Source organism: Cibotium barometz, chromosome 16 (assembly GCF_041138505.1).
Source record: "Cibotium barometz isolate CiBa-2024 chromosome 16, ASM4113850v1, whole genome shotgun sequence".
Classification (NCBI taxonomy): domain Eukaryota; kingdom Viridiplantae; phylum Streptophyta; class Polypodiopsida; order Cyatheales; family Cibotiaceae; genus Cibotium; species Cibotium barometz.
The window spans coordinates 11,497,554-11,569,642 of NC_141061.1; the positions used below are offsets into that span (position 1 = coordinate 11,497,554).

Genomic DNA, 72,089 nt, shown 5'->3' on the forward strand with positions numbered 1-72,089 from the left:
ATCCATGTACTCTTTAAAATTAGAAAACTCGCCGCCGTAGGTTGAAGCAACATTTTAATGATATCTTCACTAACAAGCTGTTTATATTATTCGTACTTCATGAGGATTTAGAAAACAACATTATTCACAAGAATTTGACTAAAGTCTCAAAATTTCTCTTGAGGCAAATTCTAAAAATTAGTAGAAGAAATCCAAACTAACTATATGTACATGAGATTCTTTTCGATAAAATATGATGGGAATAATCAAAAATTATTTTTCTTTTTATATTTTACTGATCTCATTTGAGCTTACTTGAAAGCTTTTAAAGCTTAGTCAAAAGCTTTTATATATATATATATATATATATATATATATATATATATATATATATATGAAGCTTTTATGCTAATTAATACGCTTAATAAAGCTTTAAACTTATTAAGCTTATTAAAAAGCTTATGAAAGCTTTACTATAAAGCTTGTAATCTAGTTGATGCCCAACGCCAAGTGCTGGAGTCAATAAGCGCAAATCTGAAAATTCCTCCCCCCCTGAATTCGCAGCGCGGCGCCGCCGGTCGGATGGAGACAGGAGTGCGCTGCCGCCCGGGTATGAAGGAGGGAGAGAGAGAGAGAGAAGAAAGATCAATTTCAGATTTTTTTTTTCTCTCAGAGAGCTTATTTCTCTATAAATTAGCTCTTGGTGAAGTATACACCGTCCATTATAGATTGCTTCCTCCCTCAATGGTTTAGCAATTTGAAAGCTAAGCAGGATTGGCTATCAATTTTGAAACCCATCCATACAGACAGATTAGGAAGAGGATTAGTGAAGAGGAAGGTGGTTTTATGGTTTTGGGAAACCCACTAATGGTTTTCCACCTAGTTTTACCCTTTGGGCAATAGAGTGATGGAGATTGATTACCAAACAAGCTTTATTTCATCCATACATAAACAAAAATCCCTAAATGTGTTCTTCTTTCATTTAAATTCAAGAAAATTACCAAAATCACCTCTGTTTTTGTCTCTTTCACCTCTTTTGACTGCCTTCAAGAAAATTAAATTACACCAAAGCTCTGATACCACTCAAACGGGACCCTTTAATTTTCTTGAAGAGAATAATCAAAAAACTCATAAAATATATCAAATAGTAAAACAACTACTTGAATTAAATTAAAAATTAAAGCATATAATAAAACATAAGGCAAGAGAAAGAAAAACATCACCATCAACACAAGACTGGGTACAATCTTCCCCCCCCTTGTGCGTAGCCTTCCCCCACACAAGAGTATTTTTATTAGCTTTCTTACAAAAATAGGCCATAGCCCCCAAAAATATACAAAGTGTGCTTTTAGAGAGCACGACACTCTTCCACAACAAAAATAGAGTGTCCCTAAAATTGGGGCTAGGGTAAAGCCTTTAGGCTTTATTAAATTCAACATTATAAATGTATTTTTCCCAATATATCAAAATGGAAAAATCAACTACTAAGGTTACTAAATATGATGCGCATATGAAACATTCTCCTCAACATTATTCATCAATCCTCATAATCTTCTTGACCTGAAAATATAAGCCTAATTAATAATTAAATTAATCCCACAAATATTAAACAGGCACAAACCATAACCAACTCATGACTACCAGGCGTAGGTACCCCAGGAATCACCCTGCCGTACAAACCTAACTGAAATAATCATAGACGACCCCAAGCATATGTCATATACCGTACGTATTAATATTTATAGTGGTGTCACCCACGACATTAACCTAGCCGACATGACGCAAGAGTAACCTAGGCGTCCCCAAATTACTCAAGAGGGGAAAATAATATAGGACTTAAAATATATTCTCATTACATAAATAGATGTATAAAAGAATTTTTTTTTATTATAAAAGTGTTACTTTCATCAATATTGATTTTTATGCATAAAATGATGCATAAAAGAATTTTTTATTATTATAAAAGTGTTACTTTCATCAAAATGAATTTTTATGCATAAAATGATGCATTAAAAAAATTTAATCGTAAAAGTGTTACTTTCACTAATATTGATTTTTATGCATATAAAAGGATTTTCTTTTATATAAAAGTGTTATTTCCATAGAAGTTGGATTTTATGCATAAATAGATGCATACAAAATTTTTATATCAAAACAAGAGTTCTCTTTAATCCTTGTTTAAATCCCATGAATATGGGTAAATGAATTAAGTAAATACACTGGAAAAGAAAATTTTATCGTTTCATATTCTCTGGGATGATAATGAGAAAATTCAAAAAATCTATCGAAGTCGGAATTTTAGTTAAATGATTAATTTATCCCTCATAGGAATTCGTGATTAGTTTTGAATTCAGTTAAGCAAATACTAAATAAATGAAATTCAGTAAAGTAGTAATTGAAATATTACCCTTTGATAAAGATAGTTCAAAGAGAATCTTTCCAGTCTAAAAACCTGAATCAGACTATGACCAAGACATAACTCCTTCGTCAGTTTCAAGAATAGACGATGTGACCAGTTCAGTAATCTACACTCAAATCACCCACCAAATCTGAAACTAAGTTGAGATCTTTGATATTTGATCAGAGGATCAAGATTACAAAATTCGAGGAATTGTGCTTGGGAATCGAGACTTGTGATCTAGAAGTCTTGGGATACGGAATTAAGATATATCCATTGTATTCAAAAGAAAATCAAAACTGAAAACTTGTATAGAAACCTGTTTTCTTAAAGGACTGTCTTACGCCAGAATGATGGGGAGGGAGCATTTGGTATATGTGTTTTTCTAAGGGAAGTTCGGTTGCAATAGCTGGGGCGGGGAGTGTTCAAAGGATGGCTCACGCGGCAAAAACCTGCCCAGGTCTTGACCAGCCTTGGTATGGTATAAAATGGTGTACTTCCGGTACGATGGGCGAGGGCCAACGAAGCGGTCCCCGAGTGAAGTGCCAGGACACCTAAGGAGGATCCTAGAGGGTTCTGACCAAGCGATGCACAAGCTCGCGGTGCTTAGGACACCCATGCGTATGTCGTGGAAGATGTATATATGAATGATGATGAGAAAATTATTGTAATCTGTTTTATTGGATCTCCTTGTTGACCTGTTGGTCTCAACGGAGAGTCCAGAGTGATACTGTTTTGTGAGAAACAAGGATTGGATGGAAATTTGGAGTTATGATATCTGTAACCAGTAATTGTTTGTCAATGGATTGTTTTATAAATTAAAGTTTAAAGAGGAGTGTGTGAATATCTGTATTCTAAAGCAAAAGTTAAGAAAGGCTTTCAATTATGGGTGGGTGAGTACTTGTCTGGTTCTACTATTCCAGTGGTTGGGCGGTGGCTATAACCCATGGGCCGGATTAGGCTGGAATCAGTAGAGTTTTAATAATAAAATTGATTAATAGGAATATGCTTAGAACTCGAGTAGTTAATTAGAATTCTGAAGACTTCTCTAAAGAATAAATCAACGGCTATGCCTGATTCAATTAGGAAGATTCCTTCAAAGTTAAGTCTGTAATAGTTTCCCTTCTATCTGGTTTTATCAGATGAAGGTAGTTCAGTATCTTGACCTCGTTAAAAGAATTCGTTAAGAAAATAAAAATGGTGGAATCGTCCCCGCTTTCCGGCCATGGGAAATTTTCCCAGTTTCGGTTTTCAGAATGACCACCAGCTTAGTCTCGTGCCCGGACATTCGAGGGTGAGGCCCCGAGTGAGAAACCCTACCCCGCGCAAGAGGAAGCTACTTCCGCTGCTAGCATCCAAGAATCCGGTGTGCAGAGGGGGCAGTGGGATCTCACATCGCACGAGGTGTAGCCCAAGTAACAATGCTCTCGATAACCTTAGGGTAAACTCGAATACCGTTGGCTGAAACAATATGGCCCAAGTACTTAATTTTATCTTGAAAGAAACTAGTCTTCTTTGGGTTGAGATAGAGTTGGTGTGAGCTCCATATGTTTCTTATGTTCTTTAGTACTCTTGCTGAAGACTAGTTGTCATCAAAAAATACTATCACAAAGCTTTAATATTTAAGGAATATCCGGTTCATCATGCGGCTAAAAGTTATAGGAGCATTGAGTCCAAAAGGCATAACCAAAAACTCATGATGACTAGATTGAGTCCTAAATACAGTCTCATAGACGTCCTTTTCTACCAAACTTGAGATCAATCTTGCTGAATACCTTAGTTTTACTCTTTCGGAGCCTTTCGGAGAAAGTCACCCCTGTATAATAAGCATCAAGTTGAGAAAGTACAAAACGTGCATCTTTCTCCCCGTCATAATTTTGGATAGTGAAAACTTTACAGCTATTTTTTCTCTACTTCTTAGAAGATTGTGCCTAAGGAGTTACTTGGAAGGTTATGAGAAGGCTATCACATACAATTGGGGGGGGGGGGGAACACAGGTGGTCTATAGTGCCAAGTGGGCTCACCACCACTATCTGTCAGAAAAGGACTAGGTTGCCAAAGCCTCAGGAAGGTTGCCAGAGCCTCAGGAAGGTTTCCCGACGCTTCCTCATACGGTCAGAACCACCCTGAAGCTTCCCTCACTGGCCCGTAAAGGGTATGAATGATGTCAAGCTAAATGCTCCTGATGGACTTTGTAGGTGGAGTATGTGTGCCTTCGATGGCTTCGTTGCATCGAGCTCTCCGTATGTGCCATGCGGCAACACTGCTACAAATCTCCCATCTCTGGCTCGAAGCAGGAGTCCAATGACTAGTCATGGGGCTGGGACTGGCACTACCAAGATGCGAAGGTGAAAGACCTGAAGGGCTGATCCCCCACCTTCCTCCTCATAAGCCATTCTCGGCCTTAGTGACCCAAGCAATAGTGCCCCATGTAATAGTACGGGAAGAGGCCATGTCCATAATGAAGATGCGAAGAATCCGCCAAACCGATGAGCCTTGAGGCAATCCCAAAGATAATGCTGCAGACTCTTGGGATGACCACATCTCAGACATGATGCTGGTCTACCTCCAATGGCCAACCACGTGCCAAACTGCTATGTGCTAGCAGCCACAAAAAGAGAGTGATCTTCTAAGGCCGAAAACTGTCCCATAGCCTCTTCTAGAAATCTAAGAGAAAGTGCGATGAGAGGCCCTGGAACTGTCAGTGTCTTGCTACTCTCAGAGTGCCCTTGACCTCGGGCATCTAGATCCTACGGCCAAGTCGTGCGCTATATGCAAAGAATGGGGTACTCAGAGTCTCCTCCTTGTTTGTTGAATCACACCAAGTCCACTCCCCTGGGTCCCATTGGAGGCACATGATGGGCTAGCTCTCCCGGATCCATAAACGCTAGAGTCTCTCCTTGGTCGGTCGTGGGTCAATATGCCACTCATGTGCATGGAATCCGATCACCCTCACCCTATGTAACGTGCATCCCCTAAAGTCCTCCAAGGGGGGCTATGCTCTCATTAATTTGCCATGAGGTCCAATCGAAAAGGTGATATTTATTTAGGTAACTATTTAGATGCCCACTCTATTATGAGATTCGAAGGAGATTTCACTATCGCTTCCTCTCTCACTGGTCATGCAGCAGTATGAGGAGCAGTTATAACATACTGGCATTTAGAGGAAGAATTGAATACATGAGATTTGAAAGCAATCAAATGTATTCTTGGTTGTGAGACAAGTGCCACCTTGTTACTTCCTTGCTCTCTATGAATGAACAAATCAAAACACAAGTGTAAGAAGGAAGACTCATTGTGATAGTCATTTCATGGAGAAATTCACCCCTACCATGCACCTCGAGAGCCTACAAGATACACAAAACTAGTATGCATAAATAATAGTATAGGAAGATGCATTAAGATTCACACAACAAAATTGAGATCAAAAGGAGCAATTAAGTAAGATATATACATACTACATATAGAGATCATATCAAGTATAAACAATGCAAGTAAACCTACATACTATACATGTAAATGCTAGTATCCATGTAGATGCATATTAGCATGAAAACTATAGACGACATACGGATGAAGAAACTAAGATATCTATATATAGTACATATGGACAGATCAAACCAAGTATACAGATATGAATATACAGAGATGAAACAATATAAGTAAACATACGTGGTGTACATGTACAATATACAATACATAGATGGTAGTATACATGGCAATAAATATGGTAGTGGTGCATAATCCAATAAGAAACTAAAGTGATTAGGCATAATCTACCTCATAGCCATAGAGAAGAAAGATCTTCAACCTTTATCCAGTAAAGCTACTAATTTTTTGGCCCGATCATTGTGAATATAAAAAGAGGTCACTTAGAGGATTCATGCACATCAGTTTATCAACCAACATCAATCATTGATGAAGTTAATCATTTCGACCACAACAAAAACACTTTTCTTTGCACGTGTGTGAATGAGAAAAAAAATACCAAACACAAGGTATGGTAAAAAGGCAACACAAAGTGTCCTCTTAAAATTATAATCATAAAGGAATGTGATATTCTTCTATTTAGTGTTGAAAGTGTTGGATAGTGTGAAGTGTTTGTTAGCTAGTTAAACCTTCTAGTTAGATTAGGAACACTTGACATATCATTACACCATGCTCATAGTTGGTATCATGGGTGATACCATTTTAAATACCGATGGGCTAGTGTTATTGGTGTATGGATATTTGGGACCATGCTAGTATTATTGGTATTGCTAGCAATTCCATATTACATATTGAGCTAGTGTTATTGGTATTGTGAGTGCTTCCATGTTACATACTGAGCTAGTGTTATTGATGTTTCTGTTTATACCTATTTATGTTGACATGTTGGGATTGATTGTGTGAGGAGTCCAATTGATTGTTCAACTAATATGGTTGATAAGAAGATGGAGGCACTCAAGGGAGAAGATTATACCTAATACTAGTGTTGTTGATTTTCTTATGCTTTGCCAAGTTTGGATTTATTTGCAAGAGGTCGTTCAATTCTAAACTGCTAGATAAGTATGTGGTAGAGATTTCTCCTTGTACCAAGATCCTATCAGTGGTATCAAAGCTTTTGTCAATTTCAAGGGGAAATTATAAAGCTTGGCAAACATAAGGGAAAAGGGCAAGAAGCATGACGAGGATGATCCTTGGATAATGGAGAAGGCAAGGGAAGGAGTTTTGGACAAAACGTTGTAAAAAGCTTAACTCAAGGCTTCAACAAGCTTAATACATGAGCAAAAGCGTTTTTCCCTTCCTCTTTTTGCATAACGGAGTGGATAACGAGATTCCATTTCCTTCACCTGTACAAGAATGGTGATTGCAAAGGGTCACAAGAACAAGGATCCCATCTCCTAAGCAAAAGATGCCAATAAACATGTGCTTTGTAGGGAGCTTATAAATATATGAATCTCATTTTTATCACTAGCACATGGATTAAGGCCATGCCCTCACTTATGCATATTAAAATGGGCCGTTTGCAATACTTCTGAATATTTATTGGCTGTGTTAGCGGTACCGAATGGATTTTGACTTTTGAAAACAAATCAAGTCAAGGTGAGCCGATAAATTTTTCTTCCATTGTTCCAATGAAAAGCCAATTTATTGCTTTATTTTATTTTTGCAGCTTATTTTCATCATTCCTCTATTTTCTTTAAAATTTCTCTAACCACTATTCAAGACCAACTCAATGCACTTCATACACAAATAGCCGTTGAAAGGGAGTCAGATGGAAATTAGAACACTATCTTTATGATAGAAAGAAGAGTAGAAGGCATGCTAAGAGTGGCCAGCTAGAGGAGAAGTGCATCCTTCCCCCTTTTTTGTTCTTGGAGCGAGGGTCCTTCCCCCCTTTTTTGTTCTTTGATCCTTGCTCCGTACTTGGAGGCGAGTTTGTACTTAGCCTTTTAAGGCTGTCTTTCGTTAACTAACATAAGGATCTTGTTTTCAAAAGAAAAAAAAATACCTAAATAAATAGTGCTCCTCGTCCTCCACCTCACCTATTGAAGAGCTTGTGAAGAATTAAGTCTAAACTTATGGTCAAATTGATTAAAAAACTGGGACTTTTTACAAAATAGTGCAGCCCCGCATCTATTCCTTTGAAAAGTTGGAGGGCAATATAAGATTCATTAAAGGCTATCTTACATATGGGTTGACTTGCAAAGAATCAAAGAGCGAGTCTAACATCTATGGTAGAAGAAAGCTCAGAAGAACAAACTTTACTTGGTACACATGAACGGGGTAAAAAAAGGGACACTGGTGCCATTCCACAAGAGAGCAGCAAAATCATAGTAACTGCACAAGGGCCACCCGTCCCTGCTTTCACACCATAAACTCCATAGCAGTGATTGCATGAAGACCAGGGTGGCCACTCAGAGTTGTGGGTAGTTCTCGTTGGGATAGTTGTTTGCCAAGCCATCCTTAATCTTGAGAAAGGATCTCCAACTCTGCCCACAACAGTGGTGAGGACCTGGGTATCACAGGGGCCTTTACAGACAAAAGCGAAGAGCTCAGACGGGAGGATATTTGCCTCATTGTAAGAATCCTTGATGAATCTACTTGCAAGCCTTGCAAGCAGTCGTACGCCATTCTACAGACAACCTCAAGCTCCTCTGAATTGTAAGATTCAAGTGTCGGATCGACAATATGACCCATCTGTCCTGGCATATTGAGGTAATTCAAGGCCTGCAACAAAAATCAATCAAAGGGCAAGATTATCAACAGCCTAATTACAATCAAGGCTCCAATCATTCCGGGAGCCAATACCACCTCTAATCCCACATACAGAAATGAGTGCCACAAACAGACAATACCATCCCTAAATAACAGGTGAAACATATTTGATGATGAAAGTTAATTCCTTACCCATTCTGTGAGGGACCCAAGCTCTTTGCTGTGAGGCGGTCTTCCCGACACCATCTCCAACAAAAGAACTCCAAAATCATAAATATTGGTATCTAAATGCGGTATGAGCCTATCGGATAGTTCCAAATCCTCATGGCCTAATACATTGGTTCTTTCACTTGACTTTGAATCCTTTTGCAATTTGGAAACCTTCCACACCCCAAAGTCCGCCACCTGCATGTTGATGTCTCACATTCAAGAATCAAAAATTAAAAGCTCCAAGACTCGAAATCTTCCAAAAACTAAAATTCTTTCAAAGGCTCAAAAAAAAATTATGCAGTCCTATTTGATGGTAATCGCTAACCTTGGAAGAGTAGTCCTCTGACAAAAACACTGATTTGGTATCCAATTTTGTGTGTGTGATAGGAGAGTCAAAGCCATGATGCATGTAATCCAAAGCATAAGCTACTCCCATGATGATTCGCATGCGAGTTTCCCAGTCCAAATGTTCTGATTCATTATCTGCATGACCCGAGCAGTTGATATGCACGACAAGGATAAGGAAACAAGCATAATCAAACCCTTTCAATAATAGCAGCAGGACTAAAAAAAGAGATATATGGAAAAAACAACTCCATACTTAACTGTGAAGGTGTTCATGCACTGTTCCATTTGGGACATATTCAAAAACAAGCATTCTCACAAAGGGTTCTTCCTCTGCACAGTAACCAAGTAGATTGACAAGATTCTGGTGCTTCATTTGAGAAAGAGATTCCACCTGTGTACCAAAAGCAATAAGCTTTATAAACATTGTTAAATAAAAGCAATTTTTACTAGAGAGAAGAGCAGCACCAGAGTGTGTTTCTGTGTGCACATGCACTCGTGCATTAGTATGTGTGTGTACGGGGTGCTCTTGCAAAAGTGCATGTGCATGGGAGCAGGCCCACGTGTGCAGGTGAGGGTGTGCATCGAGTATGCAATGTGAGTGTGCCAGATGGCATGGCCTGCGTGTGAATGCCAATGAGCGTGTGTACACAAGAGGCAGTCCCTCACAAGCAGGTCATGTGTACAGGTGCAGGGTGCAAGCACAAAAGTATGTATGTGTCACTGCAGGGGTGAGAGCGTGCATGCCATGTGTGCACGTGCATTCTTCTTTTGGGTTTTGGTGGGGTGGAGAGAGCTTAGAGAGCTTCACCTTTCTCCAAAAAATCAATTCCGAGTTACTGGACCAACTCTTTGCAGACTTTCTGATGCTGGTTACAGCGATTTCTACACCATTTGCTAATGTTCCTTTGAACAGGACAATATCAGGGGAAAAACCAATTATATTGCTAAAATCCTCACAAGCATCCTCTAGTTCTGTTCGGCTAAATGCTGGAACACCTGCATCACCACTTGAAGATGTTACTTATTTACACATTTTCAAGGCTTCCTTCTTGGGGGTTGTGGCATGTAAGTGTTGGTTGGGTTTTTTTTTTTTCGCGCGCGCGCGCCGCCCGGGGGGGGGGGGGGGGGGGGGGGGGGGGGGGGGGGGGGGGGGGGGGGGTACACAGGAGCTCACCTTTTGCAAATCCTTTCTGAAGCTCACCACTCATGCTGCTTTTCCAAGGTCTCACTGCAGTACCTTTGTGACGGTAACACAAAAAAACGATGACACTGGCAATGACCAAGAGTATAGCTAATGAACCGGCTACAGCAACCAGAATCTTAGTTTGTGAAGAGGATGGATCAGAGGAAGAGGATGGATCAGAGGAAGATGGTGATGGTGATGGTGATGGTGATGGTGATGATGATGATGATGATGATGATGATGATGATGATGATGATGATGATGATGATGGGCCTGATTCAAGTCCTGGTGATTGACCTCCTGGTGATGGTGTAGGTGACATAGGAGCCTGTGCAGGTCCCGAAGAAATATTGACATAAGTAGAGTCTGTGTTGTTACTATCTGTCGCATTAGCTACTGGAACCCCAGCATTACCTTCCTGAAGAAGACGCCGCCTGACAACTGAAAGCCATATGTTCATGTTAACTATACAAATACCACATTTGAATACACAAATATCATGGCTTTCTTGATGCCTAAAGCATCTGTAATAATATCTCACTTGAAATGGGTGTTTTTGAACAGTCTTCAATAGAGCGTTGACGCGGTAATCCTTCACTTGACAGACAATTGAGACTAAAACTCGACCTGCAGATTCGAACATAGAAAACCACAATACGTCCATGTCAACTCACAATAAAACACAGTGATGGAGTCATATTACACTCACGTTGCTCATGAGTACAAGGATAACCAAAAAAACAAACTTCAAAGAAACCTTGGCAAACGCTGCAAGCAGGCAGGTAGATCCCCTTCAAAGTAATTGCTAGAAAAGTCCGCAATTTGTAGGTATTTCAGTTTACAGACTCCAGTCTCAGGAATACTTCCATCAGGGAAACTGCACAAAAAACAAAGGCAAACTTTAGATGAAATCCCCAGCAGAGAGCAGGTGTTTTTTTTTTGGGTTGTGAAATTATATATTATACACAAAGGTGCCAGGGTTCAAACTCTCACTCCCAGCGTGTGGTACAGTAGCCACAAGAGGAGGGGGGGGGGGGGGGGGGGCACAATAGCAAAAAGCAGATTTAAAGGAATACAAAATTTCAAAGTAACCAGATAGCAGAACTGCTCACCCAGTACTTGCTGTTGGAGATGTCACCCCTCCGCATATAGTGCCCCTCAATCTATTCACACTGATGATCAACTCATACAGGTTTCTTAACTCCCCTAGCTCAGAGGGTATAATTCCTTCAAGATTGTTGTTCTCAAGGTATCTGTAGAGAGCAGTAACAAGAAAACGGCAATTAAACCTCCTTTAGACCTTAGCTAAACTACAACACAAAGCATAATAAACCTTGTTATGGAACTGAGATACTTACAGCCTATTCAAACTTGAGAGGTTTCCTAGATCTTCAGGTAAGTGTCCTGAGAATTTATTGTGGGCCAAATCAAGAACCTCCAGCTTTTCTAACTCACCGAGCTGAAAGGGAATGACACCCCTAAGGTCATTCTCCCGCAGAAGCCTGCACATGAGCTTTTCAGATAAATAAATATGGCCCAAGGCAAGCCCTTAAAAATTTAACAGTACAAAGTATTAAGATAAGAGGAAGGGCGGCCACTAGCAAGTAAGCAGCCTTCAGGACGATGAGAGGAATCATAACTACAATCACACAAAGGGGAAATTACTTGAACTTACAGTTCTCGAAGGTTTGTCAATTGGCCAAGTTCTGTTGCCAGTGTTCCTTTCAAAGAAAGTCCACTTAGATTGCTGCAAAGGATATATGTATAAGTGAAAAGTATAATGAAACCACATGCCCCACACAAGACAAGATAATAAATGAACAATATTAGCAGTGTCAAGTGCACCTGTCGTACTAAGGTGCCATGTTGACATAACTATATAAAGTACACCTTTGTTGGATATTCGGAGCTTCAGTGTGTGAACACTCCCTATGAGTGTATATATATATACCTAGATGAATCTAGGGACATGCCCAAATTCACCTTTTAGGAACGTGCATGTTATATACTCATGGTAGTCAACCCACAAGACTATATAACTATCAACTCCATTATGCATAGTATGGACTAGATACTACAACATCCCCACTAACGTCATCAGTGCCCAATAGTGGGTGTAGAACTCTGTATCAAGATATGCTCTCACACGTGCACTCCACACACACACATAAGAGCATATATTCACACAAAGGCCTTCATACTGAGTTTCTGCCAAACCTCCAGAGATGCAAGGCAAACTCAGCCATAATGAAGCCTAGCACTAAGGGAAGTAGCAAATAGAAAGAATTAGTACAGCAAATAAGTGTATGTGTTAACACCTCTTAAAGGTGAATGTGTGCGTGTCTGAACAAGGGCTTACAGCCACCAATTTGTTTATGTATGTACATGCGCTTATAGCCACTTAGTAGTATGCAGTGATGTCATCCGTTAAGCCATGTGTCATTGCCCCATGAGTAGAGTGTGTCAAAAGATAAGGCTCTAAAGCCTATAAAAAAGCATTGTACTTTGAAGGTTACACACATCAATCGAAGCTTCACTTGAACGTGCAATCATTTGCTCTACCAATGTATTGAGTTTACTTCTCTCTCTCTCTCTCTCTCTCTCTCTCTCTCTCTCTCTCTCTCTCTCTCTCTCTCTCTCTCTCTCTCTCTCTCTCTCTCTCTCTCTCTCTCTCTCTCTCTCTCTCTCAGTGCCGCCGAGCTCCCACGCCCTGCATTTCCACTACCGCCGCCACCAACCACAAGCGGCGCTCCTACACCGCCTCTCACAAGCGGCTCCACTTGTTTTGCCACCAAAAGCGAGCGGCGCAAGTGCGTAAGGTCCGCCACCACCCGCACTGCATTTCCACTACCGCCGCCACCAACCACAAGCGGCGCTGCTCCACCACCTCTCACAAGCGGCTCCACTTGTTTCGCCACCAAAAGCGAGCGGCGCGAGCGCGTAAGGTCCGCCACCACCAGCACTGCGTCTACCGGCAGTCCCACCAACTGCACTTTGGCTCCACCTGCCACCTTCGCTCTAACTCCGTCACGCCACCTCTGCGTCTCCGCCTACTAGACTACCTCCTGCCATCTCTTATGCCCAATCACTAAAGCTTTGCCTCACTCCCGCCGACTGCCGCCTTCCAGCTGCCATCGCTTTGCATGGCCACCATCTCTTTCTCCACGCACCCGTTTGCTCCTCTGCTCGCACCCAAGCCTATCTGCTGAGGCCACTGCTTTGTTGCGGACTGTAGGAGCTCAGCACTGCCTCCTCGTCACCTCCTCTACAGCCCAACTTTAGTGCCCATTACTCGCTTTCCGTCCTTGCTCTCCACATAGGCCTTTCATACATGCTTCTTATGCTCCTACACTACCCAAAAACCTTCTGGCTTATCTGCATGTTGCTCACTATATCTACCACATTCAGAGCTGTCATTAGCCTCTACATATACCATGGATCCTAACAAAAGCAGTGATGTTTTTGAGAAGTTCTCCATATCTAACTTCCCTACTTGGCAAAAAAAGATTTGTCTACTTCTCATGCGTGACGGTGTTTGGACCGTGGTCAACAGCATTGAGGAAAAACCTGAAGGCATTCAAGGTGTAGTTTGGCAAGACAAAACTGACAAGGCATTGGCACAAATTGGCCTTGGTCTTGCAAATAGTCTGATTCATCATGTAGACTTCAACAAAAGTGCAAAATAAGGGAATATGGGACGAGCTTGAAAACGCATACAAGAAAACATGTTGAGATGCAGGCTAATGCATCACAGCCTTGTGACTTTCAAAGCTGGAGAGAAATCTATTAAGTTTGATACATATCATGGAGAATATGATGCATCAAAGGCAGTTGCTTTTATTGCCCAGTTTGATATTGCTTTTAGTGATGAGGATATCCATGATCCGTTATGTAAGCATATTTATGACAGGTGCTAGTGCTCACTGGTGACTTATTGAGAAGATCACCCAAATTCTATTAGATCATGGAAAGAGTTCAAGAAAAGGTTTTATGCCCAACTCTTGCCTCCCAATGCATTAAATGAGATAACAATGAAGTGGGATTGGGTGAAGCAAAATTAGAGAAAAATGGTGAATACATGTGCACAAGTTCTGGAAAATGCTTTTGGAGATGTCTCCATTTATGCATGTCCCAGTGGCAGAAAGGAAGATAAGATTTCAATCAGAATTACAACCTGTGTACAAATCAAGACTACAAATGTATCATGGTCACACCTTACTGTTGGAATGCATAGCGGAAATGAGACAAACTGCTGTGAGAGAAAAACGCATAACTTTAGGAGAGAGAGAAGCTGTATAAACTCGACTATATACACAAGTCCGGCACAGATATGATACAACAATGTGGGGGACAAGGGTGGTATATATACCACCCTGGGCTGCTGGTCACGCAGCCACAAAACAGGCCGACAACCCTATGAAAGCCCATGACTGGGATAACATCCAGCCGGCCAGCAAATGATCAATCGGCCAAGACAAAATCAGGTCGGGATGAATACATATCAAGTCCCCCACGACTAGCAAAACTGGGAAAATAGGAAAAAATGGAGAAACACCTACATGGACAGGCATACCCTCAACAATGTCCCTAATGTGTAATATGTATAGACAGGAGATGACTGCTAACACTTACGACAATTAATCACAACCGCCACTGCCACCGAGCAATTGGAACTCAAGTTGAGTCGATCCAACAAGGCTAAACCCTCATTCCAAGGCAAAGAGAGGGCTGTCCAAAACTTGCAAAATAGTGGAAAACCACCTAAAAAAGACCAAAACCAAGATAAGTAGTACAACAAAGGCTGAAAATAAGTCTACCAAGAAGCGTCCCTTCAAAGTGAAAGACTATGGTCTCACTACTCAAAAAAAAGAGCAATATATGAGTGAAGGAAAATGCTTTACTTGTGACAGCACTGAGCATATTGCAAAAGCATGCCCAAATAAGAAGCGTGACAATGTGAATGCACTGAAGTCTAATGTGCATACGACTCCCAATGTGCAAGGGAATACTTCACATGATAGCAAAGACAGGGTTGTATGTAAAGCTTGGGGACAACTTAAGGATCAACCCGCTTTGTTCATGTTTGATGATTGTGCAATTGAGAACTTTATATCTACACAGATGGCAACTGCTTTGGGTATTGAAGTGGGAGACATTGAAACCAATCAAGACCTATGATAACAAACCCTAGAACACTCAGAACACCGACAAACAGCACAATACTGAAACAATCTTTACGGCGGAGCGGAAGAACCATAAACAACACTGAAAAGAACACAGCACTAAGCCGGAACGGCCAGCCCCCCGTAGGAACTTCTTTATTCCAATGAATAATCAATTACAAGCAAACCAAGGTGCTGGTGCAATCCTATACCGGATATTCCATAAAACTGGGTACCAATCAACACCATAAACCAGTGCAAATCAGTCTCGAAACAACAGCCCAATACGGTGCCAAATCCAGCCGAATTCCGTGTCAAAACAGCCCCCATAACGGAGCCTCAAATCTGTCCCAGAGGAGCTCTCAAATCAGTCCCTGATTCCTTCAAAAACAGCCCGAGAAAAGCTCTCAAAACTATCCTAGATTTCTCCCAAAAGCAATCCCAGAAAGAGTGGCCAAGAGGGAGTGATGGAGAGAGAGAAACCTGTTGTACAACCAGCTCTCAGGTGAAGGAAAGCTACTGTACGGTCAGCAAATCAGGAGAGAGAGAGAGAGAGAGAGAGTGTGCTGCTGCCCTGATGTACGGCCAGCACTCGGGAGACGGAGAAAACCAGTCGCGTGCTGCTGCTATGTATGGCCAGCGCTGAGGAGAGGGGAACAGGCTGCTGTCCACCTGTAGGGCCAGCGAACAGTAGGGGGTGAAGAGACTGCTGACCACCTGTACAGCCAGCCAATCAGAGAGAGGGAAAACGCTCGCTGCCACCCTGCTGTACGGCCAGCCAATCAGAGAAAGAAGAAGCGCTTGAAAACACTGCTTTATGGCCAGTGCTTAGGGGAAAACAAGCATGCTGATGCTGTACGGCCAGTGCACCCGAGAGGGAAAGGAGTGCTGATGCCCGTCAAAGGAGATAGATTTTCTGCCTGCCACTCGTGTCATCATGCGCATCCTTCCTTTGCTTTTAAAGGAATCAACCAGCCAAGAATACCTGTGTCATGAACCTGTGTTTTTCTCTGGACAAGATGCAGATGTGCACGGGGACATGGTGGACAGTGTGAATGGCATCAGGTGGGAGTGAAGATGGAGGCCCATGTGTGGATAACCCCATGTGTGAAAGGGGGCAAAGGAATTTTAGCTTTGAAGGTTTAAAAACCTTTAAAATCATTTATTAAGCCTTTCATTAAAGAAACGTGGCCCTTCTGCTATTTTTGGGGCCACGTGTGAGCTTTTTGGTAAAAGAGGGGCTGTTGGGCAGAAAAAGCAGGGAGGCGCCTATCTTTTGTGGTGGGTGTGCTTTTCCAGGAGGAGGGCTGCTCATCTGGATATTCAGGCGCCTATCTCTCTGGAGGAAGCATGCGCTTTTTGGAGGAGAAGTGGACTGTTTTTATGATGGCTGCGCATAGGAGTATCCATGCAGGTCCGTACGACTGTACGGACAGCTGTACAGACAGGACAGAAAGCAAGCGCATACAGGCTGCTGTGCGTGGAGGGTTTTCTGAAGAAGAGGCGCATACAGGCAGGGGCTGCAGGGCTGCGTTTCTTGCAGGCGCACAGAACTGGGTGTGCCCTCTCTCTTTCCCATGCCAACAGGTGGTTGCAGGCAGTGCTGGACAGAGCAGCACATGTTTTTTCTCCATGCATAAGGGGCTGGACTGCAGGCGCAGAGGGCTGAAGTTCATGCTCTTTTGCACAAGAGACGCTTACAGGTTGGTTTCTCTAGACACACAGGCTGCCAGGTGTGTGCTTTTTGGAGACTAAAGGGCTGGCTGCTGTGCTGTGCTTCAGAACAGAGACACAGGCCTCCTTTCTCTCTCTCTCTCTCCCTCTGCTGAAGAGTAGACAAGGGTTGGTTTTCTCTTGACACAAAGGTGGACAAGGGCTGTTTTTCCATGAACATAGACATCATGTCGATGGCGTTCAACTGATGGAACTTTCAGCCTTTCTATGCTTTGATTCGGGACTGTTTTGGGACAGTTTATGGGCTGTTTTTGTTTGGTTGCAAATTCAGCTTTGTGCTTGGGTTTTTGACTGCGAGTACAGGTCTTTTGGTTATGTTTCTTGGCATGGGAGTGATGCAAGCTCGCATGGCTGCGTGCTCATGGAGCAGATGGCTTTCTTCCTGCTAGAAAGGAACAGAGGGACCTATAGTTATGAGTATCCCTATGTTGCCAGATGTTTCATGAGGGAACAGGTAACTAGATGTATGGGAAACAGGACAGAAGTTTCAAAGGGGAACAGGCCTAAGGGTTTCATGTGGAAACAGGTCGTAGGTTTTCTCGAAGAGACATGTTTTTGGGTTTCTCCAGGAGATAGGTCACATGCAGGCAGAAGGTACAGGAGTAGACACATGTTTGGTACAGCCTTGCTACTGACAAGACAGGGGACAGGGAATCCATGACAGAGATGGATAGTACCCTTGGAAGGTAGAGAGGGTTTGTACAGGTGTGTCAACTGTATGGTATGCTGTGCTGTGATACGAGTTCTCTTTTGAGAGATAGTTCGGGAGTCTGTGTTGTGATGCAGGAGCACTGGATGTGTCAGGGTGTGATGCTGTTCATAGTGTGAGAGGCTATGGATGGTTGTGGCAGCCTTGATCATGGGAGAAAGCTTCTGTATGCAAACTCAAATGTGTGAAGGGTCTTTTGATATGAACAATAGCTGGACTTATTTGTGGATGCCGTGTGGAAAAGAAGCCAGATGCAGGTTCTTTGCAGGCTTCAGGAGTTCTACTGGGACGGCTGAATTACCAGCCTTATATTGTAATCAAAGCTCTTATAATCAATTAAAGAAATACCGCAAGGGGCGCCACTGCGATTTGGGGCCAATCGGTGTCCGTGTACTTTTTGCAGGAGCACTCTAGCTCCCCCTGTTGGTTTTCCTTTTCTAGGTTCTCAATGGTGTTGAAGTGTTTTATGTGCGAGTGTTTGTTTCACCGCCCTTTGCTTTCTGAAGGCCGGTTTCCAAGGTTCCGTTTGCCGGGACACATCGTCGACTTTCTCAAGGAGGCGAGTCCATGGTTGCTTTGGTCGGGACAATCGCCAACTTTCCTAAGGGGGCGAGCTCGTGGTTGTCTCATGAGAGTCACATCAAAAGCTTCAACATGAGGAAAGTGAAAAGGAAGTGCAGGACACAGTACAGGATTTTGTGTCTTTGCCTATATGAGGTGAAGAGCAAGAGCTGAAGATGAAGTTCAGGAGAAAAGACACCAAGGACAAGAAGTAGTCGGCCAGGAACAAGAAGCAGTTGAAGTGTTATGGTGCAGGAGATGCGTTGAAGGCTATTGCTTTCGACAGTTTGTCACCGGTGGTATCTTCATAGAGGCTTCATGGGTTCGGAAGACAGTTTCTTTCTATGTTAGTGGTGATCTACTATGCTTCATCGAGGACTTGTGCTTATCACTTGGGTGGAGTGCAAGTAGGTTTTGGGTGCCTGAGGATGTATCAGATGAGGCTTAGATGGAAGTGGAGGAACTTGACGAGGTTCTTATTCCTGAGCATATACTGGCACATAAGGAAGGAAAGGTACAGGGTAAGGTTTCCCGTCGCTATCCTGTGAAGTTCAAGAGCTGTTCACTGATGGATACGAAGTGGATGGAGGAGGTTCACTGATGGATGCGAAGTGGATGGAGGAGGGTGACTTAGCAGATTCACCTCAGGAGTTGCAGCTTTATCTTGATGCCTATGAGTAGGAGTCGACTCTTGTTACGACTCATTCAGGTTCAGCAGAGCATAGGTCTGGAGCATTGCCTGATGCTCTAGAGGGGGGTAGCACCTCCGCTCCCTTGTTGTTACAGACAGGCTCATTTGTTATCTAGGAGTCGCTTGGTGACATCTTTGTATTCACCCGAAGGTACTGAGGCTGACAGTACATCTGCTTATGGGACTTCTATGATATTGTGTACTAGTCACAGGAGATGGTGGTTGAGTAAGGTTCACAGTCGCGCGCACCTGGAACTCTAACTGCAACTATGGATAACTCTATGGAGGACATAAGTCTTGCGAGCAGTCCTAGAGTTGGTTTGGTTCATGGAAATATGGATCGAACTCTGTTTGTGCATGTATGCATACACTTTTTGAGGTAGAGGTATTTTTGTATTCTGGTGCCATTGGATCCTGGTACCATTGAGAATACATTGGGAAATACTCTGCATTGTGTCATGTGCTGCATGTATGTTGGTATGATACATCAAGTCACAAGTGCTTTATTATGTTCATGGATACACCACTGGGTGTAACTCCTGTGGGATGGCCATGAGAACATATGTGGGAAAGTACTTGGTAGATGTAGTGTTTGGATGCATTGAATGCTTTCATATGCTCATGTTTTACCATCAGTCGTGGGTCCTGCGGGATGCCCATGGGCGTAAGGCTTGCGAGCAGCCCTTAGACTGTTACTTTGGAGTAGGTAGAGCATCTTGAGGAGCATATTGTTTGCGAATGCATATGTGTGTCATGCATATGTGTGTCATATGTAGAATGATGCATGGTTTTGTTTTTGGCTAACACCGTTAACGTGTTTCCATTTGGTTTTAGACTTTTGCTGTAGGTTCTGAAGGAACAAGAAAGAGGACAGTGTGGCTTATTGTGCAGGATGATTGTTTTATCATCCAGATGCATTGGAGAGCCATTGTTTTTGCCATATGGGAGTCTTTGCTCATTAGATGCTTTACTGTGCCATTGAGTGCAATCGAGGACGCTTGCCATTTTTCAAGAGGGGGGTATGTCATGAACCTGTGTTTTTCTCTGGACAAGATGCAGATGTGCACGGGGACATGGTGGACAGTGTGAATGGCATCAGGTGGGAGTGAAGATGGAGGCCCATGTGTGGATAACCCCATGTGTGAAAGGGGGCAAAGGAATTTTAGCTTTGAAGGTTTAAAAACCTTTAAAATCATTTATTAAGCCTTTCATTAAAGAAACGTGGCCCTTATGCTATTTTTGGGGCCACGTGTGAGCTTTTTGGTAAAAGAGGGGCTGTTGGGCAGAAAAAGCAGGGAGGCGCCTATCTTTTGTGGTGGGTGTGCTTTTCCAGGAGGAGGGCTGCTCATCTGGATATTCAGGCGCCTATCTCTCTGGAGGAAGCATGCGCTATATGGAGAAGAAGTGGACTGTTTTTATGATGGCTGCGCACAGGAGTATCCATGCAGGTCTGTACGACTGTACGGACAGCTGTACGGACAGGACAGAAAGCAGGCGCATACAGGCTGCTGTGCGTGGAGGGTTTTCTGAAGAAGAGGCGCATACAGGCAGGGGCTGCAGGGCTGCGTTTTGTTACCATATTATAGTAGTGATGTGTGTGAACACACTTAGGACCGCCGGGGCACTTTTTCCCTCACTAGGAGGTTTTTTTCCCCCGTGCATTGTATATACGCCCATTATCTTCTAGGGCTTGTAATCTTTCATTTTTGGCACTCATAATACACTACTGTGTTGTGCTCAAGCTTCCTCATCTTCTTGAAGTTGTGTGTGCATTCCTGCAACCCTAATTCCAACAATTGGTATCAGAGCAGGCTTCCTCCTCCCGGGCAGCATCACCGGCACCTGCCGCTTCAACTCCTCCGATTGCAACGAGGTTTCACGAGCGTCTGCAGGTTAGTATATGCCGTGGGAAAGCCCGTAGGGCTCGATCATTTCAGAATTTTGATCTGAGGTCATTTCGCCCTCCGTTTTTGCATTCCAAGTACTGCGCAGGCAAAATCGTCCTACTGTGCAGATTTTCTGTCAAGATTAAAATCTGCAGGACAGGTGCCCATTCGTCTGTTTTGGGCTGTGCTACATAGCACAGGTCGATTTTATACAGGTTTACCTCTTACAGACAGCATTTACATCTAGTAGTACAGTCATTGGCCATGGCTGACAACAATGATGTATTCCGCATGTTGGCTGCTGAGGATAAGTTGGATGGCACCAACTATCCATTGTGGGCATATATGATGCGACATGTATTGGTAGCAAAGGGGTTATGGAACATTGTGCAGGGTATTGATGCACGTCCTATTGTGGCTGGGAATGCTGCAAACACATCAGAAACAGGTACTGTTGATGATGGTGCAGGCACAAGTGCTGTAGCAGCTGTTCGAGAACCACCACTTTCAGCAGAGCAGATTCGTTGGGATGGTAGAGATGCGCAGGCTCATGCCTTGATTGCGCTGTCTGTCAAACGTACCATTATCCCACATATTCGCTCCTGCAGGACTTCTAAGGATGCTTGGGATGTACTTGCCACATTGTATCAGGCAAGAAATGAGGCTCGTGTTGCTTATCTCCGAAAACAGTTGGAGAGTGAGCATATGAATGAAGGTGATTCTATGGATAGCTTTTTGACAAAGATCAAGGATTTCAAAGAGCAGCTCATTTCTGCAGATGAAATCCTGTCAGACAGTTCACTTGTGCAGACTGTTTTGAATGGTCTACCAGATTCTTATCAGGGTTTTGCTTCCACTCTTCGCTTGATGATGAAAGGCAATCCCAATGCCTTATCATTTGAGGAGTTAGTTTCTGTTTTGCTGCAAGAAGACCAGTCAAGGCAAAACAGGAATATTATGCGTGTCGCAGATCAAGCTTTCGTTGCTGGTCAGAGAAGCGGGAAAGGTAAAGCTGGCTTTTCTTCTAGTAAGCAGAAATCTGCAAATGCTGCGCAACCAAAGAAGGAAGACAAAGATGAGAAGAAGGGTGACAAACAGAAAACATTTTGCAAGTACTGTAAGGGAAATGATCATGTCATCAAAGCGTGTCCTAAGCTGGCTGCGAAAGAGGCTAAGAAGAAAGAGGCTGGTATGGCTGTTGCAGATGCCTCTCCTTCTAACAATGAATCTGCTAATGTTGTGCTAGATACAGAATGGGCATTCAATGCGCAGTGCAGTTATGACCCATCTTTGCATGACACATGTATGTCTGCAGTAGATTCAGATGTATGGTACTTTGACAGTGGTGCCACTAAGCATATCACCTCGCAGCGCAGTTTATTCACTTTCCTTGAGTCTGCTCCCACAGGGAATACTGTCACTTGTGCCAATAACTCCTCTTATCCCGTTAAAGGAGTTGGACAGATTGTGCTGAATGTTGCAAATGGCAACACCTTTACACTTTTTGATGCATTGTATGTGCCAGGGATCAAAAAGAATCTGCTGTCAGTATCCGCATTTGCCAAAACAGGTTTGGTTGTAAAATTTGTGGATGACAGATGTACTGTTCATGATCTCTCTTGTGGTGACATCATTGTAGCATCTGGTTCACTATGTCGAGGGCTGTATAAGCTCAATATGGATGGCAAATGTGTAGAGGATTCAGCATGTGCTATTATGGATACGCAGGCTATTTCAAATGCAAAACTGTGGCATGCACGTTTTGGTCATCTGAATTTTGCAAGTTTGCTGCGCCTGCAGAAATCTGAAATGGTGTCTTCTTTGCCTAAGCTTGAGGCACCTGTCAAGCATGTTTGTGAGGGCTGCATATTGGGTAAAATGCAGCGTGCTTCCTTTCCCAAAGATGGATCAGTGAGAGCTGAACGCAGATTGCAGCTTGTTCACAGTGATGTTTGTGGTCCCATGCAAACTCCATCATTTGGAAACTACCTTTACTTCGTGACTTTCATTGATGATTTTACCAGGCATGCATGGGTATATCCTTTGAAGGCAAAGTCCGAAGTGTTTTTGTGCTTCAAACAGTTTTTGGTTATGGCTGAAAATGTGTCAGAAAGTAAGATGGGCACCCTCCGTTCAGATCGAGGGGGGGAGTATATGTCTTCAGAATTTAATGCATTTCTGGCTGAGCGTGGGATAAAACACCAATGTACAGTGCCGTATACACCACAGCAAAATGGTGTGGCTGAGAGAAAAAACAGGTCTCTCATGGAAATGGCAAGATGTATGGTTAAGAGTCAAAGTCTACCACATGGTTTTTGGCTTGAGGCTGTCATGTGTGCCACTTATGTACTAAACAGGTGTCCCACCAAAGCATTACAGGTTGTCACTCCATATGAGGCTTGGCATGGCCGCAAGCCATCTGTTGGCCATTTACGTGTTTTTGGTTGCCTGGCATATGCATTAGTGCCTGTGCAACATCGCAGAAAATTGGATGACAAAGCTGTCAAATGTATTTTTGTTGGATATAGTGCTGAGAGCAAAGGCTATCGTTTGTATCATCCACAGACAAAGCGCATTTTGGTTAGCCGTGATGTTGTATTTGTGGAAGATGCAGTTCAGCCCTTGGTTTCATGTACTAAGGAGACAGATATCAGCTCACGTGATGTCTATGATACATTGTTGCCTCTTTTCAGTGGTGCACAGTCAAGTGCAATACCTCATGAGGCAGTTTTTCAGCCTATGCAGGTTTTAAATGATGGCACAGATCAGCCTATATCTGATGCAGATGTGCATGATGCACTTGAGGATGAGAGACAAGAGATTGAGGGCTCTAGGAATATGCCTAGATGGCTGGTGCAGACTTTGCGTGACAGCAAGTTGGATGCCCCTTTGTCTAGTCGCACTCGTTCTGGCTCTCATGGTGCCTCTTATGCGTCAGATTGTTATGCATTGGCTGTTTCTAGTATGTGCGATGAAAGTGAGCCTGTTTCATTTGATGAGGCACAAAGTTCAGAAAATTGGATGGCTGCTATGCAAGCAGAATACGATGCTATTATGAAGAATGGTACATGGTCTTTATGTGACTTGCCCCCTGGCAAGAAGGCCATTGGCACTAAGTGGGTATACAAATTGAAGCGTAAGCCTGATGGCACAGTGGATCGCCATAAGGCTAGGCTTGTTGCAAAAGGTTATGCTCAAGAGAAGGGCATTGATTTTGATGAGACTTTTGCTCCCACATGTCGTATGACCACTGTTCGTAGCATCTGTGCATTAGCAGCTCATAATGGTTGGAATGTACATCAGCTGGACATAAAGACTGCGTTCTTAAATGGAGATTTGCATGAGGAGGTGTATGTATCGCAGCCTCGTGGTTTTGTTCAAAGAGGGCAGGAAAACAAAGTGTGCAGGTTAAAAAAGGCTTTATATGGTTTAAAGCAAGCTCCACGAGCTTGGTATGAAAAAATACATGCATATTTGACTGCACATGGGTTTCAGAATAGTCCAACAGAAAGCACTTTGTATGTTAAACGTGTGGATGGTGTACATCTAATCATTGCTCTCTATGTCGATGACATGCTGCTCACAGGGCCAAATGAGAGTCATATTGCTGATTTTAAGGCTGATTTGAATGCCTCTTTTGAGATGTCAGATTTGGGGCATTTGCATCATTATTTGGGGATACAATTTAAGCAGTGTGATGGAGGTATTGCTTTGTGTCAGACAAAGTATATTGAAACATTGTTGCGGAGATTTGGCCTTGAAGACTGCAAGCCTATTGCTACTCCAATGGAGACAGGTTTGAAGTTGAGTCTTCATGATGCTGGAGATCACTTTGATGTCACACTCTATCAGACAGCTGTTGGTTGCCTCATTTATGTATGCATTACGAGGCCAGACATTCAGTTTGCAGTCTCACAGGTGAGCAGATTTATGCATAGCCCAGGCATTAAGCATTGGCAGGCAGTGAAGCGTATCTTTCGCTATTTGAGTGGTACTCGGCATCTTGGGTTGTTTTATCCCAAGGGGGGATCATTGCCGCCAGATTTACATGCTTTTTCAGATTCTGACTGGGCTGGTTGTTATGACACACGCGTGTCCACGAGTGGTTTTTGCTTCATGCTTGGAAGCTCATGCATATCATGGTTGAGCAAGAAGCAGCCTACTGTGGCCACTTCTAGTTGTGAAGCTGAGTACAGGGCAGCTTTCACAGCTACGGTTGAGTGTGTGTGGCTCAGACGCCTTATGGCTGATTTGGGTGTTGGGCAGCCATCTGCCACCACCATCTTCACTGACAGTCAGAGCGCATTGGCAGTTGCGCGGAACCCAGTGTTCCATGCTCGTACGAAGCACATTGAGGTGCACTACCATTATGTCAGGGAGAGACTCTCTGCAGGAGAGATCAGTTTGGCTTATGTGCCAACACAGGATAACCTTGCAGACCTTTTCACAAAGGCTCTGCCTCGTGAGAAGTTCGAAGCTTTTCGCAAAGCTTTGGGCTTACTCCCTTTTGTGGATTCGTCCACATAGCTAGGCACTTCCCTATACATGAGTGCTAGCTCTTGTTCACCGCATCACTCCAGGGGGGATTTGTTACCATATTATAGTAGTGATGTGTGTGAACACACTTAGGACCGCCGGGGCACTTTTTCCCTCACTAGGAGGTTTTTTTCCCCCGTGCATTGTATATACGCCCATTATCTTCTAGGGCTTGTAATCTTTCATTTTTGGCACTCATAATACACTACTGTGTTGTGCTCAAGCTTCCTCATCTTCTTGAAGTTGTGTGTGCATTCCTGCAACCCTAATTCCAACACGTTTCTTGCAGGCGCACAGAACTGGGTGTGCCCTCTCTCTTTCCCATGCCAACAGGTGGTTGCAGGCAGTGCTGGACAGAGCAGCACATGTTTTTCTCCATGCATAAGGGGCTGGACTGCAGGCGCAGAGGGCTGAAGTTCATGCTCTTTTGCACAAGAGACGCTTACAGGTTGGTTTCTCTAGACACACAGGCTGCCAGGTGTGTGCTTTTTGGAGACTAAAGGGCTGGCTGCTGTGCTGTGCTTCAGAACAGAGACACAGGCCTCCTTTCTCTCTCTCTCTCTCTCTCTCCCTCTGCTGAAGAGTAGACAAGGGTTGGTTTTCTCTTGACACAAAGGTGGACAAGGGCTGTTTTTCCATGAACATAGACATCATGTCGATGGCGTTCAACTGATAGAACTTTCAGCCTTTCTATGCTTTGATTCGGGACTGTTTTGGGACAGTTTATGGGCTGTTTTTGTTTGGTTGCAAATTCAGCTTTGTGCTTGGGTTTTTGACTGCGAGTACAGGTCTTTTGGTTATGTTTCTTGGCATGGGAGTGATGCAAGCTCGCATGGCTGCGTGCTCATGGAGCAGATGGCTTTCTTCCTACTAGAAAGGAACAGAGGGACCTATAGTTATGAGTATCCCTATGTTGCCAGATGTTTCATGAGGGAACAGGTAACTAGATGTATGGGAAACAGGACAGAAGTTTCAAAGGGGAACAGGCCTAAGGGTTTCATGTGGAAACAGGTCGTAGGTTTTCTCGAAGAGACATGTTTTTGGGTTTCTCCAGGAGATAGGTCACATGCAGGCAGAAGGTACAGGAGTAGACACATGTTTGGTACAGCCTTGCTACTGACAAGACAGGGGACAGGGAATCCATGACAGAGATGGATAGTACCCTTGGAAGGTAGAGAGGGTTTGTAGAGGTGTGTCAACTGTATGGTATGTTGTGCTGTGATACGAGTTCTCTTTTGAGAGATAGTTCGGGAGTCTGTGTTGTGATGCAGGAGCACTGGATGTGTCAGGGTGTGATGCTGTTCATAGTGTGAGAGGCTATGGATGGTTGTGGCAGCCTTGATCATGGGAGAAAGCTCCTGTATGCAGACTCAATGTGTGAAGGGTCTTTTGATATGAACAATGGCTGGACTTATTTGTGGATGCCGTGTGGAAAAGAAGCCAGATGCAGGTTCTTTGCAGGCTTCAGGAGTTCTACTGGGACGGCTGAATTACCAGCCTTATATTGTAATCAAAGCTCTTATAATCAATTAAAGAAATACCGCAAGGGGCGCCACTGCGATTTGGGGCCAATCGGTGTCCGTGTACTTTTTGCAGGAGCACTCTAGCTCCCCCTGTTGGTTTTCCTTTTCTAGGTTCTCAATGGTGTTGAAGTGTTTTATGTGCGAGTGTTTGTTTCACCGCCCTTTGCTTTCTGAAGGCCGGTTTCCAAGCAACGGAACCTTGAAACCGGCCTTGACGGGCGGTGGAACAAACACTCGCACATAAAACACTTCAACACCATTGAGGACCTAGAAAAGGAAAACAAACAGGGGGAGCTAGAGTAGCTCCCCCTGTTTGTTTTCCTTTTCTAGGTCCTCAATGGTGTTGAAGTGTTTTATGTGCGAGTGTTTGTTCCACCGCCCGTCAAGGCCGGTTTCAACCTGTGCTTTTTCCCCCTTTTTGGCCAAAAGTAGCTGATGGCCCAAAAATACCAGTTCTATGCTTTTTCACAAGCTTGTTGGCCAAGTTTGCTTTAGGCGCCTCCTTCTGTCTACATATACATGCCCAAAATAATAATAAGTCCAGCCCGTCTTTAATGATGTGTGAACACACCAACTTATAAGCGTTATAAGTCACTTTATATGCTAAAAATCCCATGCTGCTTTCGCTCAGAAGCCATCTTTCAAGCCAAACTTTGCCAGTAAACGCTCCAGCTTTCTTATGTGGAAAATCCCCGCTCACACCTTGGTTCCAGTCAATGTGTGAAACACCGGTCAAGATTGGTGAGGAGACAAAATTGGTGACAAACATGGGTCCTCAAATTGAAGCAAAGACTGCCTTTGTTGGTAGAGAATTGCAAGTCACACCAATCATTGGCAAGTTGCGCATACACATTCAAGGCTACGTGGATCATGAAAACTTTCTTGTAGCACCTTCGAATGGCTATAATGTATTGCTTGGAAAGCCTTGGCACAAGCGCATTGATCCATACAAGGCTTACAAGACCAACAAGATCACCTTCATGCATAAATACCGAGGGCATGTGATTGATGTTGGTGAAGAGGGTGATGCTATCCCCATTGTATCTCGTGTATAAATTAAGTAATTAAAAAAAGTGTTTTTGTGTACTTGATTTTTGTACGAAATCATGTTGAAGAAACTAATGTGCATGTAAACACTCTTAGGCTGAAATTTTTGCAAGAGTGCAATGATTGTTCTGTTGACGAGTTACCAAATGAGTTGCCACCTATACGACCGGAAGATCATTGCATTGGATCTTGTGCCAGGTAATAGGCCAACCTATCGTCTAAGTGCATCCCAAAGAGACAAGATCATGAAGCATGTAAATGAACTTTTGGAGAAGGGTTTGGTTCAACCAAGCTCTTCCCCAAATTGTTTACCCGTCCTCTTGGAAAGATGAATATTTTCGTATGTGTGGATTATAGAGCTTTTAATAAGCTCACCATCAAGAATCGGTTTTCGATTCCGGCAAGTTTTAGCCAAATTGATCTCAAGAGTGGGTATCATCAAGTGCGTGTGGTGCATGAGAATGTATACAAAATTGCTTTTACGACAACATTTGGGCTTTATGAGTATCTTGTTGTCCCTTTTGGTCTTACGAATGCCTTGGCCACATTCAATAGAATGATGGATCGCATGTTCTATGGGTACAGGAAATTTACGAGTGTCTTCTTTGATGACATCGTATGCTTCTTGAAGACCGAAGAAGAGCATCGAGCTCATTTAAATATTATTTTTTAATAACTCCATAAGCATAAACTCTTCATAAATGCAAAGAACAGTGAGTTCTTCTTGTAAGAGATACACTATCTTGGGCATACTGTGTCCAAAGCTGGAGTGCGAATGAATATTGCAAAAATTGATGCAATTCGGAATTGAGCTGAATTGAGATCGGTGTGCATGAGAGTTTTAGCTGAATTGATCTTAAGAATGGGTATCATCAAGTGTGTGTGGTGCCTAAGGATGTACACAAAATTGCTTTTAGGACAACATTTGGGCTTTATGAGTATCTTGTTATGTTTTTTGGTTTTACAAATGCCCTGGCCACATTCCATAGAATAATGGATCGCATGTTCTATAGGTACAAGAAATTTACAAGTGTCTTCTTTGATGACATCGTAGGCTTCTTGAAGACCAAAGAAGAGCATAGCACTCATTTGAATATTGTTTTTGAATAACTCCATAAGCATAAACTCTCCATAAATGCAAAGAAGAGTGAGTTCTTCTTGTCAAAGATACACTATATTGGGTATATTGTGTCCAAAGATGGAGTACATATGGATCCTGCAAAAATCGATGCAATTTGAAATTGGCCTGAATCGAGATCGCTGTGCATGAGATCCGTAGTTTTCTTGGATTATGCTCTTATGACCACCACACTTTGCATGGATTGCTTCTCCTTTGCATGACTTGGCAAAGAAGAAGGCTATATTTAAATGGATTGATGTAGAGAGAGATGCATTCGTCGAATTGAAAGATGCAACTATGCATGAGCCATTCAGTGTAGAATGTGATGCATCTAGAAACCGCATAGGAGTTGCCATAAATCAAGAGGGACATGCTGTGGCTTACAAGACTCGTAGATTGCATGATACAGAGCTCTCTCTTGGCATTTATGAGAAAGAGCTCTTGGTTGTAATTCATATACAAACTATATACAAACATTACCTTCTTGGTTGTAATTCATGCACAAACCATATACAAACATTACCTTCTTGGAACTGATTTCACTATGAAGACAAACCACTAGAGTTTGAGGTACTTTCTTACCCAAACAAAATTGCCAGAGAAGCATATGAGGATGGCTAATTTCCTCTCTATGTCTTATTTTCAGATCTTGCACACCCCAAGAAAGAAGAATGTAAGATGCCTTGTCACGAAAGCTGTAAGTAGCAGCTATCTCGTTGCCTCTCATAGGGACTTGTCGCCATGCATAATTTGTACCATACCGATGTTGATCTTGCCACTATTTGGGTTGATTTGATGGCTGGTCATGCATGTGCCTCATATGTGATCAAATCATAGTCACATGGAGCGAGAACGGATAGATGGAACGGGAGTCTGTTTTGGAACGGGAATGGGAAAATGGGAACGACACGTCATCACCATATGGCTACCATTTGAAAGCTAAGGAGATGCAAGGGTATATATTGCCAAGCCTTTTAGATGCAAGGTCATACACCACTTTCATATGATATGATCATAGAAAATTCTCATTTACTCAAAAATTAGACCCAGAATGCCTTTAGCCAAGGATGCATATTTGCAAAACGGAAACGAGAACGACACAGGTTATGGAACGCGTTCCCTCGTTCCCAAGGCTATGCAGCGGCATTCCATGTTACTATGGATCAAATAGGGTTATTTTATGAAAGATAAATTGCCTATGTGTGGTGTCTCACATGAGGCCAAAAGGTTTTGGATGAGTGCCATGCTCCTCCATATGCTGGTCATAGAGACATAATGCCTACTACACACATGATTGAGTGGTATGGCCAAGTAACAAAGATAAAAAGACCGCCGATAAGCATAGAAGACAATTTGATGTCAATGAGAATGATTGGGTATTGCTGAAATTCGAGAAAGCAAGACTTAGCAAGAGGCCTAGGAAAGAGTGTGCATACCCTAAACTTGCAACCAGGTATTATGGGCCTTTTTGTGTGATGTGCAAGACAAGCACTGGCTAATCCCACGGCTAATCCTGAAGAGGCAACAAGATAAAGAACTAGATTAGAACCAGACTCTGGAGCATTGGTTGCTGTTTTGGCAAGGCAGCAACAACTGGCCAAGTAACAAAGATAAAAAGGCCGCCGATAAGCATAGAAGACAATTTGATGTCAATGAGAATGATTGTGTATTGCTGAAATTCGAGAAAGCAAGACTTAGCAAGAGGCCTAGGAAAGAGTGTGCATACCCTAGGTATTATGGGCCTTTTCGTGTGATGTGCAAGACATGCACTGGCTAATCCCACGGCTAATCCTAAAGAGGCAACAAGATAAAGAACTAGATTAGAACCAAACTCTGGAGCATTGGTTGTTGTTTTAGCAAGGAAGCAATTGGTGCCACAGGACATTGAAGGGTTGTCAGCCAACGCATCAGTGAGCAAAAGACCTATCAGCTGCAGCATGAACATTTGATTTTGTCCAAGACCTGGCAAACCAACAGTCGGTCACTTCACTAGTTTATTCCAAGGCCTATAAAGTGGGAGTGTGTGTGTGTGTGTGTGTGTGTGTGTGTGTGAGAGAGAGAGAGAGAGAGAGAGAGAGAGAGAGAGAGTCTTAACATTTGAGTGTGTGTGTGTGTGTGTGAAAGAGAGTTGCATGTGCATGTGTGTGTGTGTGTATTTGTGTTTGTATTTGAGAGAGAGAACAAAGACAAAGAGAGACATTATATATATGATGCATTTATTTGAAAGTGAGCACACCTCACCATGCATCCTCGCCCATTAAATTTTAATGTAATATACAAATTAGTTAATTAAAATTATGTGTGTATATATGCCCGCCTTCTCATCTATGCCTTGCGTTTTCTGCCCTAGCTCCTCCTGGCTGCAGATCAGTCCCAAACCCTGGCTGCGTTTTCTTGCCTTGCTGCGTTTTCTGGTCCAGCCAGCGCTTCCCTTGCTGCCGGCCAGTTTGGTGGCTGTGTTTTCTCCTACAGAGGCCAGCCGGCCAGGTACTTGGCTGTGTTTTCTTCTATAGAGGCAAGCGTTGGAGTTTCGGCTGCAAATTCTGCATCGCATCAGTTATTGGTGAGTTCTCCTGCATGTGGAGTTGCCAGACAAGTGGCTGTACATTTCCTTCTTCCTCCACGAGTCCCTGCCCTTCCGGCAGGAAGTTCTCGGTGGTTTCTTGGACTGTTTTGCTATTGTCCAGCCTCTTTTGAGAGGGGGCTGATTGGTTGTGGAGCCTCGCTTCATTGGAAAGCATTTGAGAAGTGTTTGAGAGCTGAGATCTGTGTTTCTTGTTGCTGTGGATATGGCTCCCCCCTATACGAACAAGGATGACAAGTTGAAAGGAGCCAACTAAGCCCATTGGAAGCTTCAAATGCGGATCTAGTTCATCCACAAGGGTTTGTGGGATATTGTTCAAGGCACTGAAAGGAAGCCCGAGCGTCCTCAAAACTCTAGGCGGTGGACACGCGATCAGGAGGATGAATTTGCTGCGGAATTACAAGATTGGGAGAATCGGGACTCGAAGGCGCCTTATGGGCTTGTGCGGACCATCACAAAGAGGTCTCACCGGCAATGCAAACTCTCACCAGTGCTCATCAGGTATGGTCTAAATTGGAGGATCTCTTTGCTCGAGATTTGTCGATGAGGACAGTTACCTTGCAAGGGCAGCTCTACGGTTTGTTATTCCCTGAAGGCAATTCCATGCAATAGTTCCTGATGAAGGCCAAAGTTATCCATGACCACTTACTAGCTATGGGTGTTGTTTTGTCCTCTACTCAGCTGACTGCACTTATCCTCACCAACCTTCCCCCGGACTATGATGTGATTTCTCAATCTTTGTGCTTCATATCCACTCAGTTGGATTTTGATGATCTTAGCTCCCTACTATTGGAGGAGGAGTCCATTCTCGTTTCACAGGGTAAGCTGAAGGTGTCAATCAACAATTCTAACCAGGCACTTTCCTCAGTTCAGAAGAAAGGTCGCAGTCGCTGCTTCTCTTGCAGAAAAAGAGAACATCTGTCCAAGGATTGTTTGTCCAAGAAGAAGGACAAGACCAAGGGCAAGGCTTCATCTCAGAGAAAAGGCAAAGACACGACACAGGATAGTGATACAGATTCTAGTATCACTTCTAGGACTCCCAGGGCGCTTCCGGCTCAGCAAAACCCAAATGGTGTACTTCTCTAGTACACAAGCAGTTCCCTCCCATGTGCTTCCAACCAGAGGAGGCTTGTGAGCGGGAGAGGGGACTAATTACAGCTCCACTTACTAGTGCATGGGGATCGTGATTTGGAGTTCTAAGTATTAAACATCTGGCAGGACATGATTATCGTTTGTGTAACAAAGATTATGAACTGGATCTATTCCGAGTTCATTGTTCGAGGCTTTTGGGACGTGATGTGTTCCATCTACTGTTGGGGATTATGGGCGTGGTGTGTCCAGCAACTCATCACCTATTCTTGGAATTCACTGCACACTTGTGTAGAAATTTGTGACCAAGCAAAGTTCCTTGCTGTTCGTGGTGGCATTTTGTTTCGAGGAAGAGGTTGGTGGATGCTCTCTCCGAGGTGATTACAGTATTCGCAGTGCTGGAGAGTCCATGGTTGCATCTTCATCGACTTATCTTATTCCAACTCTTGCATACTATGAGCTGCAGAGGGGGTGTTAAAATTTATGCATCTCAATGTTTTGGCAGTGTACCTATTATTGGATATTTTATGCATTTTCTCCTATTTATTTGTCTTGTGAGCAGTCGGCCAACCCTAGAGGCAATCGGCCAGCTCACACATGGAGTATATAAGTAGTTCCCCCTTTATTCACTATTTCATCCACTTCCCTTGCACAAGTTCAACATTCTCTTGCTGGCCTATTGCCATTGTAAAGCTTCAAGCTAATATAAAAGGTGATGTTGTCCACAAGCTCTCTCTACTCTATCTCTTGTCTTGTTTATGCTTCAACCTGTGCATTCATCATCTCTCTTCTTTCTCTCTCTCGAAGTTGGCACCTTCTTTCATGAGGCCTTATGATGGCTTTATTTTATGCACTTTCTCCTTCCCTACACCATATCCAAGCTTGCTAGTGTGTTTCCAAGCTTCCAAGAGTGTTTCTAGGTCATATTCACTCTCCTACACACTCCCAAATACTGAAATTCAACAAAATAACCCTTACATTTGCTGTAATTTCTGGTCTTTTGGCTGAAAACCCTAATTTCAATCTTCCTTTCTCAAGCCAATCCATAAGAAAAGCTTTCCCAAGGTTCCCTGCGTCCACTTGAAGACTTATGTCGTGAAGGATCACGACAGATTGAAGTTTTCAACACAACAGATGCTTCCGCGAGCGAAGACTTCTGCTGACATCGACTCTACTTGCAATTGGTAAGCTTGAATGCTAAACTATGGAAGCAAGTAGCAAGAGTCCATGGTCACATACCCTGTGTACATACCCTGTGTAGTGTTCCCTTGTCCTACGTGCTCTCTTACACATTGTTTCTACCATGTGTGGGTGGTACAATAGAGAGCAGATGGTAGGGAACAAGGGCACTTGAGAAGGTAGTGTAGAAAAGACATTAAATTAAAAGAGATTTAAGTAATGCTACTATGAAATAATGTTTGAGAGTGAGTTGAAGATCTTCACCGACAACCATATTGTTTGCAATACTATATTCATATGCATTAGTATGGAAATCTAGTCAAAAATGCTCGTGACACTATGTACTTGATTCTCCCAAGATTAATATACACTATTTGAGGGAGGAGCTAGCTGTTATGGCTCATTGTGCATATCTTGTCAATTCAACAAATTACATCTTGTATTGTGCTTGTTGTCCATCAAATTTTAGTGTATTTAAGTGTATTGATTAGCATTATGTTCAACCAAACATTCTACACTGAGTGGAGGAATTACACTGAGCCAGATGACGATGACAAGAAACCTATCCTTTTCTCCAACATCGAAGATTTGACAAAATATGCTGACATCCTAACTTATCTTAGGATAAATACACAGACTTCTTTTGATGACATGATTGCAACGTTGATAGATGAAGATCGTCGTCTCAAAGAGACGCAAGACAAAGCATTTGACCTTGACAAAGCCATGTTCATAAAGGGAAAAGGAAAAAGGGTTGTCAAATGCAACTTCTGCAAGAAGGTCGAACACACAAAGAACCAATGCTTCAAGAAGATGGCCAAGAAACAAGAAAAGTTACATGCAAACTTAGTGGCAAAAGTAGAAGAAGAGGAAGCAAAAGCATCCACAACAATGGAACATGCAACTACTACCATGACAGACAATCTTTCTTTAAAAGAGGAAGATTACGATTGACTTTTTTTGTTTCGCTACTTTCTATGAGTCAAAAGGGTTCTCTACCCGTGATGTCCCCCCAAATATGATAAATAATTTTTTGTGATTTTTTTTCTAAGCCTTATTTTTACAAAAGGCTACGCGTTCTTTCATCCCTACTTACAAACAAGGGGGGGTTTGCTTTAATGTGCTAATGTAAGTTGTCTTTTGTCTCCCTAAGCAAGATATTACCTCTGAGTCTTTCGCACTGAGCCATGCTTTATTAGCCTCTCAAGCCATGTTCATGGGCCTCTGTCATGGCCCTCTGAAAATGGAACAGCACAAGTGTGGGCATGGTGGTTGCAGAGTCAGAATATTTTATGATTCACATGGGGGGTGGGTCTACATGCAACCAAGATCTAAGGGACCACATTGAGTACGTCAACTGGGGAATATGCTACATCATTGGAAGGGCCGGCTACAAGGACAGTCAAGTACAGCAAGTACTGCTACAGGTGCTGGACAGAACTGAATACGCAGGTTCCGGCAGGTACAAGTGTGGACAGCAAGCTGCGTGTGCAAGTACAACTCCTGGCACGTATCCCGAGGTAGTACAGACGGGTACGGGGCTGTTTTTCAGATCTGTACTTTCAAAGACAGCATAGAAGTGAACACAAGGAGGAGGGTACAGACAAGTACATGCACATATGTGAAGCAGGGTTGTGGATACAAGTGCCTGCAAATACAGATTGGTACCGTTGCTTCCTCCAGTGCTGTTTCACGAGCTGAATTTGGTAAGCTCCGTTTCTGTTCATCTCTACTGCTTGATGTCTGTTGCAGATATGAGTTATCTGGCCCCTTGTGAGAGGAGGGGTATGGCAGATTGACAAGGGTTGAGACAAAGTTTGGACAGCATATGTATGTATGAGCTGAGATGTTGTATCATGCACTTGAGTTATGCCAGATGTATGCTCATGGCTGCCCTGCTTAGTGGTCTTGGCTAATCAGAGGGAGGCACAGTGTGTTATTGTGGAACACAAATCTGTGTGCATAGATCCTCTGTGCTAAGAGGTATTGTGGGCCGTCAAATTGGACATACAGGTGTAATCTCTTGGCTGATTTTTGTTGTACTCAGCCATTCATATTATTTTAATTGAATAAAGAAATACCGCAAGGGGCGCCAAGCTTTGGGGCCAACAAGTGTCGCCTTGTTTTCAGATTTGGGCACTCTAGCTCCAATCTGTTTTGTTTTCACATCTAGACTACAGGTGGACGGGTGACTGCTAGTCTACCGCACTCTGGTTTCTATCAGGGGCCGGTTTCAAGGTTCCGTTGCCGGGACCAATCATCAACTTTCTGAAGGGGGTGAGCTCATGGTTGCTTTGAAGAAAGCCATTGCTGAAAATTCAGCAAACATGTCTGATACAGAGGATGAGTACTTCTATCATGAAGAGGAAGAGCAAGAGACTTCTCCTGGGAGAGAGGTATCTGAGGATATTTTTGCAGGAGAACAGGCTGCAGATGTTGAGCCTTATGAGGATGTAACACAGCCAAAAGATGTGCATGGTAAAGAGGAGGATGATGCTCGGTTCAAAGATCGTTTGGCTAGTGTTATGGATACTTTTATGCAGCTCACACAGAGTGAGAGATTTGCTGAATTTATGAGATCTCGCACAGAGCCCCGCACAGAGCCCGAGAAAAAGGAGGAGGAGGTTCATTCAAAGAATCTTCCTCAGGGTCATAGTGGTGCCATCCCACAGGAACCATCTTTTGGCCAATTTCCGAATATGCAGCATGCTTATGGTGCAAACTCTCAGAGTTCCTTCTATGGACAGCCACTTATTCCTCAGCAGAATATGCATCCAGGTTATTTTGGTGGTGGCTCGGTGTTCCAATCCATGACTGGGGGTTATCCTCAGGGAGGCATGGGTATGTACGGGCCTTTTGGAGCCAATTTTCAGCCTGGCATGCAAGGGAATATGTATGGTGGTATGCAGTCCGGTATGCAAGGAAATATGTTTGGAAGCATGCAACCTGGGATGCAAGGCAATATGTTTGGTGGCATGCAGCCAGGTATGCATAATGGAATGTATGGAAACATGGCTGGAATGTATGGTATGCCTGGTGTGGGAATGGGAAATGTTGACCCAACGATGGGTATGAATGTTGGGGGCAGCAATCTTGCGAAACCACTTCCATATGATAATCTAACGCCTATGGGAAAGGCGAAGGATTACAAGGAAGGGGGAGCTGCAGTGAAGTTTGACACATTCAGTGGTGCCAAGGATAAACTTAAAGCACTTACCTTTTTATAGCAGTTTGATGCTGCTTTTTCTGGTGGGAATTACACAGAGTCCTGTAAGGTGAGGAAAGCTGCCACTTTTCTCAAGGGCAATGCTTTGCAGCGGTGGTCTACTCTTCTTTTGCAGGGCATAGCACCCACTACATGGGCCAATTCAAACAGGTTTTCTCTTCCGTATGGCTCACATCTACATTTGAGGTGGATGTTATGACCGCATGGCACAAAATGGATGCTTCAAAGTGTGATAGTTTGGAGGATTATAACAAGAAGTTTTGGGAAGCTCTACTCCCAGTGACTTCTTATCGTGCCGTGCCATTATCTGAGCAGGTAGAGAAGTATTGTTGTGGGCTGCCCAAAGAGGTACGAGATTATTGTATAAAGACAAGAGTAACGAACATGTCACAGATGATTGAAAATGCTATGACAGCTAATGCGTCACAGGTGGTTCATCTGGGTTTAAAGGCAGTAAGAAATTGAGCAAGAAAGCTGAAAAATTTGGGCATGCTTCTCGTGATGCTAAAGGGTCTTCAGAGACAAAGTATAAGAAGTTGCCAATGCCCAAGAGGACTTCTGAGGAAAGACAGGCTTTGAGAGATGCTCAAAAGTGTTTTTACTGTACTGAAGAGGGGCATATGTCATTCAATTGTCCGAAAAGAAAGTCCCAAAAGGACTCTCACAATAAAGGAGAGCCCAAGCCAAAGAAACCAAAGCCTTCTGCAGGCTTAGTTCCTGATCTTGTGGGGGAGCAGCTAGGTGGTGAAGCTACAGAGTTGTGCAGGGCATGGGGCAAAGTGAGAGATCAGAATGCCTTGATCTTCTTTGACACAGGTGCTAGAGCCAACTTCATTTCACCAGATTTGGCTGGCCGATTGGGGATTCGCGCAGAGGAGATGGGGCCGTTACATGAGGCTAATATGGCTTGTCCAGGGTATGCAGAACCCGTTACTCCTATCATTGGGAAGCTTCGGCTTCATTTGCAGGGTTACGTGGACAGTGAAGAGTTCTTCATCATGCCTTTGGATGGCTGTGATGTTTTGTTGGGGATGCCATGGTGCCACAGGGTACATGCGGTGGTGGATACTTACAATAGGAAAATTACTCTGACTCATAGAGGGAAAGAGCATGTATTGGATGTAAAACTCAAAGGGGAATCTGTTCCTATTGTATCCGCTTCGGCGATTTCATCAGTAATGAAAAAGCATCTTTCCGTGTACTTGATTTATGTAAAGGATGCACAGGATGATGAGTCTAAGTCTAATTTGTCTATGTTAGATAAGGACAGAACTGATTTCTTAAGTGGGTTTCAAGACTGTTTTTCCGAGTCATTGCCAGGAGAATTACCTCCTGAGAGGCCAGAAGATCATGCCATAGATCTGATTCCTGGTAGTACTCCACCGAATAGACCGCCGTACCGTGTTAGTGCAGCCCAACAGGAAGAGATTATGAGTCAGGTGCAGCAGCTTTTAAATAAAGGGTTGATACAACCTAGCTCATCACCCTTTTGCTCACCTGTGCTCTTAGTGCAGAAGAAGGATGGTTCTTGGCGCATGTGTATTGATTACAGGGCGCTGAACAAGAATACCATCAAGAATCGATTCCCCATACCGAGGATCGATGACATCTTGGACCGCTTACAGGGCTCCACAGTTTTTAGTCGTATTGACTTGAAAAGCGGGTATCATCAGATACGCATTAGACCCGAGGATGTGCATAAGACAGCATTCCGAACCACGTTTGGGTTGTATGAGTTCTTGGTTATGCCCTTTGGTTTGACAAATGCGCCTGCCACATTTAACAGAATGATGGACAGGATTTTCAGGCCTCATAGAGAGTTTGTGGGCACATTCTTTGATGATATGATTGTGCATTCACGAACTGAGGAAGAGCATAGAAGACATTTGGCCATTGTGTTTGCAGAACTCAGAAACCATAGGTTGGTTGTTAATGGCAAGAAGAGTGAGTTTTTCTTGCAGGAGATACATTTCTTGGGGCATATTGTGTCTGGTCATGGAGTCCGTATGGATCCAGCCAAGGTAGAAGCAATACTTAATTGGCCAGCTTTGAGGACCGTGCATGATGTACGCAGTTTTCTAGGATTGTGTTCCTATTACAGGCGTTACATACGGCACTTTGCTGAAATTGCTTCGCCTCTTCATGCGTTGACGAAGAAGGCAACTCCGTTTAGATGGGCTGATCGGGAAATTACAGCATTCAAAAAGCTCAAAGAAAAGCTTACTTCGGACCCAGTATTGGTGTTACCGGACCTCCGAAAGGCTTTTGTTGTCCAGTGTGATGCATGTGGAAGTAGCATTGGTGCAGTTCTCATGCAAGAGGGACATGTCATAGCCTATGAGAGTAGAGTTTTGCAAGATGCTGAGAAGCATTTACAGGTGTATGAGAAAGAGATGTTGGCTGTAATTCACGCTCTTTCTACATGGAAACACTACTTGCTTGGGGCTGATTTCACTGTGCAGACAGATCATCAGACCTTGCGATATTTCCTCACGCAGACTAAGCTTTCAGAGAAGCATATGCGTTGGGCAAACTTTTTGTCAATGTTTCACTTTCAGATTGTGCATGTGGAAGGCAAAAAGAATGTAGTGGCAGATGCTTTGTCACGCAAGCCACATGTCTCTGCAGTTTCACTTGCTTATCATCATGAGCTTGATGAAATGAAAGAGCAGTATGCCCATGATGAGGACTTTGAAAGGTTGTATGATCAGATGTCTGAGGGTCAGCGGCATGAGCACTACACTCTCAGAGATGGGTTTTTATTGATGCATGGCAGACTATGTGTTACCAGGCCATTGCGACTCAAGGTTATGATTGAAAGTCATGCTCCACCGTATGCAGGTCATAGAGGTATTGACGCCACGGTCAAAGTAGTGGAGACTTTCTTTTTATTGGCCAACCTTGAGAAGAGATGTTGATGCCTTTGTGAGGCAATGCATCGTATGTCAAAAGGTAAAGTTTGACCGTCAGAAGACACCAGGGTTATTACAGCCTTTACCTATTCCGGATAGACCTTGGGAGAGCATTGCCATGGATTTTGTATTTGATCTTCCACGGACACAAACGAGAAATGATGGCATCTGGACTATCATATGCAGGTTCAGTAATAAGCAGGCACATTTCATTCCCGTGCGGAAGACAATCAAAGTGGATCATATGGTGAAGTTGTTCATGGCGAACATCTTCAAGTATCATGGCTTGCCTACGTCTATCATTAGTGACCGTGATCCACGGATGACGAGTTTGTTTTGGAGAGGGTTGTTCGACAACATGGGTACAACTCTCAAGTTTTCATCGTCATTTCATCCACAGACAGATGGTCAGTCAGAAGAGGCTAACTCGACAGTATTGGATCTTCTCAAGTGTTATGTGTCAGAGCACAAGCAACAATGGGAAAAGTATCTTCCTTTGGTGGAGTTTGCATATAACAACACTGTACATACCTCGACAGAAAACTCAGCAGAAGCAAAAGAAAGCCGCAGCCCGTCACAGATGTGATTTACAGTTTGCATTGGGTGATTGGGTTCTTTTGCGCTTTGAAAAGGCTAGACTCAAGAAGATGAAGGGTAAAGAGCGCTTATTCCCTAAGTTGAGCATGCGATATTATGGGCCTTTTCAGGTTTTGAAAAAGATTGGTGAGGTAACCTATCGTTTGAAGTTACCAGATCACTGGAGGATTCACAATGCTTTTCACGTGAGTCTTCTTAGACCTTTGCCTGAGGATGTATCAGATGAGGCTCAGCCGGAAGTTGAGGAACTTGATGAGGTTCTAATTTCAGAGCAGATAGTGGCACATAAAGAAAGGAAGGTACGAGGTAAAGTTTCCCGTCGCTATCTTGTGAAGTTCAAGAACTATTCACCGATGGATGCGAAGTGGATGAAGGAAGGTGACTTAACAGATTCACCTCAGGTTTTGCAGCTTTATCTCGATGCCTTTGAGTTAGAGCCGACTCTTATTGTGGCTCATTCAGGTTCAGCATAGCATGGGTCTGGAGCATTACCGGATGCTAAAGAGGGGGGTAGCACCTCCACTCCCTTGATACAGACAGGCTCAGATGACATCTAGAGGTCGCTTGGTGCAGATTTTATCTCACCCGAAGGTACTGAGGCTGACAGTACATCTGTTTATGGGACTTCTATGATATATGTGTACTAGTCACATGAGATTTTTGTGGATATGTATGGTTCACAGTGGTATACAACTTGGACTATTACTATGCCATTGGTTTGCAGTGAATGTTGATACATGTGTATGGCTTAGAGAGATTGGGACGCTGATCTTGCCATATTGTATATTTCACTTTGGATATTTTGATGCATCACCAGAATGCAATCGAGAACGCTTGCCATTTTTCAAGAGGGGGGTATGTCATGGCCCTGTGAAAATGGAACAGCACAAGTGTGGGCATGGTGGTTGCAGAGTCAGAATATTTTATGATTCACATGGGGGGTGCCCGGACAGAGTTTAAGATGTGTGGACATCCCTAGGTGTGAAGGGGGGAACTAGAACATTAAACTTTTAATGTTTATTAAAGTTGCCCCTAGGCCTTAGTGGCCCTAGGGAACTTTTAAAGTTTGGGAGCCCTAGGATTATTTTGGGGAGGAGGCCACTCCACTTTTGGAGTGAGTGCTTCTCTCTCCTCCCCCTCTCTCTAGCTTTTGGGAAAGAGAGTCGTGGAGCCTTCATGCGCATGTTCTCAAGCGTGGAAAAGAGGAAGAGAAAGGTCGTTGGAGAAGTCGTGCTACCGCTGCTGTTTTTCTGAGTGCAAACCAGCCGTACAGCACTGTACGGCCAGATCTGCTGCAAGTACCCTCTTTCTCTTCTGTTTCTGGCTGCGCATAGAAGTTGCTGCAAGGATTTCTGCTGCACACAGGTTCTGGTCAGGCTGTACCAGTAGGTACAACAGCAGGTACAGCACTGTACGACTGCCGTACAGTGTACGGACAGTCAAGTACAGCAAGTATTGCTACAGGTGCTGGACAGAACTGAATACGCAGGTTCCGACAGGTACAAGTGTGGACAGCAGGCTGCGTGTGCAAGTACAACTCCTGGCACGTATCCCGAGGTAGTACAGACGGGTACGGGGCTGTTTTTCAGATCTGTACTTTCAGACAGCATAGAAGTGAACACAAGGAGGAGGGTACAGACAAGTACATGCACATATGTGAAGCAAGGTTGTGGATACAAGTGCCTGCAAGTACAGATTGGTACCATTGCTTCCTCCAGTGCTGTTTCACGAGCTGAATTTGGTAAGCTCCGTTTCTGTTCATCTATCTCTCTTTCTACTGCTTGATGTCTGTTGTTGCAGATATGAGTTATCTGGCCCCTTGTATGGCAGATTGACAAGGGTTGAGACAGAGTTTGGACAGCATATGTATAGTTTGGACAGCATATGTATGTATGAGCTGAGATGTTGTATCATGCACTTGAGTTATGCCAGATGTATGCTCATGGCTGCCCTGCTTAGTGGTCTTGGCTAATCAGAGGGAGGCACAGTGTGTTATTGTGGAACACAGATCTGTGTGCATAGATCCTCTGTGCTAAGAGGTATTGTGGGCCGTCAAATTGGACATACAGGTGTAATCTCTTGGCTGATTTTTGTTGTACTCAGCCATTCATATTATTTTAATTGAATAAAGAAATACCACAAGGGGCGCCAAGCTTTGGGGCCAACAGGTGTCGCCTTGTTTTCAGATTTGGGCACTCTAGCTCCAATCTGTTTTGTTTTCACATCTAGACTACAGGTGGACGGGTGACTGCTAGTCTACCGCACTCTGGTTTCTATCAGGGGCCGGTTTCAGCCTCTAAGCCAGTTGAGGGAAACACGTCGTGTTTCTTTGCTAGTATTGGAGAACATGGACTATTGAAGGCCATTCTAGCATCTCCACAAGGGGATTTGTTGGATTTTCGAAGCTTCAGTGTGTGAACACTCCCTATGAGTGTATGTGTGTGAACACCTCTTAAAGGTGAATGTGTGCGAGTGTGTGAACAAGGGCTTATAACCACTTAGTAGTAAGCAGTGATGTCATCAGTTTAGCCATGTGTGCGAGTGTGTGAACAAGGGCTTATAACCACTTAGTAGTAAGCAGTGATGTCATCAGTTTAGCCATGTGTCACTGCCACATGAGTAGAGTGTGTCAAAAGATAAGGCTCCAAAGCCTATAAAAGGCATTGTACTTTGAAGGTTGCACACATCAATCAAAGCTTCATTTGTACGTGTTTGCTCTACCATTGTATTGAGTCTCTCTCTCTCTCTCTCTCTCTCTCTCTCTCTCTCTCTCTCTCTCTCTCTCTCTCTACGCACACACAGTAGCTATGGAGCATTTCCGTCCTCCATAGCCCTTCCACTAAACACTAATGTTCTACAAATACCTTCAGGGATGGGCATTGAACATGTTGTGAGCCCTATTAGTGTTGGACTTCACATTGTGTTTCTCTGTAGGCAAAGTGCTACCAAGAGTGTACAAGTCACACGGCTGTGATTGACGTCTTCATTCTCAGCCACATCTTGTACTTGAATTTCGGTTGTATTACTTCTTTCTTGTACTCATGTGCGTGTTGTATGTGTGATTCGGCCGCACTCTTCTTTCTATCTCCGGAAAACCCTAGCACATAGGCACAAGCGTTCTACAATACCACAAATTTCTTCAAGCCGTGTGCAAAGCCACACTGCATTTGATCAGCACAGTGCAAGACTCCAGGAGATTCACATGCTTTGACCAGCCCCTTTGTGCACCCCCAGCTGCATGCATGCAACCTATTCCAGCTGCCCCAACAGCCTCCCAAACTGCCCGAGACCTGATCCACGAGCGAAAACATTTGGTACTTAGTAGGCAGTCCAACCCTGCCTGTTTCCTGAGTCTGGACACTGCTTGGGCAAGACGTATCACATGCATGACAGAAGGTGAACACGTAAAAGCATCACCTTGCATAATGCATAACCAAACATCCCCTTTATGAATTCACTCCAAAAATGCCAATTTGACCACTTTTGAAGAGTTCTACATGCATCCCATGCAGCATCTGTAATCTAAAAATGATAAGAATTACCACTAGAAAAATATGTGAATTATGAAGTGATTGCCTAAAGGTCAAATTTTGTCTTACATGCTTGTGACTTTCCCATTCTCACAACGAACCCCAAACCATCTGCATGGATCTTTGTCGTAAGCATTCCAGTTCGATAGTGCATATTTCGGGTCGTCTTCTATGTTGCAACGAAAATGAAGAAGTGCCCAGCCTACAAAAAAGAAGATAATATGCAGATTATAAGGTTTTCTTGAGCAGGTCAACAGGTTGTTAACATTTACTTCTGCAGATTATGAGGTTTTGATGTAAAGGTTCAAGTTGACTTATGGCAATTATGAGGTTTTGATGTACAGGTTGTGGTTTACTTGTGCAGATTAAGGGGTTTTGATGTTAAGGTCAAGGTTTACTTTTGCAGGGTTTACTCCAAAGATTATGGGGTTTTAATCCGCAAGTCAAGGTTTTCTAAATACGCAAGCCAAGGTTTTCAAAATCTGCAAGTCGTTTTGCTATGCAGATTATGAAGTTTTATGCAGTTCATAAGGATTATGATGCATACTAAGAGATTTGATGCATACTAAGAGATTTGAATTGAATGGATAACCAGAACAAATGCTTGATGTTAGAAGATTTTTACCTCTGTAGCAATGGATGTTTACAAAGGTTAGAGACTTACCTTCTGGAGAAAGGCTTGTGGCGGTGTCCGAGAAGAGCAGAAGCAGAAGCAGGAGCAGGAGCAGGAGCAGGAGCACCAGAACGAAAACCCCCATTCTGTACAAGGGAAGGGTATGCATTCAAAACCCTAGGTTCTTGAATGGCTATGGCTGGGGCAGGCTCCAGAAAATGTGTGGTAAACTCTGTGTATGCTGCTGTAGTCTGGCAATGGCCTGAAGCGCCCTGCGTGTTTGCTTTCTGATGAAGAGGGGCCTGTCTTTGGAATTGTTTTATGGTTAGGCGGGGAAAAGGCAAAATGCAGATGGAAAGGGCGCGAAAAGAGCCCAAAATGCTTGCCTTTCTCTTCGGAATGATAGCGCCGATGATCACTCGCCTGCTAAAATCAAACCGCTGGTTACAGATCTACCAAAAAATACAAGAAACTCTGATTTTCAGAGCTCTAAATGATTCTCTGCAGGTAGAAACGGAAGCTCCCAGGCCTGTACACAAACTGCAAAGATTCACCACGAAACCCTGATTTAGGAGCAAGGAGAGGGAGCGGATGCGAGAGCAAAGAAGGGCCGGCGAGGGCGGCTGGGGAGAGGAAAAGTATACAGAGAAGTTACGGAACGAGCAATATAGCTATGGCTGTGGCTACGGCGATGCATATAATGCATATAATAATGGCTATGACGGTGCAAGGAAGGGATGAAGCAGAGAGAGAGAGAGAGAGAGAGAGAGCTGTAGAGAGAGAGGATTGGAAAAAGTCCACCCACATCTCTCTCTCTCTCTCTCTTATTTATGGTTTCTCTCTCTATTCAGTCTCCCTTATTTATGGCTTCTCTCTCTAAAGGGAATCAAGCCCTTTAAACCTTCTAGAGAAGGCCCCTTATAAATTTTCAAGGCCTCTAATTTTCTAAAGGGAACCTCCTAGAGAAGGCCCCTTATAAAATAGGGTTGCAAAAGAAGGCCACTATTTTGAAGATTTCTCTAAATTTTAGTATAAACATATATATTTAGAAGGTCAACTTAGTTTATGGCCTTCACATTCAAGGTTAGGGTACGCCTTCAATTTGAAGCCCTTCCCTCCACTTTCTTCTTTCTCTCTGCATTGACTTGGACTTGCAGTATCTTTCTCTCTCTAACGATAGTCCTATTATTATTATGCTATAAAAAAATAGCTCCCAAAATCAAGAAATACCTGAGCTCAGCTTTGAGAATTTTTTATCATTTGAGAGGTTTCAGTTTAAAAAAACCTTAAATTTCCTAATATATATTGCCTTCAAGCGTTAAAATTGAAGGTTTGTTACCATTTCAGTGAAACTTTTTTTCGAGCATTGATCTGGGCCCCGACTCGGACTCTTATATAAAAAACAAGTTGCAGATGTATGTCTCTGCAAATCATATCATGCCTTCCTAATAAAACAAGTTACTATCATGATGCCCTTATGAAGAAGGATCGGAATAACTAAATATATGAAGCACGGGAGAGGAGAAAGAACAAAGCATGAGAGGCTCTACCAATACTTACTAAGGAAATGTCCACACAAGTAGGATCTTCTCTGTAGCTCTAGCTTTCCACATGCTTTAAAGGCAATTCGGCCCTAGTACAACATTCACACACACTTGCACCCAGCATAATCTCAACAGTATCCCTTTGTTAGGCCTTCTTCCAATCATTAAAACAAATGGCTTTGCACGTTGACCTTCCCTAATCATCAAAACAAATGGCTTTACACACTGACCTTCCCTAATCTATCATGCCACCAAGCTGAGACTTCCTTCACCATAATGAATCCCATTCAACCCAACAAAGATAAGGAGCCTCTAGACCTAATCGAGAGCCTCACCCTTCACATAGACCGAGTGTAAGTGCAAACTCTCTCTGCCATACTAAAGAGGAACACACAAACATAATACCTACAAAAGTTTGGCCTCCAATATAGGCTATAATAATAGTAACCTCCATTATAAGCTATAAAATCTACCTTAATCCACCACCACCTACTTAACAAAGATGTTACACACTAAAAAAAGCAATAAGAGAGCAACCAACAATGATGACTTTATGGAATAAATATGAAGTATTTGAAATGAATATTAATTAAATATTCAACCAATGCAATGCCTTCAATTCTGACACATTTGACAAAATTTCTTTGGTTAGCTCGAACCGCCGCCCCCCCCTTCCCACAAATTATATCTTGTGTTAGGCATGACCAAAACCTCCTCCATAAACCTTACATCAAACCTTCTTAATATGGGTCCAAGAGGAGATTCGCAACTTTGAACAAGCATCTTTATCGTATTTTGGTTACATATAACTATTTCTTATAAATTTTGATGATGAAACCTCCAAGAGGAGATTAGCAACTTTAAATAAGCATCTTTATCGTATTTTGATTACATATAACTATTTCTTATAAATTTTGATGATGAAACCTCCTCTGTGAACCTCGCATAAAACCTTATCAATGTGGGTCCAAGAGGAGACTGGCAACCTTGAACAAGCATCTATGTCATATTTTGATTATGTATTGTGATAATTTTTTATGATGAAACCTCCTCCATAAACCTTACATAAAACCCTCTCAATGTGGGTCCAAGAGGAGATTGACAACTTTTGATAAACATCTTTTCATTACATATAATTATTTCTTCTAGATTTTGATGATGAATTTTTACTCCTCTTATCAATTGAAGATTGATTTTTCAAAAGTTAAGCAAGATTCTCTATGCATCTCAAACATAATCGTCCATCTCTCATTCTCCTAATCTCTCTTTACATTTATTCCTCTTCTTTCACCAAACGTACAAGTAGTCTTGGATTGTAATTGAAGAGATATAAAAGAAAGCAATGTATGGGAGGATCACCAAATCTTTTTCAAGTTCTCTACACACTCTAAAGTTATTCTTGCTCTTAGATCTCTCTCTTGCATAGCACTCTCCCTTAAAGTAGTCTCTCTCTACATAGTCACAAATGATATAAGCTTTTGGTTCTCATTTATAAGTCTTACCTATTGTTGTGTGACGTAGTAGATGATTGGGCATTCAACTCATTTAACTAATATATGGATTGATCCTACAGTTTTGATTTTTTTCTTGAATCTTTTTTACAAATGTATATTTTTATTGCTCATATTTATTTAATGTGAATGAGGAACCAATTATTTTGAGGTTAAGGTGTTGGCATCTTATTCAATTTGAGATGTTGTTTTCAAGTTTTAAATAAGAGAACTAGTTTGATAATGCAATATTAAAGGCATTTATAACACTTTCAAGAATATTGAAGATCTATTACTCACTTTTTTGAGAGGAATTACACACGCTTGTTTATTTATCTCACCCCTTTCTAGAGTAAGGGGAGGGGGCCTGTTGGGATTAAATGCACGTTGCTATATATAAAGAATACTCCCTACCACTTAGCTTGTTCCCCCCTCCTTTATTACTCACACTTTTTGAAAAATAAACTTCTATTTGAGAAAATTAAAAAGAGATCATGCACCTAAGCTACGTTGAAGATGTGCTCCTTACAACCACCTAGCTCAAACAAAAAAATCTTTTTTGTAAGTAGGCTTGCTTTATCAAAACTTGAAATAAATAAAAAATATAAGCTAATTTTTAAAAAAATCAAAACTGGTTAGACAATGTTTGCAAACACAATTTTGTGACTTGTGATTTGTGATTTGTGACTTGTGGTTCACATATGGAATGGCTTGTTGATTTCAGTCTCATGCATAACATAAGCATATCTAGGTATTTTATAATATATCCATTTGACTAAGCTCCCTCCACTCCCCCAACTCTCCCTCGAGCGGCGGCAGTGCCGCCCCCTCCCCTCTCTCTCTCTCTCTCTCTCTCTCTCTCTCTCTCTCTCTCTCTCTCTCTCTCTCTCTCTCTCTCTCTCTCTCTCTCTCTCTCTCTCTCTCTCTCTCTCTCTCTCATGACACCTTGGAGAAGAATTACTCAAACTCAAACACAAACATTCATAGAACACAGACTTTGCACAAATTTAAGATTAAAACCTTACTTAAAAAATTCAACAAAATAACATAAACCATGAAAGCCTTAAAAAAGAGAAAAAGTCACCATCAACACATGGTTAGGTTCAATCTCCCCTGGGTGTGTGTGGCCCATCATACCGCTCACCCATATTTAAATATGTTGATACATGCTTTTTAAAAAAGATACTCCAAAAATAGAGCCTAATAGCTTTTTTGAGTCTTTGAACATAGAAGCTTCTTCCAAAAATATAGCAAGCCTAATTATAAAGCCTTGGGCCTAGGTGAGCACATGTCTTCCAAGATATCTCATTGTGGTCCAACACATGTTCCGCCCGCGACAACACATAGTCCACCACTCAATCATCGCCTACACCAAAATAATATTAGTCAGGACACACGAGCAATTAAGCACACTAATCTTGACTATATCATACCAGTGCACACATCTAATTAAACATACTAATCTTGGAAAATGATATGAATAAAAAGGCGCATCCCCTACATAAATACTTAAAAAATGGCATCACCCACATTCTTATGTGAAACAAATGATCGCATGGGCGTCCCCACTTGACCATAGAGTTCATGACTAACATTCCCTCTTGCTCGTGTTGCAATTGACCTCAATTTTGCAGGTATGGTATGAGTGGATGAGATTCTAGTAAGAACGGAAAAAACTTTTTGGCATCCATTTAGCATCGTCAATAGGATGGTTCTTGAAGGTCACAAGATACTTGATATAAGTGTTACCAGTGCGTGTAGTGGTGGTCTCATGGTCAATAATAGACTCGGGTTCCATGCGTTCTTCTTCATCTACTAATTCAGGAGGTTCTTCTAGGATAGGATGAGAAGGTAGAGGTCCCTAAATAGTCTCAAAAGACTAACATGGAAAGAATTATGAATATGCTAATTAGAAGGTAGCTCCAATTTAAAGGCACTATCATTAATCTTTACAATGATCTTGAAAGGTCCATAATATCTAGGAGCCATCTTAACTACAGGGCTGCTCTCTATATACTTGTGTCTCCTTTTATCAATGCTAAGAAGTACATAGTCGCCTTCGTTGAAGATGACAATTCTAAACCCATAAGATAATGCTTCCAAATTTTTAATGCATGCACACCAGCAATTAGTTCTTTGTCATAGGTGCTATAATTAATCTCAAATGTTTTCAATTTCCTACTCTCAAAGATAATAGCATCAGTTACTACTACAAAGAACAATCTAAGAAAATCAGGTAGTGTCAATACATGCATGTGTAAGTGCGTACTTAAGAGCATTAAAAGATTTCTCATGTATGTCAGTCTAATGAAAAACTTTAGCCTTTTTTAACAATTCATTTGAGTAACACGCTTTATAAGCAAAGTTTTTCACAATCTCCTATAGTATGAACACAATCCAAGAAAAGATCTTAATTCATAAATATCCTTTGGTCTAGGCCATGTTCTAACGGTCTCTATCTTCTTAGGGTCAACACGAATTCCGTCAGTAGACACGATGTGCCCAAGGTACTCAATCTCTTTTTGGAAGAAATCACTCTTGTCTGGATTGGCATAGAGTTGATTCTCCTTCAAAAGGTTGAACACTTTCTCTAAATGCTTTTCGTGCTCATCTTCATCTTTACTAAAGACGAAAATGTCATCAAAGAAAACCACAAATTTTTGGTGCTTCAAGAATATACGATTCATCATACGACTAAATGTAGCCAAAGTAAGTCCAAGTGGCATTACTAAAAACTCATAATGACCCGTTTCCATGCGAAAGGCAGTCTTGTAGACATTCTGTTCGACCACTCTAACCTAATGGTAACCGCCTAATAATAATGGCTATGGTATTATATGCTCTAACCTAACCGGATGGTATAGGATCTTTATACCTAGGTATGCTCAGATAGCATCCCCTTTGACTAACCTTCTCAAGAAAAGTACACTTTTTTTTATGGACTGCAATGTGTCATAGTGCCTTTGACAAGCTAAAGACAGCCTTAGTAACCAACCCTGTTCTTAAATTGCCAGATTTCACCAAACCCTTTGAGGTAGTTATTACTGATGCTAGTGGATTTGCTCTAATGCAGGAAGGTTATGCAGTGGCCTATGAATCCAGAAAACTCAGAACACGTGAGAGGAATTATGCCGTCCATGACTTGGAGTTACTCTCAGTAGTGTATGCTCTGAAGTTGTGGAGACATTATCTTTTGGGACAAAGGTTCACCTTGATGACAGATAATCAAAGTCTGAAGTGGATCTTCACCCAAAGGGATCTCAACATGCATCAAAGGGATCTCAACATGCATCAAAGGAGATGGATGCAGACCATGCATCAAAGGAGATGGATGCAGACCCTGCAGGAATTTGATTTTGAAATAAAGTATCGACCGAGGAAAGAAAATGTGGTTGCAGATGCGCTCAGCAGAAAAGCCTCCTTGCTTGCAATTACAGTGGTGTAAAATCCATTGATCAATGAAGCAAAGGAGAAATTCATGCAGGACAAATTCTTTGCCCCTATTGCTACCCTTCTGATGCAGGAAAGCATGACTCCTCAGGAAATGAGTCGAGTTCTTGGGTACAAATTGGATGAAGGATGCATGTATTATAATAATCGGCTATGTATTCCCAATGATGAGGGAAAAAAGGAAATAATTCTGAGAGAAGCCCATGTAGCCTGATTAGCTGGACATCCAGGGTTTATAAAAACCTATACGTCTATGAAGAAAAGCTTCTTCTGGCCAGGACTCAAAAAGGATGTACTTGATCATGTGCGAAAATGCTTGATGTGCCAAAGAGTCAAGGCAGAGAGAGTCAAGATGCCAGGGAAACTGTAGCCTCTAGACATTCCATAAATGAAGTGGGAATGCATCTGTATGGACTTTGTCACTGGATTACCTTCAGTGCAATCAAGTTACAACTCTATTTTTGTGGTAGTTAACAGGCTAACCAAAGTTGCCCATCTGATTCTAGTGAAAGAAACATACTCTGCAGTGGATGTTGCTAGAGTTTTCCTTAAGGAGATCTTCAGATTGCATGGTTTACCCAGGAGGATAGTAAGTAATAGAGATTCCAAACTCACATTGAAATTATGGACTGTATTCTTTGAAGCAGTAGGAACTTTCTTGGATCTCAGCACGGCCTATCACCCCGAAACTGATGGCTAGACGGAAAGGGTGAATCAAGTAATTGAAGATATCCTTCGGTCATGTTGCAGACAGCAGGAGGGAATCCAAGAAGTGGTTAAGTCATCTGCATTTGGTCGAATTCGCTTACAATGCTTCTTATCATCGGAGCATTGGGATGAGTCCTTTCAAAGCTTTGTATGGACAAGATTGCCTTGCACCATTGACTTGGTCTGATCCATTGATCAGAGTCGAAATATCTAGACAAATGCTTGACGACATGGACCAGCAGATGCAATCAATCCGTAAAGATATTAAGGCAGCCCAAGATAGACAAAAGCATTATACAGATGCAATCAATCCGAAAAGATATGAAGGCAGCCCAAGACAAACAAAAGCATTATGCAGATAAAAAGAGATCTAAGAGAGAGTTCAAAGAATTAGATATGGTCTTCATTCGAGTACGACCAAAAAGAAGTTCCTTATCCTTAGGGAAGTACAAGAAGCTCTCTCCCAGATACTGTGGGCCGTATGTTGTCATAAAGAAAGTGGGCGATCTAGCCTACAAACTTCTTCTGCCTCCCCATCTCAAGGTACATGATGTATTCCATGTCAGTTTGCTTAAGATGTATGTACCTAGCCTGAGTCACATGCTTGATGAACAATTGATCTCTCCGACTCAAGGCTAGATGGTACTCCAACCTGAGGAAATCCTTGATGTTCGGGAGAAGATTCTCAAGAGCAGAGTCCTCAGAGAATTCTTAGTAAAGTGGAAGTTCTTCCCTCTAGAAGACGCCACCTGGGAGAAAGAAGAAGAGTTGGCGAAGGACTACCCCCACTTTGCGAGATGAGGACATCTCGCATTTTTCAAGTAGGAGAGGATGTAAGATTCCGCCTCGGGGTGAATATTGATTAAGCCTCTACTTCAATCCCTTGTAATCATTCTATGTTTCTGAATACAAGAAAATAGTATTTTTCCTTGTTTGGCCTAGTGATAAAAATTTATAGAGAGTGATAAATCAATATTGGGATATTTTTGGATAAATAAATGCTACAGATATCAAAAAAATGTTTCCTTGAAACATAATATCAAAATAGATTTTCCAAGGTGCAATTGGAATTAATTTAAAAATGATTTAGAAGACCTTATCCTAAGGGCCAAGATTTTCAGAAAATTTTGGATTAAGGTTCCTATGGACCAATAAGATTAATCCAAGCGTTGGGATAAGATAAATCCAAAGAATAAAAGAAGATACCCAAAAATGAGTAAATGCCCACATAAGATGAAGAGTTGACTAAGTACTAGGTTTATTAGTTAAAAATTATGAAGTATACAATAAAAAAATGAGATATTTTAGAGCAATCATTCATTTTTGACACATGGGTAAGGAAAAGGGGGCCCTTCAAGGAGGCGCCTATTTCACATGTGTGGATGAGTTTTAAACTCAAAAATAATAGGATATTTTTATCTCTCCTCTCTCCTAAATCAAACCAAATCAAAAAGGGAGCCAACTGGTTCAAAACTTGTCCAAGTATAGCCAAACTGAAACTGGAAAAGTCTAAAACTCAGTTGGACTCAGTTAGTGGCCTCCCTCACCTATAAATAGACCCTCATTCTTTTGTATTCTCATCTGTGAACTAAACTATGCCGGTATTACTCTAAGTTAAGCTTATTTTCTATTATCCTCTAAAAACCTCTACAAATTGAAGAGATTGGAGCTTCTCTCTCTCTTCAATCTTCCTTGGAGACTCCAACAACATACCAAACCAATTGATTGGTTGGGGGCCTCTATTGTGATCAAAGAATCAAGTAATTTAGGAGGTAAAGTGTGGATTATTGTCTTCTTTTTCTTAAATTTCCAAATGTTTCTCTTCTCAACCCCTCTTCAGCTTGAGAAGCATTAATTTGAATGGCTTTTGAATACTATTGAAGTTCTTTAATGTATTGTAATGAAGAAACACATAAATTTCCATTTATGATTAATTTATAATGGTTTTAAAGCATTTCTCTCTCTCCCCCAAAGAATGGTCATTCCTATGACCTATTCTCAATTCGAATGAAGCTTCTCATGAAGCATTTCTCTGATCTAAAAGTAATTTCTATGCTTGTCTAGTTGGAGGCCAAAATAATGGCTTTTTAATACTTTTATGCTATTTAACTTATGGTAAAATTAAGAATCAATCCATAATTGGATAATGATCCAATTAGTGGTTATTCTAATCACATGAATAATACAAAACTTTATTCTTTCAAATTTATTGAGAATTATCAGTAATAGTAGCGGAGCTATGGTAAATTTTTTAAAAAATAAACACACAAATCATTTTCATTTATATTATGAAAAGAGGACTTCCTACCATTTTCTAGGATTAATCATCCTAGATTAATTAAATGATTCTTATTTAATCATGGAAAATTGATTTTTATGTTTATGCATAAATAGTTAATTAGAAAAAAGAGAAATTTCTAGTAATCCATTTTTATGTTAAAAGAGTAATCCCCATGACAATGGAAATCCATGTACTCCAATGAAGTAAGAGAAAAATTGTGATGCTAAAATAATACATATTTTATTTAAAAATTAAAGAAAGATTTTAGTTAAATTTATCTTATTGTATAGATAAATTTTAAATGATGAAAGAGGAATTTCCACTATATTGGAATTCAAATGTTTAAATGAGGAAAGTGAAATTTTTAGCTTAATGGAATTAATGGATATTTTATGTAATTTTTTAAGAAGAATTTTAAGTAGATTTAATTTATGGTAAAAGAGGGATTCCCACAATAATTGGATTGCACTCATTGAAAATGAGAAAAAGAAGGATTTCAAGTTTATTCAAAAAAATAGGTATTGATATTTTAGTTAAAAAAAGAATTTTTATGATATTTAAGAAAAGATGGATTTGAATTAAATTTTAGTGTCAAAAGATGAATTTCCACCATAATTCTACCTAATGAATTAAGGCTGAGAAATTATGTGGCATAAAGAATATCTTTGGATATTTTAATTGGTAAAATCACTAAATGTATATTTACCCAAAACTAGATGTTTATCTGAAGGGAATCCTTGTAGAACTAAACCCAATGAATTTGGTTAGACTACGTGAGGGATGGATAGTAAACCTAATTGTCCTCCTCTCGATCTGAATTAGACAAAAACTTCGTGACCAATTCCAGTTACTAAATCCAAAGAATAGACTACCGAAACTAATCTAGTTTTTCCTTGACCAAACTCACCAAGAATCTAGTTGGACAAATGGACAAAATAATGGGTAGATTGCCCTCATGAGAGATCAAGGATCCTCATTATTGAAATTGGGAATTATGGAAAAAGGGTTTTCGAAACCGATAAACTAGAATTTTACTTGCATTGGAACCTCTGTTTTTTTTTCATTCAAAGGACTGTTTTACGCCAGAAAATGCTGGAGGAAGCATTTGGCTTATGTTTTTCTAAGAGGAGGTTCGTTGGAACAGCTGGCAGGGAGTCGTCAAGGGACGTTGCTCGTGGCAAAGCCTGCCTTGACCAGCCTCTGTACGGTTAAAATGGTGCGCTTCCGGTACGATGGGCGAGGACCGACGAAGCGGTCCCTGAGTGAAGTGCTAGGACACCTAAGGAGGATCCTAGAGGGTTCTGACCAGGCGATGCACGGGCTCGCGGTTGCTAGGACACCCATGCGTATGTCGAGGAAAATTTCGGATGGACAAAAAGGAAAGATTTTTGGGAACCAAATTTTGATACTGGATCTTGTTGGTTGGCCAGCTGGTCTTCAACGGAGAGAAAAGAGGATACATTTTCGTAATACAATAGACTCGGAATTTTGGAAAATGATGATAAAAAATATTATGATTTCTATTGAAGGATTGTTTTTAAAGCCAGTCGAATCTGTTATAAATGACAAGTTCATATTGGGTGTGTACGTGGTATGCCTACCTTGATTTTTGCATGAATCGCCGGCTAGGGGGCCTGGGAACTCTTTTCCTCGGTACTTGGGCAAAACCCAACCAACTCTTTATAAAGGAATCCCACCAATTCAGTGGTTGGGTGGTTGGCTCACCCATGGGCCGGATGGGTCTGGATCGGAGGATTCCTGAGAAACAACTAGATACGATCAATTACGTTATTTAGTTTTAAATCTTGAGAAGACCTTGTTCTGTGGGAGGGGATCATCGGCTGTGCCTCGTAAATGAGGAAAAAAGCGGTGATTCCATGGACCAAGTGCAAGTCTCTTCTTGATCCGACCATGTGACTTTAGGTTTGGTCAGATCAGTTTTTCTAGTTAAGACTTGACTCGTTAGAGTAATTTCCCCGTTAGAGATTTTTCCCAATTGGCAGAATCGCCCGTGCCTTTCGGGCGAGGGGAGTCTTCCACGCGAGGGGAGTCTCGGAGGGGCCGCTCGGGCTAGCCTCTCATCCTGGACATCCGCAGGCAAGGCCTCGAGTGTGTGGACCCCGCCCCGCGCGGGAGGCCGACGTCGCTTCTGCCATCAGGTAGGAGCCCCGGAGCAGGCAGGGGACCTCACAAGTTCTTATCGTTTAACGGTGTGAAATTATTCGCTCTCTTTCATGGCGTGAAACACTAAAAAATGGTTCACGTCGTGTAGGGTGGTTCATGGCATGAACCATTTTTCGACAGTTGCACGTGGAGTCTATAAGATCGAATTTTTATCTTTTGTTCTCAAACACTCACACATGCACACAATGATGCATTGTTTTTCTTTTCCCGTTAATTTTACCATGGAAACCAAAGGTTCTCCTTGGCACTTTTTGGCATTTTTTGATGTAATCATTTTAATTCTATTTGGGAGGTTCTTAGTGTTCCTTCCACCCAACTAAATATTTTTGTTGCAGTGTCTAGTTATGTATTGCTTATATTTGGGACACCCTTACCTTTACCTTCACATGTCTTATTCCATTCCTTATTCAATGTAGGTATTGTTGTTACCTGGGTCATTTTCAACTCCGTTTGCTGAATTCTCTTTATTCTCCAAGAGTGTAGGTGTGGGGTTTGCTCTTTTGGGGAGTTGATGCTGTAAGTGCTCACTCTCCTTTGGATATTGATTCGAACTTGTTGTGGTTTTCTGACCATGGACTTTGGTTTGGATACCCATATTGCTGTATATTGTGCTCGCATAGTGGGTCTTTTTGGACCCATTACTGACGACAATCATGAGGCCTCTGTAAGTGCTTAAAGTTCTGCCACTTAGAAGGTGCTGGCAATGTCCGACTTTGGAACTGGGCCTTCCCCTGAATACGTTTATTACTGATTGTCTCCTTCCTCTCTCTGGTAGATCCTTGAGTTGATTCTTGGGCACCCATTTATGTGTGCCCTTGTATGTTGGGTATTGTGTAGGCACATTCAACACAGTGGATGTAGATTCTATTTTCTGAGGTGTTGCTTCTGTAGTGATGATTTGTTTTCCTTGATTTGTCGAGGTCCATAATGGTATGGACATGACCTTCTCACTGATGCTCAGTGATGCTGTTCATTCTTCCCATTGAATATTGCACTTGTTGGCACAGATCCAAGATCGTTCTAAGATCATCTCCTCTTCCATTATACCTATAGGCATCACAAACACCTTTCCGACCAAGGGATTATTACTAATGGAAATATTAACATTTAAATACCCTTATGCCTTTGTGGTTGTTAGGCGCACACTACAAACTTGCGCATCCGTGGGTTCAAGGTGTGGTCTTTCTAAAGCTATCCAAGTATTATATGAGATTAGGTTGTGGCTGGGGTTGTGGCTGGATCCTATATCTATTAATGAAACACTTGTTGCAATGCCTTTAGCTGTTGTGAGTCCCAACTTGAGTCGTGCTGGCTCAATGTTTAGGTCCCCTTCGTCCTCGAGGGTTACGGACGCCATGTTGACATGAATCAGGCCTTTTTGCATTTTAGCTTTTGTTTGCCGGAGCCTTAGCCTCGTCTTGCGCTTGCTGGATCTTTTCTTTTACTAATTATTTATGTTGTTTTAAGAGGTGCTCTTGCAAGAGCATCTCTTGGGTTAATGGTCCAAAATATTTTACTTCCATTGACATAGCCTTCCATTTGGATGCCGCCAATTATCCTTATTCGGACAGACCCTTGAGGTGTGATTTTTGATACTCGGAATGGTCCCAGACCTTGGTATTTAAGTTTCTTTTTCCTAGCATTTTCCACACCATACATTAGGACAAGGTCCCTTGTTTTTTAATTCTTTTTGTTTGAGGTTTCTATTAAACCAGTGTTTTCTACGTAACTTTTCGACCATGAGCCCATGTGATGCTATCAATCGGGTCTCATCTAGTTTTTCCAAGTCTATTGGCCTTTGCGCTAATGCATTCTCAGTCAAACGCTCTTGTACAACAATCCTTAGCTCTTGTACAACAATCCTTAAGCTTGGGACTAGGTATTCCATGGGCATAACCGCTTCAACACCATAAGCTATACGAAAAGGAGTATATCCTGTCGCTACCTTATATGATGTGCGGTTGGCCCAAAGAGCTGCTATCAGCTTATGCTCCCAATCTGTTTGATTTGCTTCCAATGTTTTTGTCAGGATGGTACACAAAATCTTATTGGTACTTTCTGCTTGACCATTGGCTTGTGGGTAGTAAGGTGATGATTTTCAATGGATTACCAAGAATCCTACAAGCAAATGATTAATCACCTCATCGACGAAATGTGAGCACCAATTCTAAGGGGCAGCCGAATCTTGATATGATTTGCTCATATACAAATTTTGCAGTTGTTCGTGCGTCCACTTTCTTTGAAGCTCTGGCTTCTGCCCACTTTGTGTGAAATAGTCCGTGTGGCTACGATTATGTAGCGGGCTTGGGATGGATGTGCCGCTGGACTAATCGGCCCCACAAAATCTATCCCCCATTTTCCAAATGGTTGCCTTACGATGATGGGGGCTAGTGGCATTTTGTCTTTCTATTGAGGAAGAACGAACCGTTGGCATTCCTTGCATCTTTTGACGAACTCTATGGCATCCCCGAATAACGTAGGCCACCAGAGTCCATCTTGGAGCACTTTTTGAGTTGTAATTTCTCCAGTAAAATGTCCGCCTGCTATTCTCGAATGAGATTCTTCCAGTATGGTCACGAATTCATCCTCTCTTACGCATCGTTTGAGCACATTGTCTTTGCCTAGTCTATACAATTCTCCAGCAATCAATTGATATGGTGCCGCAAGCTTGACAGTCCTCCACATCTTATCCTTGTTCAAGGGTACAATCCTTTGAAAAGCCATAAGCCAAATACTCTTAGATCTCTTCGCTCCACTCAGGTACCATATCCAATTTGAATAGACAAGCATCAGGAAGGTCATCATCAACATCAGTTGTTGCTGGTTCTCCATTTGGAACTCTAGACAGGTGGTCGACCAACACATGCTGTGTTCCTTTCCTTACTATGACAGTAAAGTTAAATTCCAACAATAATAGTAGCCAACGTGTGATTCTTCCCATGGTGCAAGGCTTATTCACTAGATATAGCAAGGCTTGATAGTCTACAAAAAATATGAATTTGTTTGCCAAGAGATAATGTCGATATTTTTTTATTGCATAGACCATGGCCAATCCTTCTCTTTCTGTAGTGGTGTAGTTCACCTCTGCATCATTCAACTGACGGACTAGCGCAGCAAACTGGATAGTCTATTTTGAACTCACTAGGTTGGGCTAGCACGTAACCAATAGCAAAATTTGACGTATCGATGTGTACGTGGAATATGAGATCCGACGATCATTAGCCTCTTGACACTCCTTGGTCCACTCAAAGACAATGAGAAGTTTATACAAGGGTCTGGCTATCTCAGCATAAAATATGATGAAGCGTCAGTAATAACCCACATGACCCATAAACCTTTGCACTCCTTTGTAGTTAGTAGGCGGTGGTAGCTCCAGGATCAGTTTAACCTTGCTATCATCTGTGGATATACCATTTTTCGAGACTATGTGCCCCAGTATCACACCACGCTTGACCCATAATTGGCACTTCAAGGGGTTTAATGATATCTGATATAATCGACAGCTTTCAAACACTTTTCTCAAGCAGGTCAAATGATCTTCCCATCGAGAATGTGCACATAGATCATCAATAAACACTTCTAACCACTTTTGCAAGTAGTCCTTAAAAGCTGTGCACATCAATCGGTTGAAAGGTCGCTAGGGCATTTGTGAGAGCGAACGGCATGATCTTGTAAGCAAATGTCTCCCACATTATGTTGAAGGCTATCTTGTGTTGGTCTTCTGGTGCTATGGACACCTGATTGTACCCGAAAAACCCATCTAAGAAGCTGTACGCTTCCCTCCCACCCACTCTTTCCAAGACATGTTCGGCATACGGTAATGGTCCTTCCAAGTGGCCGCATTTACTTTTTTAACATTGACACATACTCTCAGTTTCCCATTCTTTTTAGGCACTATCACAATAGGTGGGTAATGGTCCTTCCAAGTGGCCGCATTTACTTTTTTAACATTGACATGTACTCTCAGTTTCCCATTCTTTTTAGGCACTATCACAATAGGTGACAACCAATCCATATGTTCGATTCATAAATAAAGGCAGCACAGCAAAATGAGCTTATCAATTTCCTCCTTTACAATTGCTACATACTGTGGATTCATCTAGTATGGTTTCTGCCATGGTAGGCCGTGAGCCTTTCATAATTGGAATCGTATGTTGTACCACCTCTGGCGATGCCCCTTTCATTTCCTTGTAATTCCAGGCGAAACAATCCTTGTATTCCTTAAGGAGAGCAATGAGCTCTTCTTCCTCTAGAGAAGTCAAATCTTTAGCAATGTATACGGGCCTTGCTTCTTCCCCTGGTCCCGCAATATTAACCTCCTTGACTTCTGCTGGGCCATCGTATGATGTCAACATCCCTTCCTCTTTTACCCTAGTGGCTGTTAGCTAGGCCACTCTCCGATCATCTACTGTATAGTTCTTGAAGTGGTCGGGCACTGAAAGCCCGTTTATTTTATCCTCATTGTCCTTTTCGGCTTTAGCCCCATGATTTTCTTGGCTTCATGCTCTGCCTCTGCCAAGGCTTTGTTGCGTTTTTTACGTCCCGCTTTTGTAAGTTTGGGTGTATTGGTTTCTTTGAAGGGTGATTTTCTCTTGGTGCCTCCCTTCCAATGATATTTTGCTCAACTCTTCGCCCCAACCCTTTGAGAATTCATCATGTACCTTTGTAGCCTCAAGGTATCTCAACCATTGGGCATCCGTAGGTCTGCTTCGCAGTAGGGCGTTTCGTCGAGCTAGGCATCGTTTCAGTCTCCACCACCATCGTCTGAGGCATTGAGCACTGGTACGGCTTTGTGCCACAGTATCTTCTGTACTTGATGTCTCCCCTTCTGATTTCTCTTCCATGGTTTTCCAATTAACCATGCAGATAGAATCATGGGGATAGTGCCAGATTCCAAATATTGGGTTCCCTTGGGTTGCATTACATCAATGGTAGCCAACACATACATCCAATTTTTGCTGAAATAGGGGGAGGTAATGATGCATACATTCTCGTTTCCTCCTCATCCTTGGTCTCCTCGTCTATAAGTTGGCATATTTGTAAGGGTGTGGTTTGCTCCGTTTTGTGACCGAGTCATTACCGAACAATTGCCCTTCCATGGGGTGTGCTTTCCATGCTCTTAGATCAATCTTTAAGATTTGTGAGTCCTTGCGTACATATACATGGTCCAAGGCCGATCCAAGGCCGTTTCCAAGGCCCAATCATGCACCAATTTAGATTCCCTCATGAAGGGTCATTCCCAATATTATGTCATATGTATCAGGTTGGTGTAGGAAGTCCATGACCACAAATGTATGACGATAGCGAAATATAAAAAGTCTGAACTTAACAATTTCCAAGAGTCCAATGAGTCTCGAAGATGTTCCATCAGCCATATTAACGATTAGATCTACTCTTTTTAAATCAGGTTTCCCCCAGTTTTCCCATAAATGTTTGGTAATGATGTTGACACCTGCCCCACTATCCAGGATAGCCAATGCTTGGTATCCATTATGATGAATTGGGAGGCAGCATTCGTGTCGTCACTCTCATAGTAGCGTCCCAGTTGGTTAACTGGTATTTTAATGACTCGCATTTCCTTTGTATGCTTCACGGGTCCTTCTACCAAGGTGGAAGAGCCTCATCAATATTATCAGCTGGCCTTAGTCCTCCCTTGACCCATTCTTTTACATCTGTCCACCATAAGGTAGGTGAGTTGCGTAACAGTTGCCCCAAGGGCATCTGGACATGTGTGGATAGTACAACCGTGAGGCTTCCTATATCCCTGGGCTCCTTGGATATAGAGTGTTCTTCCCATCGAGGGGTCTCGTACTCTTCCAAGGGAAAGGAATGAATAGATCCCTCCAACTCATTTTCCTCAAACATTCTAGTCATTGTGTTTGTTTGGGAGTCCTCTTCAGTTCCTTCCGCAATCGGGTTGGCATGTTCAAGACCCTATTCTGAGGTAGTTCATCTCGTGGAGATGGTATCCCTTACTCGACTGGCCCTTGGCTTAGTTTCATGAAGTTGTTGGTACTCTTCGACTAAGACTTTGGCATCTTCTAGCTTCCTTATTTCTTCGTTGCATTGGGATACTCGCCAATCCCCTTTGGGGTTGCTGGTTATTCTCCTTACTTTCCCTGGTCTAAGCCTCCAAGGTTGATCCCTTGACCCCCTTCTTCCTTTGGTTGTGTGGATCCGGTATCAATTGTATCTTCTTCCTTTGGTTGTGTGGACCCGGTATCAATTGTATCTTCTTTGGATCCATCTTGGATTGTAACCCGTGTGTCCCCCTTTCTGAATTTCTTCACTCTTCTCTCGGCCAGATCTGGAAATAGTTGCATCCGCCATGTCCTTCCCTTGTCTCTTGATTGAGCTTGAGCTCGTGTTAGGACATTAAGCGGTGTGATCTTCCCAGATTGCACACTAATGGTACGAATGGTGGCCTGATTAGCAGTAGAAGTGGAACCACTTGCTCGGTAGGGACAATCTTTGATCAAATGATCAATTCCACATTTAGTGCATGTGAGCACTGGCATGTCATTGGGTGTGGTCGCCACTTGTTGTGGTTGGTGTGTATGATTTCATATTCTTGTTTGGGCATTCGGCTACTGGATGCGGCCCACCACAGCAGCCATAAAGGTCCTCTTCTCAGATTTGAGTTTATTTCCTTACCCTTCCACTATACCGTGGTTTGAAACACAAGTACTGGTGTGTTGTTCTGTAGGACATAGTAATCTGGTGTGACCTCACCCATGTCTTCATAGTATTCCCAACTGAATTCTAATTCCCGTCAGCTCAACATCTTCTGTTTGGCTCTTCAATCATTACTTGATTGATCCTAGCTTGTGGTGGTTGTGGGCAGTAGAACTGGTGGTGGTAAGGGCAAAGTGTCTTGTACCCGAAACATTCCCCTTGGTAAGTAAGAAGAGTTGGGTTGTCCAGCAATGGCAGTGGTTTGCACAGGTGGTGCCGGCAAGGCCAATGGGGCTCTTTTCTGGTAGTTGTGCCACATTCTGAAACCTTGGAAATCTACACATTGATGTGTCATGATTACCCAAATTAACACAATGTGCATAATACAGTAATGGTCTTGCCCTTAACTATGGACATTTGGTGGTGGTATGATTTAGTCTGCACATGGAGCGCCACACCAATTCCCTGCGGGGGTAAAGGTGACTATGCCCATGACCCGACATCTCTCTTCCTTCCTTGACCTTTAATTTCTCCAATATGGAATTACTGAGCTCATCCACAATCATATGTCCGACTTGCTTGTTTTTCGAGTTCCAATTTCTTGGTGACTCGAGACACGTGAAGTCATGGTTGCTGCAGACGTTCTAACATCCTCGGGTTGTGGCAATTCTAGCATGTTATTTTCATATTCGATTGCCAATTTACAGCATGCATCAAGAGTAGCTGGCCGGGCTTATACCAGGTAATCATGCATTTAATGGTCTCAAACCTCTCTCCTGAAACAAGGTAACAATTGATCATCTGTCAATCTTTCTTGAAGTTTGCATCTTAAATTCAAGAGTTTCAGGCAAGAGACATAGTCTCTTATTGACTCATCTTCCTTTTGTTTGATGTTATGTAGTTGTGCCACATGGCTCCATCTGTCACCACCACATGCAAAGCTGGGCACAAAAACATTCTTTAACCTGGTGAAGTTAACCTTGTCCTTAGGCTTAAGGGTTCTGAACCACTGATGAGCTTTTTCCTCTAAGGTCAGCGAGAAAGCATGTATCATGGTCACATCACTAATCGGTCCATATGTTTCACATGTAGATTCAAAAATCTCTACATGCTGGATAGGATCCCCATCCCCAAAGGATTTTTGGACAAGTTTTGAGATGATATTGGGTTTCATCTGGGAAGGTCGGGGTTCTAGAGTAGAACCTAACTCCCTGACCATCCCCCTACCCATCTCTGCTGCCATATTTAACAAGTCTATCATCCTTGTGGCTACATTAAGGTCCATGGCTGGATCATTTCTAGGTCTCTGGGGAATTCTCCCCCCTTCCTAAACCTCATCCTCTGCCTGTATTGGCTCTTCTAAGTATCTCAGGTTCATGGACTGGTCGAGTTGTGGTACCTTGGTGGGATTCCCCAATAGTAGCCTCTGTGCATCTTTGTGTAATTAAGAGCTCCATGTCTTATAAGAATGTAGGGTGATTGATCATTAACTCAATATCCTTTTCGGTATAGAGTCGGTCCTCTACTTCTACAATCGAGTTAGCTATGTTACCCTCTTCTTCTCTGGTTGTAAACCCTTTCTCCATTCTGGATTCCTTGTTGATGGGTTCCAAGTTCGGAATTTCTCCATCGCTTCTTCCTGTAGCAATTTTAGGTTCTTTTCCTCGTGATTGGAGAGGGTTAACACTTCTTGTCTCCTTTCTCTCAACTCTTGCTCTACAAGTATCAAGCTCTTGTTTCCTTAAGCTCAATTCTTGGAGTTGTCGTTCTACCTCACTTTGTTGGAGGTCCAATTTCATTTCCTCGGTGGTGGGAAAGAATATTTGACCCGTCCTAACTGCACTTTCCATATCTCGTCTAATTCGAGGGGTGCCAGTATTTGACAGCCTAGAATTCAACGCTTGGAATGGCACTTCTTGTCTTGGGACCGAGTCTAGCTCTAGTTGATGGACCCATGCCTGCAGATTGTGCTTCTTCATCATGACTAGTTTGGAGATCGAAAAATCCTCGGGCGATATCAATTATCCCACTGGACTTGGTCGGGGAGTGTGGTTTATCTCCTTCCCCAAACCCAGCGTATCTCAGCCCTTCTTTTATGGATTCTTCACTACTGGTTTCTGCAGTGGTCAGGTTTCTCAAAACACTCAAGTGTGTGTGCTTTGCGGAATGTCCTATCAAACACTTATTTGGTAGGAAGTTCCTGGATGATTTGATGCACTATCGTCCGGCGGTAAGATCGTCTCCGATGAGTTTTCCAGATCTTAAGTGCATGTATGTATGATTTGATAAGCTAGTAATCAACCCAATTTGATTCAATTTTTTATTCTATCACTATGTTCAGGAGGCATGTATTGGTAGAGAATGTTTCACGTCATGAAATAGCAGGACTCGGTTCACGTCGTGAAACTTTAGGAAAATGGTTCACATCGTGAATTGTTTTCGTGCACTTTCACATGCTCAACAATTTCCCTCCTTAAGATTAAATTCCTTCTTTTAGTCAAATTCCCTTCTTTAGCTGACCCTCGTAGCCTTAGTTTTGTCAATCCGTTGGTTTTGGTCTTCACGTGAAACAGCAAGATTTCTTTCACGTCGTGAAACAAAAAGTGTTTCACATTGTGAACTGCTTCGGGAATGGTTCACGTCGTGAAAGTCTACTGCACTTTCACGTGCTCCAATTTTTGATGGGTTGTACCATGTCAGAGGTGTCACGATAAGGGTTTCTATTTTTGGAATGTAATCCCATGATTTTCGACAAAAATCCTAGCACTGATTTCGTGAGCGACTCGCATCATGAAATTGCAAGAAAATGGTTCACGTCGTTGAACAACTTCTTGCACTTTCACGTCGTGGAGTTTTTCGTGTGTCGGCAATTTGTAGTCTTGGGTGCATAATACTTATCCAAATGATGCAAATTAGATTGTGCGGATGCTAAGGAATAAAATGCAAGTTCCTGGCTTAATCAATGGTCTCTTATGTTTTTGAATTTTTTTGATTTTTTTTTAAAAAAAAGAAGAAAACAACACCCAGCTTGCTTCTTCATGTTGGTGTTTTTTGTGATGCTAACATCAAACTTATCAAGAGTAACCAATGAATCCTTTCCTAAACTACTTTCCACAACATTCATAGCATCAAAACTATAATTTTTTTCTCAACCACACACATCTTATCGTTTCATTTCCACACAATGCACTACTAGAATGCAAAGGCAATAATGAATATTATGAAATGGGAGTTGAAACTCAAAGAGTATGGAAGAAACAAAGGTATTTCCCTGGCAGCAGTGCCAAATAAGTTATGGGTTGCCTCACCTCTAAGAGAGAACTCTACACATTCATCTAATGGATAAGGAATAGAACACAACTGTCATGGGGTACTTACCAATGCTTCGATCTCGAGTCCCTTGAGGCCTCTAAGCTCGCTTTGTAAAGCTCCAAACTCCAAGCTCCACCTCCACTCTGTCACAGTAGAGTCACTCACACCATTACATAGACCAATCACACTCTCTCTCACTCTCTCATGCAAGCATAAAAACACAAGCACGAAAGAGGCACAATGCTAGAATGCTCTCACTCTCTCACAATCACAAGGAGAGAGCTCTCAATAGCACAAAGGGGATTGTGTCCTTTTCATTATAAGAAAATTCCTTATATACAATTGGCCCTTATTCACACTTGGGCGCCCAAAACTTACTAACTAGGCCGGGCCTTGGGTGGCCAATATCTCATAATATACAACCTTTGTAGTGCCTTTACATGACACTTATTAATGTCCTCAATCAAGGATCATGTTGTTAATCCAAATGGGACTAATAGTCATAAAACAAACGTGGCGGCCCCACAAACTAGCAGAGGGAGAAGTGAAATAAGAAAGGAGAAGTATACTTTCATGTTTAAACTTTAGGGTTTCTAACCTTTCTAACTCTTTTGGACTTCACACCTACTATCTTACCCATCTATTAAGCTTTCTCACTCTTGGAACCTTTCACATCCACTTGGACCCTTGCCCATTTACCTTTATTCACTCACATTCTTTACTATCCACACCATGGGGTTGTTTACATATGGATGATTTATTTGAGTGTTTAGGCTTGTTTACATGTGGTGTGAGGGGTAGAACTATGGTGCATTATTTTGGGCTATTCACATGTTATGCTTTGAGGTGTTCACATGTTACGTGCGGGTCATAGGAGTTTTTTACATGCCTTGAGCATTTGTGAGGGGTTGTTTACACATTCAAAGTTCTTTCATGCGTGAGTACTCTTTGGTGGAATTTTTTGCACCTTGTTCACACATTTGGAGCGCTTATATTTTGTGAGGATTATTCATACATGACCATTTCAATTGGCATCATTCACACACATTGGTGCTTTATTTGGGAATTTTTCACACGCTTAGTGCTCACACATTTGGGGGTACCTTGTGGAGATTGTTCACGCATAGTTATGGATTTTTCCTACTATTTTTACCCTTCATTTGATCAACACTCTACACCCTATCATCGTCATCACATTGCTATATTACCATCTTAGATCCTGATCGTAGGAGGGATGCTCGTGCATTATCTTCATGGCTCTACACTCGTTATTGTGAGGCTTGGGGGGTTTACTATAAGTAAACCCCTTGTATCACATGCGTTCATCAAGGCCTATTTTAAAAATCCCTTATCTGTGAATTTTTCATGAATAAAACATACCCTTTTTCTATTCAATCTGTGAATACCCCCTTTAAATGATACCCTTATGTATGTAAAAAAATGGTACCCTTTAAATGGTACCCTTATGTATGTAAAAAATGTGTTAAAAAGGGGATTTTTAAAATCCCTTCTGTTGAACCCATGTGCTATCCTTACATATTTATGAGTGACCCCCCCTCCCCCCCCCGAATTGTGAGGTACCATTTCATGTCACGGATTATATTTCTTTTGTTGCATACACACATACTTTTGGCATTTCAAGGTTTAGGCCTTCAGATTCTCATTCATCGACTTCATCATGGTTATGATGAGATAGCCTATTCATTCCACATGTGGTTTTTCAAGCTCTAGGGGTTGATGCCTAGTTACTTGAGACATTTGTTTGATGAGGTGGATGTTTGTGCCAAATGGTCTCTGTACACAAGGATTTCATTATGTCATTTCTTGAATACCTTCACATAGATGGTTTGGTATTGTCCACATGGGATGATTCTTTTTTTGGCATCTTACATGATTATCCTACACTCTTGAGCCGTTATGATTATGTCCCTGAGGACGTGGACTACACCGACACATAGATTCAGATGATGATGATCATGTATCACACCTACATACACATAATGATGTACCACACACACACTTATGATGATATTGGTACACGTGCACGTGATGATGCACATGCACATGCACATGGTCATAATGATACACATGCATATGATCCTATTGCCACATATGTACATGATGATGATAGTGATGTGTGTGAGTTAGATCATGTGGGCATGATCTCAAGGGTAGAGATGGCAGTGAGCACATTGAGCATTGATACTTTTATGCCTATCTTTCTTCCTACAAATCATGTGGATACATTAGTTAAAGTTGGAGTATTTTAAAGGATGTTGTGCATTTGACTAGTGATATATCTAGTATAGCACACGAGTCTAGTGATACTTCACATGTGGATTCTTGGGATACTGGGCATAAGACTTAGTTGGATAGGCTATTCGTGTAGGGCTTTCGCATCATGTGGAGATGTTCACGGTACCACTATTCCTAGCCTTCATAGTGTGTGTGGCATTATTTACTTGGGTATAGTCTATGTGTTTGAGTAGTCATGTATAGTGAATGAGGGTAGTGTTGATTTTACTGAGGTGAGATCTCATAGGAGACACACAGTTATTCATATGGATCTAGAGAGTTTCACATTTTACTTAAATATTTTATTAGATCCATTATTGATGGAGATAGATCCTGCCTGTGAGGATTACCTCAGTGACCATGGAGATTATAGGGTTAGGGATTTTATGGATGATAATTCCATTTATTTCTCATGTGCGGATGCGTTGTCAGTCCTTAGTGATATTTATGAGTGATGATCCTATTGATCGTACTCTTATCTTGGAGGATCATGCACGAGGGATTTGCACATGAGGATGTGATGCATAGTTTGGGTCATGCATGCACACACATGGATATAGAGGGTCATGCCTTGAATGTTTCAAGTTGTGCCAACATCGATTCTCATCTAACTTTGCATGATGCTGACTATGAGCTATGTGTATTTGGTTCTTGTGATCGTCGACATAATCCTACATTTTTTGCAAAGCCGCGAGACATTTACTTTTGAGTGCATCATTTGCCATTTGTAGTATTTGGTTTTTAATTATGTGGTTTGATATTCAGATGCACCTATGACACATCCTAGTCTTGGCATGCACGATGGTTCTTTTATGCGAGGACATTTTGACATTCGAGCCACGAGTTTCGAGTTCATCATGTGGATGTATTCAGTGTTGGACTCACGTTACGACTATAAGGATGGGCTATTTGCTGGTCTTCCCTTTGACATAGGAGGATTTGCGGCTAACCTCATCACATCGACGTTGCTCTTCCATATTTACCCTTTGATCTAGGTGGGTGGAGGGCCATCCTTTTGGAGATTGAATGGTTCTTTTATGCAAGGACATTTTGACATTCGAGCCATGAGTTTCGAGTTCATTGTGGATGAATTTAGTGTTGGACTCACATTACGACTGTAAGGATGGGCTAGTTGTTGGTCTTCCCTTTGACATAGGAGGATTTGCGGGGCTAACCCCATCACATAGACGTTGGTCTTCCATATTTACCCTTTGATCTAGGTGGGTGGAGGGCCATCCTTTTTGGAGATTGGATGGTCCATATGTCCCTTCGATCCAAGCAATTCCATGATTAGCTTCATCATGGATGGGAGTTTGTTATCCTTTCCATGACCTTGTGGGTCATATGACTTCTTGGCTTTGCTTTCAACTTGGAGGATGTATTGTTAGCTTCATCACCAACTTTTTGTTACATTTCTTTCCATTTAATCCATGGGGTGATAATATGCCTTGATGTCGACACTAACATTCAGTTTTGGATATGATTATTGGCTTTTGAATATAGCCTTTGTATGTGTCTTTTGTGCATGACCACCCTTAAATTTTGAGGACAAAATCATTGTAAGAGGGGATGTTTTGTAATGAAGCAATTATATATGCACATGCACATGTATCTATATGGGCCTAGGCACAAGCTACCTTGAGTATATATTTGGGGTGCCATGTGCATATTGAGTAGCTAGTGTGAAATGGTCATGCACTATATAAGTGACCTTGGTCTAGGCTATTGTATCTTTTATCACCTTTTACAATCATTTGATATGGTAGACATCGTCTTCTTGGAGCTTATGCCTAAGCTTTTGCGGATTCATGGCAGTCTTTCTATGTTTAGGTGCTACTCCTAGGATGAGTGGGACATGTGTGTACTCCATGCTACTGAGTGCAAACCCCTAAGTCCCTTCATTGCAATTAAGCCTCGATTGATATCTTAAGAAAGAAGTTGAAATGTGTATTTATGTGCACAAATGTGCAACTCCGTACAATTAAGCCTAAATAAGAGTAGATCTCTTAGTGAACCAAGGTGATGACTTGAGCCTTGAAATTAGAAGGAATTCAAGAATTTACTCTTGAAAGTTTCAGTGATTCTATAAGTAATTGAATGGGCTAAAATTTAGTGAGAGAAAAGCTTAATTTAGAGAGAAAATATACTAAATATGTTAAATGTGATATCTAGCTTAACAAATTTAAGGCTAAATTTATATGGATAACACTTATTTAGAAAGTAATTATATTTACAACCCTTAGAGTTATCGAAACAAATGGTTAAATAATTCTAGAGAGAGAATATTTCTCTAGAAATTGTGTAACTCATTTATGTTCAGAAGGTCAATCTCATATTATGCTCAAAAGGTTAATCCTTGATGTTAAATTCTCCTTTAGACTTTTTTAAAAGAAATGAGTCGAATCAAAGGAAGAAAATGACGAGGATCTCATTTAGAGAAAGAAAGCCTTAGATTCAATCCATAAAGTAGGATTTCTGGAAGTAATATAAGATTTTTATGTTTTTAAGTCAAGTAACAAGACCCTTAGAGAAAATTCATAATTGGAATTTCTCCTCCTTAGTCTAGAGATTAGACCAAAGAAGACCTTAAAGATAAAGACTTAATTCACATATGTTATATGAGAGAGAGAGAGAGAGAGAGAGAGAGAGAGAGAGAGAGAGAGAGAGAGAGAGAGAGAGAGAGAGAGAGATTGTTAGACCCAACCAACTAATTGATCCAGCTAGGTATTAAGGTCCTAAAGTTTTGGCCACTAGAATGAACCTACGAATTCAATTGAGAATTTTGTAAGTCCTTAAAGACTCATAAGTATATTCAACTGTCTATAAAGTAATTATCCTCTAGATAAGACTTTCAAAGAAAGGCATAAGCCCTAAGTCATATGATATGCTAGGAAAATTAGAACCCTCGATGGAGATCTAACAATGGTTATGACTTAAGAAATAAAGGACTCAAAGTCACTATAAGATTTACCTTAGTGTTGACCCTAGTCTCAACTCTTAAGAATGCTAGAAAAGTTATAAGGACTCTTTGTAAATCCAAGTAGTCTCAAAGAATTGGATATTGCTCGTGGAATGGCAGAGACCTCACCTAGACTTTGCGGGCTAGAGAATCTTCAATCAAAGTTGCAATTG

At 42.1% G+C, this 72,089-nt stretch overlaps 1 protein-coding gene across 1 annotated transcript; it reads right to left on the minus strand.

Moving 5' to 3' along the window:
• Window positions 1-7,927: 7,927 nt before the first annotated feature.
• LOC147630362 (protein MALE DISCOVERER 2-like) lies at window positions 7,928-45,824 on the minus strand. The gene is made up of 13 exons (XM_086810222.1): window positions 45,070-45,824; window positions 44,475-44,607; window positions 11,995-12,066; window positions 11,678-11,821; window positions 11,432-11,572; window positions 11,077-11,196; window positions 10,861-10,946; window positions 10,311-10,760; window positions 9,945-10,132; window positions 9,395-9,527; window positions 9,114-9,271; window positions 8,771-8,983; window positions 7,928-8,590 (listed from the first exon to the last, which is right to left on the minus strand). Exons 1-13 carry the CDS (start codon window positions 45,185-45,187, stop codon window positions 8,327-8,329), a joined length of 2,220 nt encoding a protein of 739 aa, XP_086666348.1. The 5' UTR covers window positions 45,188-45,824; the 3' UTR covers window positions 7,928-8,326.
• Window positions 45,825-72,089: the final 26,265 nt, after the last annotated feature.

Excerpts from the sequence above, each read along its gene's own strand:
- LOC147630362 (XM_086810222.1), bottom strand. The coding sequence starts at position 45,187 with ATGCATACCCTTCCCTTGTACAGAATGGGGGTTTTCGTTCTGGTGCTC. Across the intron at positions 10,947-11,076 it reads TGCTTGCAGCGTTTGCCAAG|GTCGAGTTTTAGTCTCAATT; the intron begins GTTTCTTTGAAG and ends TCGAATCTGCAG. Across the intron at positions 8,984-9,113 it reads CAGAGGACTACTCTTCCAAG|GTGGCGGACTTTGGGGTGTG; the intron begins GTTAGCGATTAC and ends ATCAACATGCAG.